Source organism: Harmonia axyridis, chromosome 7, assembly GCF_914767665.1.
Source record: "Harmonia axyridis chromosome 7, icHarAxyr1.1, whole genome shotgun sequence".
Classification (NCBI taxonomy): domain Eukaryota; kingdom Metazoa; phylum Arthropoda; class Insecta; order Coleoptera; family Coccinellidae; genus Harmonia; species Harmonia axyridis.
Window position 1 is genome coordinate 29332151 of NC_059507.1, and position 60696 is coordinate 29392846.

A 60696-nucleotide genomic window follows, 5' to 3' on the forward strand; every position below is an offset into this window, starting at 1 on the left:
ATAGCATTCTCCCTTCAAAAGATATTCAATTTAAATTTGACATAGATATTCCAATTCGAAGTTAACATCATATGATATGCTGATTTCGAATGCGAATCTACAGGGTGATATGTTCAGTGCCCGTTTCTTTCCTCCAGAACTTTTTTCGTAGACCACTAGTAGTTCAGAAAAATGTTAAAAAAAACTCTGGTGCCGTACTACACTTTTAGTTCTTTAGTTTTGTTACATCTGCTACCGATTTCCAGAAAAAGTTTGAAACAATTTTCTAGTAATCCTCAGGAAAATTCTAATTATTTCAAAGATACATTTAATAAGCTGTGAAGAATAAAAAATTTTAAGTTTAAGTAATTATTTATCTAATCTGACCGAAGTTTTAAAGGTCCGATAAACATCATGAAAGATTAGGACTATAAGAAACACCCTGTATCTCGGAAACAAAGCGTTTGCGGCCCCATTTCAAGGATTTCTTTAAAAATTAACCAGGAATGCTCATTTTTCTTTGTGAACACTCTGCATTTGATATGCGTGTTATTATGATGTCACTGTTGTCGGTTAGTTTAGTTGGAATAGATTCTGATGATACAGACTAATTTTTTTAACTACAAACTGAATTTTCTACCCCACTCTTTCTTCCAGAAGGAAAAAAATTGTATTATTACTGGAAAAGTATCTGCGTTATTTTCCTCCAAAGTCGTGTAATGCAGTAACATAACAATATGGTAAAATCTCTGATAAACCCCTCTTTTCAATAAATTCTGTTTTGCTATGAAATATTTTGATCAGTCAACTCGCGAAATTAATGTTGCAAGATTTCTTTCCATATGCCGATTGCACCAAAATACTTGGCAACTTATCACAGAATTGAAAAGTGTGAAGGGAAAAGTAACAGAAGTTGCAAAGTATTTTGGTGCAATAGGCACTTAATATCTTAACAACGCATATTGTCGTTCAACAGCATTATTTTTCACTTTGTAAATTCGATAAAATGTAGTTGTGAAAAGTTGCAAAGTAGTTTGGAGCAATAGTCCTCTGATCTGCTCGTTGATGATACGATTTTGCATTTCGACAAATTTTGAGTTTTGAATGTAAAGTCAAATTCTTTTCTCAATTCTTGTTAAAAGCTCTTTTTCTTCGTGTTTGGGGGGCTGTCGCCGCTCTCCCTCCCAACTGAATCGTAGCTGATGTTCACGAGGCTTTTTATTACTATTATCTGATGCATCTCACCAAGTATCCCTCGAGAGGAAATAATCAACCAAATTTGCAATTGGCTCCCGGACTAGACGTGGATAATTCAGTACTATAAGCGGCTGAAAATTCGAGAATTACACTCATCTTGACTAAATGCCTATATTCGATAACTAGCCCTCAAAAATGGAATATTCCCGATAATTTCTTCGTATACGTCAAAGTTCGTTCTTAACACTCCCATGACATGATTTCCAATTAAGTTCAATGGGGAAGAACGAAAACACTAAACAGATCAAATTGCTGATTGGAAACGTGACTTGGCTGCACTTGCAGCGGCCAATTCTTCAGCACCAAAACACTTGCGACAGAATTCTTGGACGCGTGGGTGCAAAGCGCAGTCTCTAGACCGAACTTTACATCCTCCGGTTCTGCGGTGCTCCAAGTTCCGCTGTTCATCATCCTCGTCGGCTAGGCGCACGTAGTGCCGCGTTTCTCGTTTGGATTGCGTCAACGACGCACGTTTTGGGTGCTCCGTTCCCGTGATATCTCCGTACGGCAAATCCGTTCACCTTTACCGGCTCTACACAGCGTACCTGTTTGTGCTTTGCTAGTGACTGTACGTCGGAACTTCTGGTCCTTCACTGCGGATTTGGGATTTTATGTGATTTTTTTTTTGTGTTTTTTTTTGGAGCTTTTTTCATCGGTTGGATTTCTTTTAGACTGTTTGAAAGGAGAAGACGGAGTTTGAGCGACTCCAGTGAGCGACAGGTAAGAGATATTTTTTGTTATATTTTATTGTTGTTATTGTGGCTCATTGTTTGCATTTACGATACTTCAAAGTTTCTAAAAGAAGTTTTAACCATCAACATTTGAATTTTCCCAGTATACTTTATGATTTTGAAATGTGTATAATTGAGAAATTAAAGTTTTGTTTTTAGTTATAACGCAGGAGCTAGCAAAAGAAAACTTCGAAATTCAGGAAATTTTTGAAAATTGTTACCTACTTCACAAATATTCAATTCAAAATCATCAAATTAAAAATGCATAGCAAGGTAATGATACGTTAATAGAACATTTCTACCACAATATCATATTCAATCAATCAACCAATTAATCAATCTTCATTAAGCTCTTAAAACATAGTATGATGTATGTTATCGACTTCACATCTATTCAATTTACTTTTTTTTGGTAAAAAATAAATGTAAGCACTTACCTACTACTTTCCACAGATAAATCTGTGGAAAGTAGTAAGTGTTTACATTCATTTTTTACCAAATCAATATGATTTTCCACCAAGTAAGGACTGAATCAATTAAATATTCAATTTACAATTACAATTCAATTTCTACCAGATATATTATTTCATTTATTCAATTTAGATTCATTAAATTAAAAATTAAGACATAATATGAAGTATGGGACGTGTCAACTTAAAAATAAGTACAATCGAAAGAAAAAGCGAATCTTGATAAAAATTAAATAAAAATATATAATTCGAACAATATAAGGAACGGAAAAATAATAAATGAACAACTAACTCAATGAGTCAGAGAAAAATTCCTCAGTGCTATAAAAGCATTTTTCAATTGACATTGACCTGATCTTCATAAATGTCTTGTTATAACGATTTCAATTCAATCATTCATTAATATTTCAACTTTCAACCTTTCTTCAATCGCGACAGAATAGGTTTATAATTATGTAGTAGAATCTAATAGAAAAATCGATCTGTCTACTTTCCAAAGCTTATTCGGAAATTCTAAGGTCCAAGTATGAAATTTGGTACTAGTCAAGACACTAATCCATCTAGAATCAGATCAGTAACCATTGAAGATTTCAAAAAATGAGATTTAAAGAACTTTACATTCTTTATTAATTAGAAACTGAAAATGTGTTAGGGTAGGAAGATACTAAATAGGGTATATTTTACTGTAATAGATATTTTAATGAAAACATTTAAATATATTTTTTATTATTAAGATATTTTCTGTGAGAAGAAATTTTAAATCATTGTACCTATAAGTCGCAATTTTCAAGAATCTGGAGTATGTTGAATGCTGGGAGGAAATACTCGTAATAAACAATAGTGTGAAATTTTGAGATTCTCATATTAATTTAAATTTGTTATTGTTATCACTTCGTATAACTGTTACTTCCTCAGTTTTTATTGATTATTAGTTAAGCAAAAAAGATTTTTTCCTGATCAGGGAACCAACCAACAGATTCACTTGAAATTTTACTGAAATGATATGAAATTGCTTCAATTAATTTTGTTTACTTCTCATCATTTCAGTCAGAGCTCCATGTATTTATTGTGACAGAACTACTTCGTTTACTAATAAGAAATTTGATAATATTGTGTTTAACATTTTTCAATCGAACATTTCATTTAGACCAGAATGAAGAAATTCTTGAGACAATAAATGTTCTCGTGTGAACTTTAGGATCTGTATTCAACATTGTTTGAACTGGATTTGCTATTTAACAGCTTCTATAGACATTAATTATATAGCGAAATATGAAAACATGAATAATTTTAATTATGTACCCACTTATTTGATGGAATTCATTATACCTTGACAAAAAATCTTCGTTCGAAAATACTTGATATTCGCACATCAACAACTATTTTTCACTGAAATTTTTTTCTTTAAAACCGCATGAAAAGTCAAAACAAATTATGAACTTAAAATATTGAATGAATATTCACCAGAAGCTTTTTATGATATTATCCTATATTCATATTACAAGAAGTGTTGGGCGCTTTCTTTCTCTCATCAATCATAAAATTTTGCACTCTCATTCCAGTAAAGGTTGCCCTGAAACTTTTTTGTATCATCAAATAATAATTGGACAGAGGATGATAAGGGTATACGCAAGGAGAATTTATCAAATTGAATATGGCTTTATGCATTATTTAGAGTTTATCGCAAAATACATTTCTAAATAACGCTATTCTTGTGAAAATCATTTATTATCTAAGTAGGTGATGAGTGAGAATTCTGTTAAGTATTTTCATCTGGTTATTAATGTTTATTTCAGTAGATGAAGATAAGTTGTAAATCTGATAGAATAGATGAGGAGTTGTGCTATATGCATTCTACTTGTGTTACCTATTTACCTGAGGAATCTGTTCCCTTACTAATTGTGTGTTGTGACAATGTAATTAGAGTGTCTGGAGTAAAGATCGTTGTCTTCTACCCTTTGTGCCACAGAAATGTTTTAGAGGTGAAACATTAGAAGATGTAAATAATCCGGAGTAGAAAACCATTATATTTATATAATGTGTGAATATACTGGGTGTTTCAGAAGCGTGAATTTAGAGGAAGAAAAAGCTACATTTTTTTTCGGAAGATTCTAAAAAATTTTGGTTTTCAGTAAAAAGGTCGATAAAAGCAAGAACTTGGTGTCAGGAACTTTGAACCCACGGCCATTCCTGTGCAACTTAGAGACCACATAATTGCTGTATATTACATATATGAGATCAGTTTATTATGATGTTATTGTTGTTGGTTACATTATCTAGATGGGGACTTCTAATAATTCGATCCTCCTGAAATTCGGCATAAATATTCCAATGATAAATTTAAATATACTGCATCAACTGAATTCCAACCAAGTTAGACCTGATGTTACGGAAATATTGGATTTTTTCGATATTTTGCTTTTTGTATGATGCTTTTAACGTTTTGAATAATGCTTGGGATTGTTTTCAATTCGGTCGAAAATAACGTCACTGAAATATCAGGTTTCACTTTTCTATATTGTGTTCGAGTTTTCTAGTTTCGAAAAAGCTTGATATTCATGTTTCATATCATCGAGCAAAATATCAAATCTACTGCCATTGAAATATTCAGTATTTTCTCCAATATTCTTCTTGAATTTCCTGTGGTTCTGGTTTCCAAATCAACATGAAGCCAGAAAGTATATTACTTACAATTGCAAAATTTCATCACGATCAAAGCTGTAGTATTCAAATAATGACGAAAACAAAATTTTGAATATCCATATTCACGGAAAATCTTGTTAGATTTGGGCCATTTACGAAATGCAGCATTCTGAACCCATTTCTAGGTTCTTCCGATCGAAGAGTTTTTATCTTCACGGTTGGACCGGCCAGAAGGATCGAAATGAATTTGAGAACAAATTTGTCATCAATGAGTCGAACCTTATCATTTGGGACTTTTGCTGCTACAAAGAGCGCTCCAAAACAAATCAAGATTCCGTGATAAATTTTTTCCATATAACTTCGAGAAAGTTTCAGAAACTTTCAACGAATATGCCCAATTGAATAGATCTTGAATTGGTTGATGGCTTTCGCGGCCATCATTCAATGTTACTTATTCTCTCGGGTATCTCGGATGTAGTCGTTCATTTATTTTCGACGTTTCGCTAGATCGAGTGTCTGGTATCTTCAAGAGTCTCACCGGCAAAATTATTAGGGGAGCGTAGATAATATTTACGGAAGTTTGTAGTTTGGCCTATTTCAGCAATTTTTTAAATTGTAGCTTGACCCATCAGGAATATCACTGTTCAAATGATATTCTCAGGTACCAAAGTGAATCGCTGACAAACGAGAATATTCACGAATCCTTAGGTTTTGCTTCTTCTTTTCTGAAAAATTACGATATCTTCTGAATCTGAATGAAATTACAGCACTTTGAATGGTTTCAGTAACCTGAAAAAATTGTTCATTTTATTGAAGAATGGAAATCATCAAAACTAGATTTTATTGATACAATGTACTTTTTCATTTTTATTTTACCTGTTTATCAAATTTTCATTAATCTGCCTTACAGATTGAGTAAATACATACTAAAACTCATAATTAATTTATTCATCACAGCTTACTAACAGGATTTTTATAATATTTTGGATTTTACTCAGGATTACTGAAGAATTGATTGAAATGTTTTCTTCGAAATCGGTAGCAGATACGACAAAACTACAAGAAACAAAAAATTGTAGTACCCACTAGATCAAAGTTTCTCTTTACATTTTTCTAATTTACCAGTGGTCCGAGAAAAAAAAGTTGAGGAGGAAAGAATCATGCACTGTTAAAAAAAAACAGTGCACCCTGTAGGTTTGCATTTAAAATTATCATATAACATAATGAAAACTTCAAATTGTAGTATATTTTCCAAATTCAAGTTGAATAGGGAAGGTGCTATGAGAAAAAATATCAACTTTAACAACCTTGACCCTGTTTCTCGAAAACAAAGTGTTTGTGGCCCCTGTTTCCAGAACTTTTGTTTCTCCAAATGAACCGATAAATCTGTCATTTTCGTTTGGCTTACTATTCAGTAACAGTGTAATAAACCGAAGAACTTTTCATCAAATGAATCAATCTGGAAGAGATAGTCATGCTCTTAAGAGGAAACACCTGACTACTCTGATCAAAACGAAACTAGAATAATTTTTTCTCTCAAATCACCGATTTTCTTTGGGTCTTCGCATAATTTCTTTGAACTATTATCTACATAGTAGAATTTTCATATTTTTGATTTGCGAATGAGAAAAAAATTATAATTTTGGAAATTTTTGGTTTTTCACAAAAGAATTGATGAAAAGGTATTCCTACGCAGAACTAACGTATTTCAAAAATTTTCGTAAAAAAATCCTATGAAAAATCGTTACAAAAGAGGCAAAAATCTTAATTTATGCAAATTAGAAAAGGACTCAAAAAGTATTCCCATTCGACGAAAGTTGGAACTATTGTAATATTCCTAACTTCTCATGATCATTCAATCGTTTCTCCTCCTCAAGGTGAATATTGACAGATCATGAGAATGTCATATAACAAGAATGTCACGGGGGATGTTCCCTCTTAAGAATCCCCAATTCTCAAACAGCCTCAAACCACCATAAAACGAAACGGTGAGCTAATCAATTTCGAATTTAATACAACCATCGGCAGATTCCTCCCATAATTGAGCTGGTTAAGTGCAAAACCGCCGTAAGAACTGCCGTATCAGACTAAAATCCGTATATAGGGGCAAAACGATCAGGGTTGATAAAGTTGATAGCGCTGAGCAATTCGGGTCACGGCTAGCGAAAATTGTGGAATAAACAGAGGATGTTGGCGAAATAGACTTCGAGTTCTCTAAACGGAGGAAGTCGCTAGCCGGTTATGACAAATTAGCGGACGACGAGAGGTGTTTCTCAACCAATTTCATGTCGTTAAGGTGAATTCTAACATTATTTTGATTGATCACGACAGTCTGGTCGAATGGTAAATTTTCCGCTAACGAGCTTCGATCGATTTTATCTTCAATTATGTGGAGTTTACAGTGTGGAATTAAAAGTGCAGTATGAACGTTTCGTAATTGAATGTCTCTAAATTTTAATACTCAAGGGATTTCGAATTTCTAATACATCGTTCAGTGTTGCACATATACCCAGGTTTTCTTTTTGTTTAGGAACAGACATTTTATTCCCTACGCCTCTACTATAATTTCTCCATTTTCCTACTGTTGTCTAATTGGGAGCATTTTCTCCCTTCTGTGTGTCACTTTTTTCTTCTATATGGTTCCTCTAAAGAGGTATTTCCTCTTATCTATCTTTATTATTGGGATTTGTATTATTTTTCTTAATTCCCTATTCTCATGCTCTTTCAGCGTCTCTATTGTCTTCTTTCTTTGTTTTTTAACTAGTTCTATATTTTCAATTCTTCTCTAATTTGTTGGTTGTTTATATACCATGGGGCGCCAACCGCTGTTCTGATTACTCTATCAAGCGTACTTTGCAACTGATCTTTCTTATTGTCTTTCGTATTACACCAGGTTACTCCTGCACTCGCTCCTGCATACGTAATGCTTGGTATTAGCATTAGTTTTGTTATCTCCAGCTTGTTTTCTAAGGTTTACTTTCTGGGTTGAGCAGCGGGTAGAGTCTCTCGTGCAATTGCCTTGCCTTTTTCCTGTTTTCTTCTATCTGTTTGCCAAAAATCATTCTTTCATATTTGATATTTTGCTTTCTCTTTCCATTTTATTGTCTCATTTTCTATTTTGACGTTTTCTGCTTTTTCTTTCTTTAGTGTAGTTCCTGCGAAGTAGATTGTAACTGTTTTCGTTGTATGCACTTTGAACCTCCATTCCTTGAAGTATTCCAACACAGATACAGTTCATAGAAAACTAATCATTATTTTGTGCTGAAAATTTGCTCCTTTGGGTTTGAGATAATGATCTCTCTTCTTAAAATATTTTTTTATCTTTACAACTACTTGTCGTTGAAGTGAATTCTAACATTATTTTGATTGATCACGACAGTCTGGTCGAATGGTAAATTTTCCGCTAACGAGCTTCGATCGATTTTATCTTCAATTATGTGGAGTTTAGCGTGTGGAATTAAAAGTGCTGTATGAACGTTTCGTAATTGTCTCTAAATGGTAATACTCAAGGGATTTCGAATTTCTATTTTTTAATACATCGTTCAGTGTTGCACATATACCCAGGTTTTCTTTTTGTTTAGGAACTGACATTTTATTCCCTACGCCTCTACTATAATTTCTCAAATTTCCTACTGTTGTCTAATTGGGAGCATTTTCTCCCTTCTGCGTGTCACTTTTTTCTTCTATATGGTTCCTCTAAAGAGGTATTTCCTCTTATCTATCTTTATTATTGGGATTCGTATTATTTTTCTTAATTCCCTATTCTCATGCTCTTTCAGCGTCTCTATTGTCTTCTTTCTTTGTTTTTTAACTATTTCCTCTATATTTTCAATTTTCAATTCTTCTCTAATTTGTTGGTTGTTCATATACATGGGGCGACAACCGCTTTTCTGATTACTGTATTAAGTGTACTTTGCAACTGATCTATCTTTTTGTCTTTTGTATTATACCAGATTACTCCTGCATACCTAATTTAATTTATTTATTTTATTCATTTTATTTATTTTATTTAATATATATACAATGTTCTACATGTTTGAACCCAACTATAGAACAAGGAGCATAGGAAAAATAATGCTACATATTCTGAGAAAAAAAAACGATAACAAAAAATGCTCAGTCAGTCAAAATAATGATAATAATGCTTGGTATTTTATTATCTTCAGCTCGTTTTCGAAGGAGAGTTCACTTTTTGGGTTGAGCAGCGGGTAGAGTCTTCCGTGCAATTGCCTTGCCTTGTTCCTGTTTTCTTCTATTTGTTTGCCAAAGTTCATTCTTTCATCTAGAAATACTCCCTGATATTTTGTTTTCTTTTTCCATTCTATCGTCTGATTCTTTATTTTGTGTTTCCTGCTTTTTCTTTCCTCACTGTTGTTCCTCCGAAGTAGATTGCAACTGTTTTCGTCGTATTCACTTCAAATGAATCTTCAAATATATTCCAACACAGATACAGGGTGATTCACCGCGATGGCCTATTAGACGTTTATGGAAAACTAATCTTAATTTTGTAAATTTTCATGTTGGGGTTGAAGATGATGTTCTCTCTGCTTAAAATATTTTCAGATTTCTACAACTCCCGGTTATATTGGGAACAAACTACTCCCTCATTTCAAATGGCACACCCAGTTGTATATTGAAAACAGTCCGATATATTGTTTCATTAATTCCTCTTTCCTAACAGAATATACTTACGGCTTGAGTCCTTTTTGATTTTCATCATGAATTCTGAATTGAATATTTAATTATGATTCTTAGAAAGAGATGTATCTCTGAAAAATTTCAATTTGTAATAGAATTTTTTAACTAAAGTCGTTCAAAAACTGATAGTTTGACACATTTATTTGCATTTAGTCAAAATTGATAATTAAATTAAATAGGACCTGACAAATGTGAGCTCAAGTAGTTTTATTAATCAGTGTAAATATTCTAGAATATTTGTAGAACAATTAAACCAACAATGAATCCTCAATGGAATGCAGTAATTTATCATACCAAAGCACAGATGTTAAGCTTGGAGTGATAATTTTTACTAAGCTCCACTTAACGTCGTCTTCATGCTGAATCTAATCCACTTCTCAGCAGGATACTCAAGGGGCTTTAGCTTATGTTCTCTGTAGTTACATTGACCGACTTCTGTAGGTATATTTCCTCATGTTAAAAATCCTGCCAAATATTTCTGAAAGTGTGAGTTTTTTAGAGAAACTCCGAGTTAGGTTAATTTTTGTTTGGTGTGGGTATCTTGATTGCAAATTCGTGGGTGTACAATCATTCCCTTGGGTGAGGTGGCCATCCCATCAAAAACCTTGAATATCAACAATAATTCTTCTCAGCCCCCAACAACAACAATTCTGCTTATTAACAACGCCTCCGAAATGAAAATGGGCCTCATCACTGAAGGTGATTTTTCGATGAAAATCCGGATCATTTAGATGAATTTCAAGGACCCAATCAGCGAAGATACTGGCAATAGACTGGCTGAAGCTCTTGTGTTAACTGAAATTCAAGAGCCTTAAGACCTGAGTCTTCATGCAAAATACGGTGTAATGTCGTTTGTAGAATGCCTTATTCCCAAGATCAAAGAGAAATCGACAAACCTGAGTTTTCGTCAACACTATGGGCGACGTATACAGTTTCGAATCTTCACATCAGTAACTTTTTCCAACAGCCCAAATTTTTCCGTCATTTTCACTATTATCGACCGAGATGGTGCTTCATGACGAACCGAAAGTTTAGTTTTGAGAACTTGTGCAAAATTTTTGTAGGGAATTTCAACAATTCGTAGTATTGGCGTAGTTTCTGCTAGTCAAATGTCAAAATATGACATCTTCAAAAGTGAAAGCTGTTCAGATAGCGGACTGTTCAAAATTAAACCACTTATCATAAAACTCTAGTTGATTGATTTTTTGATACTAATGTTTCTTTTTTCACACCTGAGAGTTCCAAAGGCAGCTGAAAGCATTGAACAACAATTCTATTACTGCTCAGAAGCGACTAATAAACAATTTCACATTTAGCGATGTATTCACAAACACTGGGCTGCTTTATGTAAGCTCCCATTGTGAATACGATCTAAAGTTAGGAAAACTAGAATTATTGGCTGAAACCAACGAAAGAATTCGAACTACCCCCTTGGGAGAAATCTAGCAAACAAAAAGACATTTGAACTGATAAACAGCCATTAAAATGCAGTAATGTATTAAGTTTTTAAGAGGCATTTTGATATGGCGTTGGTTCTGTGTTAAAAGGGTAGATACAGATCGTAATATAGGGTTATCAACAACCTAGAGGGTGTACGATTCTCTTCCAAATTCTTTACTAATGTACCCCTGACTTTAACTATGAGAAATTCACTTTTACTCAAGCTATGGAGTGGTCATTGAGCTCTACTCAGATTCAATTTTGTCGCTTTGGATACGACATCGACAGGTCGATCCATAATGATTGACTGACCTCAAAGACCTGGTATTCTTCCAGTGAATTCGTGGGTTCAAAAGAACTGCAGGAGAATGATAGGTTTCCCATGTCGAACAGCCTCCCAGAGCCGAAAACAAGTATTGGGTAATTTGGCTCTTGTAACGGCACTTTTCTCTTTAAACGCTGTTCGATATTCACCGTGTCTCTGCCCTCCTGAGTTTTATGACATGCGATGTGTAAAATCTCGTTCCTAGGTTACGCAACCTTATATTTTCGAGCTTATTGAATAGATTTATCCAGTGAATTCCAGTCGAAGCATTTCGTCCTATCAATCGAGTCAATATCCTCTCATTATAATGGGACATTCTGAACGGTGATATATTCCTGTTAGGTTACAGCTACGTTGAAGACCTTTATCAGATTTGGCTTTATCACATAACGAACGGATTAATATTGTTTACAAACGTTACATCAGACTACCACCATTTTCTGCCTGTCACGTTGGAATGAATGTAAACAGGGGGAATCATGGGACTGAATGTCTTTGAACGTGGTTTATCTGTAGTCAGAGCATTATTATGGTAAATATCGTTTCGAAACTTTTGAGTTACTTCACTACTGTTTCAGAGATAAAATAATAGTTTAAAAGAACCATATCATGTTCTTTGAAGAAAATTACTCAATTTTAACTGCAGAAAACTGATTGCACAGTGGTCCTAAACTCGGCCGTTTCTGAAAAATTGGTTTGCCTCCATTGAAAATTTGGCCACTTGGGTAGGTAATTAGTTTTGTTTCATCTATCTAAAAAAAAACAAAAGTGAGATATTACGGCTTATATCGAAAAGTAGCGCCGCCAATTTTGATGTTTTGAAAAAACTGGACAAACGTATACATCTGTGCTTAATAACATGAGTTTTAGAAGCATAAACGAGATAGAGGGTGTTTAACTACATTATTGAGAAATATTTGGTTCATGGGATGAGATATGTGCGATCTTCTTATTAACAGTTTTTGCTGACAACTCAATTTTTTGATACTTAATTGCAAAAAGGGTTTAAAATTAAAAAAAAAAATGTACTCGATTACGAAGAATATTGCAGAATTATTTCATCTCCTATTCTAAACATGAATATGGAAGCCGATTGAAAAACTATTGATAGGTTTAATGATTCTAACTTCTAACTAGGTTTCTTCTGATTTATAGGTACTTCTATGTTTTGTTTGCCAAGTTCATGATGAAACCCCCTGCATTATTTATTGTTAGATTTATTTCCAGAGTAGTTTTCGATAAATTAATTGATTTATTTATTTTCTGAGTAAACATAACTGTAATAGAATTTTTTATTATTGCAAAATTTGAACATGTAACAAGCTGTAATTCTGGATGAGTTTAGACAATATCCCCTTCAGTGTTTACCTTAAGATGATCTAATTCTCAGGGTTATTAAATTTTTCATTCCTCTGATAGACACAAAGAGTTTGAAGCGGATAGTTTCAAATGAATTAAATTTTCCCTGTGTACTTTATAATAATATAATAGTGGAGTTTATAAAATGAAAACATTGGAATATGGAATTTTTTTTTTTTTTTAATTTAATTCATTGGCCATGCAGACGTTTCATTATCAATGCAATAATTGACGAATTTTCATAATTTAAAACAATACAGTTTTCGAATAAACCTTTACTTTTATTTCGGAGACTGGGCGAATAAGTCACCAAACAATTCTTTAGCATTTGAAATGAAATCTAATTTTAGTTCAGGATATTTTGATAATATCCAGGGTGTTTTCGTTGAAAGTGAATGCTAGATTTATTAATTGAAAGAATTTCCAATGTCTATATGTTTGAGCAAATTACAATCCAGAATATTATATAAAACCCCAAAACCAAAAGAATTTTTTGGAGACATCTTAAAGATTGATACTCATCTTCGAGAAATATTTTGGAACTCGTGAGACCCATAAAACCAAAGTCATTTCCTAACCTTCGAACTCAGTATATTTCGTAGGTAGAACGACTCACGAACTATGTCATCATGTGACTACTCAAACAATACATCTAAACGTTTCAAATTAATGGCGTTCAGCTTTGTTTTCTCTCTGAGATAACCATTATAATGTAGATAGAGCAATCAACTAAACTAAATCTCCTGACTCATAAAAGGTAGTAAGACTCTCAACTCTGTGACATGTAGAAATAATACTTGGTGAATGAATAAATAGCTATTTCATGACATTTTTCTATTATAATTGAATTCAAGTTTGATTCGTATTTATTCTCCGAAAACTATAGGAATTCGAAATATTTCTTGATCATTCAAACAAACTTGCTATGGTTTTAAGTACGTAGAGAAATCTGCGAAGAAATTGTATTAGTAAATATCATATTGATATTAGAACGAACCGTTTATCAAGGTATTAGAAACATCGTGTTTATTGGTAAGGAAATACCTGAATTGTTTTCAATGCATCAACCGAGTAAATATCGAAATGAGCGATAAAACACTATTCTGCATTATAATAAGGCACTTCGTTAAATCACTATTCTTAGAATTTTTCCTGATTCAAGCATGACATAACTGTGGTGAGGTTTCCTAGAAAGATTCACGTTGGGAATTCAAGTATATAAAATGTTAGTTCATGAAATAATTGATGATAAATGATGGAAATCATTTCAAATTGGGTTATAAAGTTTCCAAAGGAATTAGGTTATATGAATTTTTTAATTTGACCGAATACTTTCTTTGAAAATTTGAATCAATTGTCTCGTTACTGAATTTTTTCCAGGAAATAGGAAAAACTAATAGAAATATCTTTCCTTGATATCCTGATCAATAAATTGTAAAGGTTTAAATTCTAGGTACGAAACCATAAAGTACTACTGATATAACACGACGCGTGATGAGTGTTTTTGTTATGAAATTGGTTGTGTTTTTGTTTCAGTTCCAGTTTTCTTATATCAAATGTAATTATGCATTCGTTTTCCTTTTGAACGTGGATAATTTTGTAGAAATTACTGATAATTATTTTTTATGACTGACATTATCGAAGTTATTATTTCAGAAATTGCTCTCTTTTATCTAATTCATTATATGATGTTTTATTATAACATGTACAAATGGAAAATGTTGTATGGTTTATGTACCTTATAATTTAAAACGGATTTACTGAATGTCAGTTCGTTGATCTCGAAATTAAATGAAAAAAACTTGATCGCTTCCGAGTGTACGATTGTTTAGGAAGAGAATATATTGTGATCACTTTTCGTTGATAAAATCTTTGACATTCGATTTTCCGCCAGTAAAAAGCATTCCAAATCGCTGTAAAAATATTGAAATTCCCTGGAACTCTATATTTCTTGTTTTATTAGTCCGATTTTGATGAAATTTGGGATGGGACAATGAAGATTTCATCGAAATGGGTGAATTAGAATTTCTCCGGAAATAATTGTTTTACAAGACAAATGATAAAACGTACTGAGGAGTGTTGAATTTTGAGGAGCAAAGGGCGATAAAGCAAAGTGCACATGCTATATATTTCAGATATATGTACATGATTAATTTTGATGGGGTCTCAAGAAAACCTCAGATTTTAATGTTTTAATGAGAAAAAGTAAAATATTGCATAAAATGAAAGCATGTTCAATTCAAGTAGGTACCGTCAACTTTTGCATGTTATGAGCCTTCTATTGTTGTAAGTCGGTTTTGTACTGAGGGGTTTTATCTGATAAGGTTTTATTTTGAACAGCCCGCTATCTGAGCCATTGTCATTTGTTAAGCTGTCTTTTTTCGACATTTGACAAGTAAAAACTGCGCCATTACTAAAAATGATACGACACTTGCTTCAACAACGCAGTAAACGCAGTGAAATTGTTAAAATTCACTACAAAAATGGTGAAAGTTTTGCAGTCACACTTCGCAAAACAAAAGCACTTTTAGGTCGTCGTGAAGCAACTTCCTGACCGGCGATTGTGGAACGTGTGGAAAAAATTGAGCTATTGGCCCAAGTTAGTGATGTGAAGAATCGAAAACGTGTGCGTATCGCGAAGAAAACTGAGAATATTGCTGCTTTCGATCGTAGTTTGGAAAAAAACCCAGGTTTGTCGACTACTTTTCGATCTTGAGAATTGAAATTTTTTAGGGCCGGAATTGGAAAGACGTTAATCTTAATTAAATAAACAACTATTGATTTCTCTTAGAATATACTCATGTTTTTTCAATTCCAAAATGAAATCTTTTATTGGAAAACCCTTTATTACAATTTTATCCTACTTTCATTGAAAATATCGTCCAGATTGTCTGGAAGAAGCGAACCAGCCGACTTAAACCTAATTTATCTTAAAAGACGTCATCACTGTTTATTCCTCATTAAATTCCATTCAAATTCGTTTCATACCGACTGATATTCCACCTGAGCGGAAGAATTCGAGTTTGCGTGAAAATATATCCTCTTCTTTTTTTTTCACCTTCTCACGGATTCTGCCCAGCGAACAGAAAAGTAATCCCGCTGTGTTACTGACGCTACAGGCAAAGCATTAAATGTGATTTAGAGATTGAATTTAGCCAAATTGCTTTCCAACCTTCCTTAACGCCCGAATGAACGTAAGGACGGATAAATATTTTCATCATACCCGATATGGGAAACATAATTTGAAGAGCTAGAAAAAGGCGGCATTGGTAGAGAGGCAGAGGACGAGAATTGGATTTTAATTAGGTGTTTTGCAAGACGTATTCGAGGATTTTATACTTAAGTTTATCATTCCTTTCTTTCTCGTATAATACATATGTCGGATAATTGATAAAAACGACTTATGAAATGAAAAAATCTTTAATTATCGAAGATTCTAACTGAGGTTTTCCGAATCAAACCCCAAAAAAGTCTACGTGAAAAAATATTCGTCTATTTCAGTATCGTAATGAGTTGGTTACAGTACTAAAAACGGTGCTGTAATGAACTCATCACAGCATTGTTTTCAGTTATATTTTTCGTTTTGTAGTTGTCTACACTGACTTCCGATTCCATCAAATGTCAATACACGTCAATTGTCAATATAATTTAATTTGGATATAGTGAAATGATTTGCAACATTATTCGCAATTTCTCTTTATTCTGGTGGTGTTAAATCGATTTCGTCAGACATAATTCACAAATTTAATGCCTATTTGTAAATTAACTCAAAATTCGAAACGAACTATTCAAATTCTGTATTCTGACAATTTTCCAAACAATCACACCAACTGTTAAGATACAATACTAAAGTCACTAGGATATATAATCTGAATTTTTCATTGAATTTCGATAATATTTCACAAAACTTGACTGAAAGAGAGAAAGTCTAATATTCTTTGCAGAAGGTAATTCCAACACTCATGCGTTCGAAAACTGTAAGATGGTCGGACTTCTTCTATTTTCAATTTCTTGACCGATTCCGAATATTCATTATTGGAAATACTAAACAAAATATCGATTACTATACCGATACTGAATTCATTCTATCAATTTTGAATGCTAAAAACCAAAAAATTTCATCGAAAAACCTATTTCTCAATAAATTAACCGAATGCTTACTTCTGAGTTATGAATATTCAACAACTTTATTCAGATTTCAGAATGAATGAATCAATGTTCAAACCTTCTTTCGGAATATGTTTTTTCTCTTTGTACGAGTTGACATATAATGCTTTACATCAGGAAATAATAACAATAGTCGAATCGTAACAATGAATACATTCATCTTTCGAAATATTCATCAGAGAATTCATCATTGTAATTTCCTCTTTAATGAATTCAAATCTTATTTTAAGCTTGATGATCGAATAAATATATTGTACATTATTAACTATCCGATCGTAGAAGGTTTAATTGAGCTTCATTCATTGACAAGGATCTTACTTTCAATTCCTCATCAAACTATGTCAGAGGTTCTACTTCACTTCTTTATCACGTTGAGCGTACAAGGATGTTCCTGTAAGAATAGACTAAGTCGAGTGAATAATAGTATACATAAAATATACAGGTATGTAATTCCAATGAATTTTGGTTCATTATTTTCAATAACGATTCAATTAAAATCATTAACCCAAAAATTTAACAGATCTATTATCGAAAAGTATTTGAATCAGTTTTTTCTGATTGTGACATAACTATAATGTATGAATTATGAATATTTAATCTTGAACTCATGAAGTTTGAATATTTGGTTCGGAATTCAGAATCAATGATTGAACCCTGAGAAATGAAAAATTTTATAATAAAATCTTACTATTCCGAAAGAACTCTCAATTCCTCTAGGACCTAGGTTATTGGTGAATTTCATAACTGAATAAAATACGATTTGTAGACCCTTCACGATAGAACGAAAACATTGACCTTCATGCACAGTTAGAATCGAATATTTATGATGTAGGTACTGTGTAACGTCCGAATAAAGTTCAATTATTTGTTTCACTTTATTCCACATGACAGACCACAAGGAACAGCCAGGGGCGTTCCTTGGTGTCGGAAAATTCAATGTACTGTATCTATTTGTTCGAGTGTATTAAAAACATTCGCTTCACCAAACAACCGACTTTCAACAAATAACGATTGACCTAAAATAGATATGACATGGACGAAAACATCAAGGAGATCAATGACGTGAACTTGGGATCGTTAGCGAGATTCATCCATCTTCTCACAAACATTTTATACATACAAATACAAATACTGAGGTCGCCCAACGACGTCTTATAAGAGACTCAATCTTCGAAATGATTTTCGAACTTAGTTCAAGACCTGTATACTGATTTGCAATGGAAATGGATTTTGAAATGATATCTGCACATATTCTGAAGCCTATTTAATATATGGCCTAAATAAGGTTATATTTATACCGATAGCAAACTTGTTTCAACATAAATTCACAAATATGAAAACAGTGCAAGGACCTACAATTTTCAATATCCATTATTTGATGGATTCGATACACAATTGATGAAAATTACCGTCCTGAATTTTATATTTATCTAATATGATGATATAAACTAATATGAAGGGTTATCCGTAAAGAATCCACATCATTCAAATGTTCTCCACGTGATCTCTTACAGGACACGATCATTGGTTACTTTCGATGAATTGCTGGCACATTTCTGGCAATATATCACCAATAATTTGTCAGATGTTTATTTTCATTCAGATCGTCAATAGTCTGAAGATTATCGGCATAAGCACGATCCTTCGCATAACCCTCAAAAAAATCTAAAGGCGATAAATAACAAGATCTTGGTGGCCAATTCATATCAATTTTGCTTGTTTGAAAAGTTCGATGCGAAAAATCGCCATATCTTCAATGCATTGTTTACGTGTCATCTGAACCTTATATGTATAGAGATGCAAAATACCGCCATAGCGTGTGTCAGGAATTGATGAGTTTCGATCTTTTTCAACACTTTCGGTCGAGTATGCATATTGAAAATGGATTGGCTTATTGTAATTTCATCAATATTGTGTAATAATTAATTGATTAATTAATTAATTGGTAGATGTCAACCTATTAATTAATCAATATTGAGGGTCATTGAACTAAATATTGTGAATATTGTATACATTTTTTTCCATATGTTGCCATCACCATGAACTAAATATATCAGTATATTTTTATAGATAATTATGTATTCTATCGAACTGTATTTCATTCATAGAAAATATATGCAACCATAAAAAAATTCTGAAAAGTGGTACATTTCAACTGACAACTATATCTTACATAAAACTTTGTACGTAAGCTTGTCCTATTCTTTTTGATTATTTACATCAGGAAATATGTAATTAAATAGTGGTATAATAGGAAGTGTTTTTGGGGCCTTCATGCCAGATAGGTTGAGTAAGGTTAGGTTATGCTTTGTTTTTCAATATGTGAATCACAAAATTTCATTCGAATAATCACACTCAAACAAAATTGAAACGTCGAAAAACAGGAAGAATTCTTGCGGTCTCTATGTTGGATAGGTTCTACAAATCTTGTCATGCATGGAATGCAATTGCATTTTAATGACACCTGTTATTTGAATTGACAACCATGACAGGGATCAACATGAGCTCGACGTTTCTTTGTTTTACAGAACGTGTTCAGAAGAAAAATATTTGGGGAATCTTTCAACTTCCTTTCAATCATTTTGTCACGTATGTTTGTTAGCAAGTAATATTACCGGTAGAGAAAATCATGTGCTTATTGTGCTTGGTATGCGTGTTGATCGAATTTCTGTGAGAACTACTCATCTAAATCAATTCGAAAATTCACAGGTGTTTTGTAATCTTTACAAAACTAAAACTTTTGAAATATCTGTTTCTGACAAGATTAATTTTTTTTTTATTGAGGGTTTTTTCATCTATATTTTAAGTATTTTCTTAATACTTAAATAGGATTTGAATGAATATTATTTCTAGTCAGAGAGATATATCAGAAGATATTTTGTTTTCCTTTTTTTTTGAGTATTTAGTAGTTGAATAATAATTAAAGCTTAGTGCAAAATTGCATGTTGACAGCGAAACCAGAAACACAGAAAATTTTGGATTATCTCGTGGCCAGCGATAATTAAGGGTCTAACATCGTTAGAATAGACTACGCAGCGAGAAGATTGAGAGTATTTTTCAGGCGGAAAGTAACAACTGAAGTAATAAGAAAGAGGGCACGTCCTAGCATTAGAAATGGTGGAGGTCATTCCAAATACAATACATGAACACATTTTCTACTGAAATTTTGAGTTTAATTGCAATAAAAAATGTTACTTTCTTTTCTTTGCTTCTTTCACCTTTCAAATAAAAATCTGCTGAAACAAAACTAACGTCTGGATTCTAACGAAAACTTTTTTAGGAAAAAGAAGGCATTCGGAGTTTTATGAAATAATTTTGTTATACATAAATCTATTCTTTTCTTCATAAACCAACTTTCAAATCATATACTAATTGTTATTCAACATCTAATAATTGCTTTTTTCATACATATCATAACTTTTTCTGATGAAAATTATCCGAAATTCCAATCAATCTTGGTCAACTTAAAAAAATTTGACGAAATATGAAGTCAGGTGAGGAAGTTTTCAAAAAACATAAGAACTCCAATAACTCGGAAACTAATTATTTTCGGCTTTCAATAAATATGGATCAATCGACAGCAAATAAGTGATACTAACACCTCTTTCAAGGTTCACGTCTAATATGGGAACACCCTATAGGTATATTTTAAATATATAGTTCTGTTATCTCGAAGAGCGCAAACAGCGCATGAATATAAAAGCTTCACTCATTTTTTTTATATTTTTCATTATTAGATGAGTTATATTCAGAATGAATAATGAGCAATGTAAAGTTTATAACAACTAACTTTTTTATGACCTATTACGATAAAGTTAATGAGAGAATCTGAATGGATATTTGTGAATGATTCAACTCATTTAGGATGATGATACATTTCAGTATTTTCCTCAAAGTTTTCCATAGGAATATCTGTTTAACCGTTGACGTAATAATATTTTCTCTCTGTCGTATTTTTTATTTCTTCTATACTCCAAACGTGTCTCTCAAGATTAAAATCTCTCGTAGTATCTTTGAACTCGTATTGTTGTCGGTAGATAAGCAGTATTAGTCACCTGCAGTAAAAAAAAGAGGTTTATTATCAGTTCAGCTTTCAATGGACCAAATTTTACCTGAACGATCTCTTGTGTCTCGTATTTTCATCGGAAACCTGCTCGACCTCTTAAGAATTTTGTAGTGGTGTATTCAACTTCCTACTCGTGTTCTCTCATTAATTCATGTGCTTCCTTTTTAATGAATCAACTTTCTTCGGTTGCACTAAAGAAGCTGAAGCATGCGCTTCTTGGGTACTTGAACTACTTTTGCAGACGATCAAGTGCATAACACCGTAAACAGGTTTGGAATGGATTTCCGGAGGATATAGGTACAAGTTGAATAGAAAAACTCACTTGATCAAGTTTATTCTCGATATATGTAGATGAGATCAATTCTCTTTGGAAGTGGATTGAATACATCACAGTGTTTTCAGTGTATATTCACAATGTTACTTTCACTCTCTAAAAATATAAGTAGGTATACTCAAAAAAAAAACATTAATTACTTCTCAAATGTTTCCAACGGATTATTATTTATTGGAAATAATTAACTCAAGTTTGGTTGGAATAAAATGAAATAAATTGTATAAATTCTATTATTTTATTTGGTTTATTATTTTGGTATAAGTAATATAATAAGGGCTCCTCTTTATTTCGAAAAAATTTATAAAATAGGTTGCTTACTAAAATTTTAATGAGAAACATTAGTACTGGTGGAAACAACTCGAAAAAACTGCTGACAGATTCTGTCATACAGTTTTTTTTTAATCTAGAAACCATTTGTAATTCAAAATTGATAGTTTGTGATTGATAAAAATTAAGAAGAGGGAAAAAAAGCTCCTTCCGTCTTTCTGAAATTTTAACAGTTTACGTTTTGGAATGGATAGAAATCCATCCAGAGAATTTCTCGGAAACTATGAGAGTTATTTACATTAAATTTAGTACAAAAATGAGTTATGCTACCGCATTGATCCTCCAAGATCGTCATTCCGATCCATGGATATCCAAAGGAAAAAATCAATGGCTAAAATTTTGAAGAATTCATATTTGACCATTTTTTCTTCTTTAAACAATTGGCTGTTTATTGAATGATTTTTGGATTTGGAATATTTTTCGAACTAAAGGAAATAATAATTTTTGCTCGATTAATGAAAGTCTGTTTTTTTCTAAATCAATCGTGCAATTTGGATTTTGTCAAGCTTATATGAATGTATTCTGAATTCAGTGTAATTTCTTATCCTTCTGGTGGAAATTGGAAACATAAAACCGAAATTCGAATGTTTACTTCTTCTATCCGAAATTCTCATATGATAAAATCTCATTTTTCATTGGACTATCGGAAGAAATGAGAAGCACGAACTTTCATATGACGATAAAAATTTTAGATTGAATTAATTTTTAATGTATCTACCATTTCATGGTTTTTACACTCGTTTACGTGCTCAGAGTTAGCGTTTCCAAGGAAACTTATTTATATTCCCTTGTCTGTCTTCGTCAGAACAATTTATGGAAGATTTGGTTTGAAATAAAACGTTTTATGATCGCACAATGAAAGTAATAATACCTGAATATTGGGTCGCAAAAAGGAAACTTTAGGATATCCGTATTATGTCTCATATTGTGGCATTAAATTGAAATAATTCATCAGGGTAGATAGCAAAAATGTACTTTCGTGAATTTTCTAGAAGTTGAAAATGATTTTTTACTCAAGGAAGAGGAAGCTATATCAATTGAGTATTAATAATGATCAATATGATAATAATGAAGGAATATTTTTTGCATTTATATTCTAATACTTCTATATTTATAATTGTCTTTTCTACGTTCCACCAATTGAGATTCAACAAAGCAATCGAATTATTTTAGGGATCGGTCCAATTGTATAGTATGCACATAGAATTGTTGTGAAGATTTCCCAAATGTCACCTCAACTGTTGAATGTGACCTCACTTTCAGTACTGTTAGTATGAGAATTTGCTAGCTAAAGGTTACATTGATGAGCCCACTCAATCACAACAGAAAATTTGAATTGTTCAAAAATTCGACATGTTTTCCATGTCAACGCATCTTTTTGTCTGCCGAAGGAAATGTTGTTAACAAAAACTATAATTTGATTTTTTACGATTGTAACAACGTGCAATCGTAAGATACTTCGTTTTATTCCGTTGAAGGTTATAATCCGACTAGTGGTTCCGTAAATATGAGCTTTCAAATTTTTTTTCTGTTCATTTTTAAAGTGCAAATTCGATTGAGATGAAAATTTATTTTGGATGTTCAAGCCTAGTTCGCATTTTACGAGCATTTTCATCATGATCGTTTTATCAGAACCATCGAATATTGAAGGAGAGAATCGAAAGAAAATTACTCAATATTTTCGTCACCACAAAACCGACACAGTTGAGATTTGGAATTTTGAAATGAACTACCAATTTCAAACACCGTGCAAACTTCAAAGCTGATCACATCATCTGAATTTATTACTGAATATTTCCGTGACACATCTTATCGGGTTGATATAGGATGTTTTTTTTCGAGGTATATAGCTTTAAGTTGGCATTACTGTTCAAGATGGCGACCGATTTAACAGCTGTCAAGTGATTTATTATCAGTTTGGTTCGGCAATTCATCATGAATAGACTCACGCCTGAACAACGCTTGCAAATAGTGCAATTTTATTTCGAAAATAATGGTTCTGTGCGGAATACATATCTCGCAATACGTCCATTTCATTTTGTTTAGCGATGAAGCGCACTTCTGGTTGAATGGCTACGTCAACAAACAAAACTGCCGCATTTGGAGTGAAGCTAATCCTCAAGTGTATGTCGAAACACCGTTACATCTAGAAAAACTGACTGTTTGGTGCGCTTTATGGGCTGGTGGAATCATTGGTCCGTACTTCTTCAAAAACGATGATGGCCAGGACGTTACAGTCAATGGTGATCGGTATAGAGCCATGATTACTAAGTTTTTCATTCCTGAATTGAACAACCATGATGTCCAGGAGCTGCGGTTCCAAAAAGACGGCGCTACATGTCACACCGCTCGTGCCACAATCGATTTATTGAAAGACAAGTTTGGTGACCGCCTAATTTCAGGTTTTGGACCTGAGAATTGGCCTCCAAGATCTTGTGATTCAACACCGCTAGACTGCTTTCTGTGGGGCTATGTAAAGTCATTGGTCTAAGCGGATAAGCCACAAACCCTTGACCATTTGGAAGACAACATTCGCCGTGTTATTGCCGATATACAGCCACAAATGTTAGAAAAAGTCATCGAAAATTGGACGTCCAGATTGGACTACATCCGAGCCAGCCGTGGCAGTCATATTCCAGAAATCATATTTGAAATGTAATGCCACAAGATTATCTCGCGGATAAATAAAATTCATGTCAATCGAATAATCCATCGTTGTTTTATTGCAGTTTAAATTTCTATAGCTCTAAAAAAACACCTTTATTTAGGATATTCTGCCTGTACATGTAGAATAATCATTTCAATTTTCTTGCGGGATTTTGTGTTGATATCTTATACAGAACAATAGAATATATCAAGAGAAAAGCACATACCTCAAGTCCGGAGCTTTCGACGGTCGTTCATTCAGGCGCCAATAGCACCCATGGAGACAACAGGACAGAATATGTATATGTCTATATACACTCCTGTGGTCTCCAAGGGTGGAAACAACTTCGAAATAAATCAGGTCTTTCACCGGAAGACTTTCTGTGATTTAAAAAATTGTTAGATGAGAGAAACATTGATTGATTTTTTCCTTTCAGAAGCTGCATAGATGATTTTTTGTAAAACTCACTGTATGAGTGAAATCTGACGTATAGATTGTAAACAATCAAAAATATCGAAATTTGACCTTTTTTTTTCGTATTCTCCAATAACACAATTATAATTCTTTCGAAATTTCGCTTGAACTTTAATTCCACCATCAATGATGATTTCGGATTTTCCCCATTTCGAGCTTAATTGAAATATTCGGATCCTGCAGGTTTATGAACTTACCCTGAACATTTCGAACCTCTATTGTTCTATCTTCTAGTTTTTGTGTACATACGACGCACGATCGAATGAACATAATTGATTTTGACCAGTAATTCGTCATCAGCAAATAGAACCCAATTGCTTGAGAATATTCTCGGCACGTAATTCGAAAATTACAAACATATGGACATAATGATAGTTCGCTGTTTCGCAGGAATAAACACTCAAAATTAGTTCCGCTTTCAACCGAAATACTCTCTTCATACCCATTCAATTCAATATTAAAAACATATCCAACCTTCATAGTCTCGATCACCGTAGGAAGGTTGGAGACTTATGCCTTTTTTACAGATACTACAACGGAAGGTGTTCTGCTGCCATTGCCTCCATGATTCCTCCAGGGGCTCAATTTGATCGACGAACAAGGCTAGCCGATAATAGTCACCAGTTTGTCGTGCATCTTTCTACAGCTAGGACATCGGTGTATCAGAAGGCTTTTCTTTACCGAACTGCAAGGCTATGGAATACTCTACCTCAAGATGTATTCCCCCTGGGTTACAACTTGCAGCAGTTTAAGACACGCACAAACCGATTTATTCTAAATTCATCTCGGGGCGCTTGAAAGGGCGTTATAAGCTCAGTCTTTTCCCGAGAGATGCGTATAAAAAAAAAAAAAAATTGATTTCGATATTCAGGAACTTATTACTAGTGAATAAATCTCAAATTACCATTTACCTCTGTTATTCATTTAATTAGAAACAATAATAGCAAATTATTACAAAATGGTTATTTTCACACAACATGAGCGTGAAAAAGTGGAAAACCCATAAAACAGAAACAAGAAAATTGTGTTGAAATAAAATGAGGGCAAATGTTACGTCACATGTTAATTTCATGAAACGAATGAGCTCTTATCCTCTGAGCTTGGATGTCTTTCCATTCAACACAATTCTTTTGTTCATTCGAATGGAACATACAGGACGAACAGAAGAAACTACTCGAGCAAAAACAATGACACTTGTTAAACTTGGAAAGGAGCTCTTGTGTGTGTTTAGCGAAAATGTTGAAAATAACGCAGCAAATTTAACACAAAGCTTTATTGTTTTCGTTTTCAACCTAATGGCTGCTCTCTTGACAAGAATCAACTGAAAATCGTTGAGTTTCTGTATTCTTTTCTCAATTTCTCCGATGTATTCAAAAGTTTTTATTGCGTCTTTATATTTCAAGGAAACAAAATGTTATTATTTTGCTGAAATGTCTGTAATTTTTGGAATTTCAGCCAAGAGTGACAAATTATATATTTTCATTAAAGTATAGTCAATTGCTCTATTTCTTTTATTAATTCTACTCACAGATCTAGGTAACGGGTGTTTTTTTTCGAGGTATATAACTTTAAGTTGGCATTACTGTTCAAGATGGCGACCGATTTAAGTGATTTATTCTCAGTTTGGTTTGGCAATTCATCATGAATTGAATTCATCATGCACAACGCTTGCAAATAGTGTAATTTTTATTTCGAAAATAATGGTTCTGTGTGGAATACTTATCACGCACTACGTCCATTTTATTTTGTTTAGCGATGAAGCGCACTTCTGGTTGAATGACTACGTCAACAAACAAAACTGCCCCATTTGGAGTGAAGCTAATCCTCAAGTGTATGTCGAAACACCGTTACATCCAGAAAAACTGACTGCTTGGTGCGCTTTATGGGCTGATGGAATCATTGGTCCGTACTTGTTCAAAAACGATGGTGGCAAGAACGTTACAGTCAATGAAGATCGGTATAGAATAGAGCCATGATTACTAACTTTTTCATTCCTGAATTGAACAACCATAATGTCCAGGAGCTGTGGTTTCAACAAGACGGCGCAATATGTCACACATCTCGTGCCACAATCGATTTATTGAAAGACACGTTTGGTGACCGCCTAATTTCACGTTTTGGACCTGTGAATTGGCCTCCAAGATCTTGTGATTTAACACTGCTAGACTACTTTCTGTGGGGCTATGTAAAGTCATTGGTCTATGCGGATAAGCTACAAAACCCTTGACCATTTGGAAGACAACATTCACAGTGTTATTGCCGATATACGGCCACAAATGTTGGAAAAAGTCATCGAAAATTGGACGTCCAGATTGGACTACATCCGAGCCAACCGTGGCGGTCATATGCCAGAAATCATTTTTAAAATGTAATGCCACAAGATTATCTTGCGGCTAAATAAAATTCATGTCAATCGAATAATCCATCGTTGTTTTATTGCAGTTTAAAGTTCTATAGCTTTAAAAAAACACCCTTTAGTATTATCAAAATGTCGAGTTTTAGCATTCCCGCTGTGAAAACTTCTTGACGAACTCTCCAACCCAAAAAAACCATACATCGAACTTCTTAAATGTCATAAATGACTGAAGGTATCTGATCGTCTCCATAACCAATTAGTAAAACGTCTGCAATTTTCGACTTGAAATTTCATGAATTCACAAACTGGTTATGCAAGTAGTACCTTATGTTGAGATGAACTCTCATCAAGTTCAATGTCTTCTTGGTCATTTCAGGCACAGTTTACAGAGAGATTGGTGAATATATGTGAACCAGAAGGTACTATGACTAGACGATCTAATCGTTTCAATTGAGAGAAGGGTTTGAGGAAATTACTAATCAGACATTTTAATAACGCATAGTCGCATACACTCCATTCCAGAGCTGATATCGTTATGTAGAAATTGAAGAAATTTTCAGTTCAATACGGAAATATTGTGAATTGGTTTTGAATGAAGAAAGTTCGTGAAAATTTAGTAGTATTCGAAAAACACCTCTCATCAATTAATCTCCAAATTAATTTAAATGAGATATGATTACTTCAAACATAATCATTCATGAATTTCCATGAAAACTGCCGAGAATGTATGATGTACATTACAAGTTATTAAAAATATGAAATCTGAAACGATTGTGATTCAAAGCATTGAAAAATGGTCATGAAATAATTGTAATTTGAGTGTATTTATCAAACTAATCAATATTTAATATTTTCAATGAAGCGAGATTTTTGAGAGTGAATTTACATTTCGATATTTTGATCAGATGGAAACCAGACGTAAATTTATAGAACATAGATTCATATTACCAACCTATCCCCTTGAATGGCTTGGCAACATACAAATGTGTCTCTTCAATGTTTAAATTGTTCATCATTGGCTTCTAAATTGTTCATCCCTCAACTTTATTACATTTTTTATTCTTGAGCGGGTTGCCACTCCACTTAGACAGAAGATTATACTGCCACAAATTTTCAATCACAATAAGAAGTCTATTTCCAAATAAAAAATTAACTATCTCGTAGTTAAATAGTTGATACTTAAATATTCGGCTGTTTTATTTGGATCACCCAGTATACAATATGTTGAAACAATGACGAAACGTATTTTCCTAATAATATATATCCATTAAAATATCTGAAATCGCCAATTAGATAAAATATGAATCACGAATTCACTGAGTAGGTAAATAATGACAACATACATGAATTAGCTTTTGTTCATAAACATTGTTTACAATACATATGTTATGGTGATGGTTGATGTCTACCTAAATCTGTGGAAAATTTATGCATGACCACATAGTCATAATTTACTTTTGACCTTCAGAATACCATTGATGTTCATTAAGTGTACGAGGGGAAACCAAAAACTCAGTTTCTTTACTGAAATAAAAAAAAAATTTGAATACCTAGCTACCGGAATAACAGTTTATTAACTTTATAAACTTTTTGAATTATTTGAAAAAAGTTTTAAACCTTTAAAATCTCAAATTTTGAATTTTGGATAATGCACTCCAATAGTTTGAATGATTTGAGGTATTGGGATAAAATATAGTGAACCTTTTTGAAATTCCTTATTGCAAAAATGAGAATTATTTCCTGGATATCCTAAATTTATTATTATAACATCATAACTATATATTTAAAGAGTTATATTATCTCATTGAACAGATATATTCGCGAATATTCATTTGATCATGATAATATATCACTTCATCCAATATTACTATTCGGGTTTTCTTTCCTTTAAGTGAGGCTTCAGATCGCAGTGATGTCAACAGTAGAAAAAAATATTTCCAAATTCGACTGTGATTTCCATTTTAAGTATGTGTTGTTATACCTGTCTAACCAGCAGCGTATAGAATATTTTACTCGTTTCAGAGTTGATATCATCGTGTTTGTAATTACTTGTATGACTCATCATTATTCAGAGAAATCTGATGATGTTCATCTTTATATACTTGTTTTTTTTTTCAGGTCGTGATTTCGTTCTCGTGTGGATTCATATGATGGAGTAGAGTCGAGGTAAGCTTCCATTCATTTGTGTCATAATCTTGATATATCCTATGATTTGAGAAAGTTTCTTTTTCGTGATTTGGATACATATTGTATATTAAACAAAAACATATGGGACTGGGTTCATAAGAAAAAGATGCTGACATAATTTCCATGTATTAATTCAAGAAGAAATTTCATGATTTATACAATGAAATATTTCAATTGATTCTGAAAGATGGTTGTGGGCGTTGGAAAAAATTGTTGAATAAAAATTATTTTATAAATAATGGTACTTGAAAAGATTAAATTGTTATCATCACAGCCATAACTTAGTAAAACCCACAATGACTGTTCTTAATTTCGAATATTAGAATGGAAATTTGCGACAACCAATCGTGTAATGGTTTCGACTTTCGGGCACTAGTTTCGAGCATTGGAGAGTCCCTCGATAGGTGGCATCTCATGCTACACATTACTCGCCAAATGTGTATACTTTCGGGTTCAAACCAAGCAGATTATATCCAGGTTTAGAGTTACTGTTAAGTGATGACTCGCTGAAAGTTGTGGTTTCAAGTAATCTACTGTTATCTTAAGCCACAAATAGATTTTCAACCACGGATTATTTTTAACATAATGTACTGTGATCTTTCAACAATCAAATATAATCTCAACATTTAGAGATATTCATAAATGTTGGTATTGGTCAGTATTCAAAAGGCAATATAATTGGAAATGGAGAGATTAATACGATACTAAAAAAGAGTTCCGTTCAAACCCACAACCATTCTAGTAATAAACTATCAGAAATGTACTTTAGCGATACGTTTTGACTGCATCAGGCTGCAATCAATGCATTGAGCTCTCATATCGTCCATTCTAAGATGTTACTGCAGTTACGAAGAAAACTCAACGAAATAGGAAAGAAACTCGAACTTTTCAGTTTGGGTTCTCTATCACTTTTGAAGGAAATGAAGGGGGCAACAAACTTGCCAGAAAAGGAGCACAAACTTCTCACATTGGCCTCAGAACCAACAGTGTCCAGAGAAAAACTCTGCCAGAATCGTCCAGGATTGGAACATTTCAAAAAGTGTCTTCGGAACTTTAACTTCAGATTTATATCTGAAGTTAAATTTACTTACTTCTTAGGAAGTATCTGCTTCTCATCAAGAATATACACTTCCTCACTGGATTCCTAACAATTTTCGCCTCAGCACCTCATGAGGATGGGCCTAGCAGAAAACAACGAGTGCAGATTCTGTGGCGAGGAGGAAGAAACTCTAGATCACCTGGTGATGGAATTCTTTGCCATCACCAGCAAATGCAAAATCTGCTTTGAACAAGAAACGGAAGTGAGGAAGTAAACTCCTTGAAGCCATCCCAGATACAGGAGTTCAATATAACTCTGGAACTGAAAGGCGATATGTAGATCACGTAAGAGTGAGAATAGCTCTGATGGAGAGCACAATAAACCATTATGTCGCAATGCAATAGAACCGCCCTTGAATCTTAATCTAAGATCACAATGCAACAACAAAATGCTGATTATTTTATCAATCATTACTGAAAAAACAGTAGACAGGATTATAATCAAACTTTGGTGATGAATAATGAACTTGTTCCTATGTTCAAAAATATTGAAGAAATATTTGAACCTGAAACTAGAGGGTTCTCCAAAAAGAGGTTTCATTTTGATGTGAAAAGGGCAAATCTCCAGACAAATCAATAGATGCTTATTTTATTGTGAAGAGGAAGATATGCCTTTAACGTTATAAAACGATATCAGTCAAATGGCAGCCTCGGATACAGTTGCAGCACCATATCATTTTCATAAAATTTTACAAGACCAATTCGCACATTTGAAGCTGTACTAATATCCTTAACAGCTACACGAATATCATCTTAAATGTCTTGAATCGATTGTGAAGCATTGGCATAGATCTTATCCTTCAGGTTGCACGAAAGAAAAAAATCTATTGATATTAAATCATATACACTCGGTGGCCAATTGTGATCACATAAAAAAAAACACGGCCAGGAAAATTTTCATGACAAATTGCGATTGTTTCGTTGCTTTTATGGCAAGTATCTCCGTTTTGTTAGAATGGAACACCAGAGCTTACTGATTCCGCATTTCTATACCGTAGACAAATGGGGAGAGGGCCTTACTGTTAAATTTGTAGTATTTATCAAAAGGCATCCACATTTATTTTTTTCAAGGTTACAAATGAAAAAACCCGGATATTATTGTTCGAACTGCGATCTGAATAGCATATCTCAGTATTGAATGGTGGAGTGTTGGTAATAGTAGTCTAATAGTACCTACATTTATAGACGTAACAATTTTCTTCCTAATTGAACACTACAGCGATGAGAATGAAGGTCAGATAAGTGTAGGTGTAGCACGAGTGCACTCATTAATTCTTCATTCCAATAGATAATTCAAATTCTTTTCTAATTAGTATGGAACTGGTTGAATATAAATAATATCCAACGAAGTTAAGGATTAGTACCTAGCGATAATCAGTCTACATGTTTGAACAGACTCATAATGAGTTTTTCAAATCTCTAATGGTAATTGAAATTCTACTCTGAATAGTGAATTACAACTAAGACAATTGCGATTTAGAAAAAAACATACAAACATATTGTTTGGCGTCTGCTCCCCTGTATCATACTCCTGGAGGTTAAATTACACAATATTAGAAATTTGATGATTATCAGATTTTATTTATTGAATTATTTTGGTTTTTGTGGCAAACAGGCAATCATACCTAGGCTGATGCGATCGTTCTTGCAGCAATATCTTCTAGCAGTAATATTGTAAATATTTTGATTAATCTCTACTCTCATCTGAAGGAAATAGATTAAATTGAATTTATGTCATATCAAAAGAAGGATCAAGGTATTTAAAAAAAAATATCAGGCAGCGAAACGTCATTTAGTTAGTTAACTTTATTTGTTGGATACATTTGAAAATATTCTTGTATTTTCCGAGCCCCAAATGCGACGTTTCAGCTTATTAACGTAGCCAGGTTGCATCCGAAGTGAATATGAGCCTCATCACTGAACATGATTTTTCGATGAAAATTTTGATGCACTTCAAGGACCCAATCAGCCAAGATATGACGCTGCTGTTGATCGACCGGCTTGAGTGCTTATGTTAGGTGAACTTTAAAGCCTTAAGCTCGCATTACACTGAGGCTGGTTCAGCCCGGCTGAAAAAATTAAAAAATGCATTGTCAACAGTCTAGCTGGTAAAAGCTTCTCAATCATCCTGGTGTGTGCATATAATTTAAAAAAAATGCATTTTATATTGCGCTTGTCCAGCCGAGATGGAAATAGCCTGGCAGGACCAGCCTCAGTTGGGCTTTAAGACCTAAGTCTTTATGCAACATATGATGGTCGCTTTTGAAAAGCCTAATTCCCAAGATCGACTCCACCATTTTCACCGTTACCAGCCGAAAAGAGGCTTCACGATTGCCCAAAGTGCTTATTAAATGATAAAAGATGAAAGCTTCAAAAGAGACAGCTGTCTAGAAAACAGGATATTCAAAATGGGACCTATTATCGGATAACCTTCATCAAGTTATTTCCATTAGGAAATTTTCAGATTCTGTTCTTCGAAAGAAGGTTAATTTTGGAAAATTTAGATCTGGTTACTAAGTTTTCCTGTTGAAGGATTCCAATGAATTAATCTTACATTAAAAACTATATTCGCAGTTTCTGATCATAGGTGCCAATTGGCAATTATAAATGAATATTTTGATGACAGTGCCTATATCTAAAATTATATGATTCAATATATTCACAAATACTCATTAATTCATATTCTGATCAGATTAACATTGAATTAATGTTCGGTCAACTAATTTTCGCCGTTTATTTATTTTAGACATGAATAAGAGTAATCTATCTTCATACATAACTAATGTTCTTCCGTTAGAAATGAAGTTACGCCACGCTTTTGAAGATTAATCGGAGGAAGAAGAAACCATAGCGGCACATCGAGGCAGTGAATGTTTACATAGTGTGACGAAACAACGGACATTGTTTAATAAGTTGATGACTTAAAGACTATGAAGAGATCCCCATTTATAATGATGCATGCAAAGAATTTTATAACTATAGTGAGGTAAAAGTTATTGGAACAAAAGATCAATCGATATTAGGTACATGAATTATATAATCAATTTATAATAATAAAGTAACAATTTTATTCTGTGGAAATAGATTTATTATACCTGATTATATGTTTTCAGTTAGGCGTTGAGCTTCAATTATCTTTCATTTATTTTATTCGCTTTATGTTTCAACGGAAAAATGGAGTAAAGCGCTGGCTGGGCATCAGGAGGCAGAATACAGAACTTATCTAGATGAAAGGTTTTGATGAAACTATCCTCCTGAAATTCCGTATGAATATTTATTTTTCATCTGATCGGAAAATGAGCATACGAGAAAAAGGATAAAAGCAGACAATATTTCCATTAAATTCTATTAGCTTTTCATTCCATTTGTAATCGTTTGAAGTGAATAAATTGCGATTCAGTTCAGGTTCATGAACATTTTTTCAAAATAACAGTTCATGAGTTTTCTACTCTATTTTCTTTGAAAAAACTTAATTCGTCAGCCAAAATGCTGTCCTCATTTCTCGGCATATTCCCTACTGCTTCAAGTAAAGAGTAGTTCTTGTTAATGTTACAACAATTAATTTCTTCAAATTGCTGCTAGATACTCGCATATATTTATTACATATCAGTTTTTCTTTCTTGGTTCCTTGGTACTTAATATGTATATTCAGTCTCTGATAATGTAATTCGACTGAATTTCAATTCTTACGCATTTCAATGAAATATGAAAGTATGTCTAGATAATAGCAGTAATAGCACCACTCCTAGAGAAAGGGTTATAATTATAAAGTTATATCAGTTGAGAGGTCAAGATCAAATTGGTGCTATAAATTTATATCTATTGTTCGAGCTCAGAAAAATATAATATTCTAAATGAATGAAATTCTAATGTGAATCGGATCCTCAACTATTAAAATATATTAATGTCTCTTGTCCATCAAATTTGAAAGATGAATAGAGTGTCTACATGATAATAGTATGGGCTCAAGATTGTTGAACTGGTTTTTGGCCCACGGAAATTCTGAATTGTTGAACAGTGGCGTGCAGGAGTATGTAATTCATCAGCAAATATTTTTGACAATCAATATTTTCTTCAGGAATTACATGAAGATCAGGAATTACCTTCTACGTATTTATAATTATGTAATTGAAAAATTCAATACAAAATCATCTATTTTGAATGAAAATATCGTGAAATTTTTATGTGATATCTATACCTATTCAATGTAGAAAACAACATTTGAGGAGGTAAAATTTTTCTCGATCAATTCAAAAATTCTCCCATTGGAAATAATCAACCTAAATTGGAAAAAGTATATTGTCAAGAACAGGAACAGTGAATATTGAATCATTCAGTGGGAAAAACGTAACCGCAAAGCTTTGCTTCGCTTGCGTTTTTGTGTTCCTGAATTTTGATCAATTTATTCTTACAATATGCAAATTGGTTCTTTCGTGCTGTTTTCCATTATATCCAATGTTTTTATAGTAATTTCTTATGATGGTTCTGATGTAAGATTTATGATACTCGAAACAGATTCCTTCGCAATCCTATGATAATATTCAGCGTAAGAACTTATTGACGGTTGGGAAAGAGTAATAAGAGTTATATCCTACATTTTGAATCTAAAAAATAAGAAATATATCACAAATTCCTGAAATCTAAATATGATGAATTTGTAGAAAGTTTAAACATGAAATTTCACTTGTCCTGATCAATCATAACATACAATCTGTAAACTTGTCCTTGATTATTTGATAAGAAGATATTTTCTGTCGAAATAGAAATTAGAATGTATAGTGTGTCAATTTGAAAGGGCACCACTTTAAATATCTCGGCTCTCATGCAAAATCAGAAAAAATACAAATGAGGTAAAACTTGGTTCGAACGAGGATATTCAATATAATTGGTTCCAATCAATTTGTAACAACCTTATCAACCCCTAAAATCTTAAAAGAGAAGGGGGTTTGAAAGACAAAGTCTTTAAGATAATTCGATTGCCTTTAAAAAAAATGCCATACACTTGATCTTTTTTTTTTGTACTTATATTTTTTTTTTATATTTCGGAAGTACTACAAAAAAAGTGTTTGCTCAATCACGCTCGCAGAGTTGATACAAATTGATTGAAATCAATTCTATAAAATGTCCAACCCAAGTTTACCCCTTTTTACTTATATTGCATTGGAGCTGATATATTAAGGGTAGTTCTGGTAATGGTGGTTCTTTTTCAAAATGACACACTCAAGGAATGAGAATATGTAGCAAAGAATTTGGATATGATTTGTAAGAAACTCATGAACTAGAGCATCTGAGGGGCCTAGAAGAGTCAGTATAGAAAATATTGAAACACTTTGCAGTATTATAGACTCTCATAAGTGAAAGAATAGTTGAACAAATCTTACAGAACAACCATTCCATTTCTATGATATGGTCCTAGTCGATTATTTGGTGTTTCAAAAGTCAAAGTAGAACTTTGAGATACCCTTATTCACTCGATAAAAGCCATAAAAAGAATTCGATTCCTGAAAATAACGCAATAACTTTCGATGAATTTGAGTTTCATTGACCAATTTCCGCTAATTTTTCTACAGGGTGGTACAACAATAATTAATATTAATCTGTCAAGGCCGGGTAAAAACTAATCTTCAAAGTGAACATCTTCAATGGGCCCATTCAATACCTACCACTTCAGCAAGAGTGTCACCTCACCATTCATAACACTGAAAGGGTCCTAACATCGACGCCTGTGTTCAAAGCCCAGAGGCAAATGTCTAGAACTAAAGACGATTTCTACAGGTAAAGCTTCGACGAGACAGGTTGCATTTCATAAATTCCACGAGTGTTACGTGTCCTTAAGAAGCTTTATGCGTATGAATAGAATAAAACAAGCTTAAAGCTCTCTGAATGACGGGAACCTTGTTTAGTGTTAAAATTTTATGTTCTCAGACGTGGATGTCACGAGAGTGAACGTGGAATATTATGAAATGAGCGTGGTATGAAGACTGGTAAACATAATGCCATATATACAATTCTCCTTGGTTTCGTCTGGACTGAAAGACAACAAGATTTATTGGTTCATTCAAAAATGGGTTGGATGAACATGTGTAAATTGATGGCTTTTTTTAACGTTTTCGTCTGGGAAAAGTTGGTAACGGTTTATGATTTGCAGACTGTCATGCTAGTAAAAACTTTCGCGGGGTTGCCAAACGTACATCCTATTATATTTGGAGATATTTTGTATTTTTGAAAAAAGTGAATTCCGCACGATTCCATAGAATTCTCCAACCTATTTCAAATTTTAGATTTTAGAAAAATGTATTTCAAAATTCAAAACTTCATTAACCTTTTATTCAAACATTTTACTTTAAAATGTTTCCTTTTCAAGATTTTTGATTCAACACCTGGTATATTCATCATAATAACACAGAGTAGAGTTCGACTGCATACAATTTCAGACCAGTATGGCCTCCTCCAGGTGTTTCCACTTGATACCTTCGAACAAATTCCTTGGCAAGATGAAGCTCCCAGGGTATCACAGAATATTATGATGAAAACTTTGTAAATGGAATCAACCTAACTGACCTAAAAGCTTATTACAAAGAACAATTTATTATGGAATGGCAAACCGACTGGAACAAAAGAAATGCCAAGCTAAGGGCTATCAAAAAAAAAACAGTGGAGAAGGAAAAACGAAATCATCTACTCCTACGTGCGAAATATGTCTATCTGACTAGATTGAGTATAGGACGCTCAAATATCACATTTCTCTTGGTAGACCGCAAAAAAATACCAAAGTATACGCAATGCATTGAATCTGATACAATTGAAACTATTTTAATGGAGGAATCCGAGCATCAAGAAGAAGTGAAGAAATTCTTAGAAACGACACATTGGCTGAGAAAAATATGATATGTTGATATGCTCGTATGATTTTATTTTGTTCGCTTTCAATTCTAGTCATATTTATTTTCCTTCTATTCTAGTCATACTATTTATACACTCTATATTCTAGTCATGTTCTTCTTATTACACTGTGATTGTGAATTTGTTTTCCGAAGTGTCCATAAATAGTCTTTTCGATTGAAATCTACATATCTCTTTACAAGGCTATTGACTATAGTGGTGGATGCTTCAACAACAACAACAAAAATGACACAAAATGATCGCGTTTTCTGGAAATCTTTCAATCCAGAAAATTATCCTTTTCTCCAACATAATCAGTGAAATGAATTCATAACTGAAAAATCTCGATTTATTTTCATCCGAAGCGAGCATTTGCAGACCCGCGGTGAAAAATTCCTGAACGTATTAAGCCCTCTTATTTCGGTTGCACGAACACAGAGATTCATTTCCCATGAAAAGCTCATTCGGGTCATCGAACCACTACGACGACTCAATTACTGAGTCAACACTCATATTTTCCAAGAAGTAAAGTTATATCGCCCCTTCGTAGCTGAAAATTCTCAATGATAAGGACGAGAGAGATTGCATCTATAATTCCACCATGTTGCAATTCTGCGAAGAGCAAACTCATGTCGTAACCGTTTCGCTTCATTGTTTCACAAACGTCTCACATTTAATGTTTCATGTGCTGAAACAAAAGACGAAGTGATAGCTTTATGAAATTCGTGGAACGAAACGTCAACGATATCAACCGCAGTGTTGAAGTTGATGCGGAACTTAATCGTCATGAATATAGGAATAGGTCATTCCGTTATAACCAGAATTGGCAGCGAGTTTTATCTCTGAAGATAGAAATTTGCATATTCCCCGATTGCTGAGAAGGAATCAACATGGTAATTACAATTGGTACGTCGATTTTCCTTTCAGATATAAAGAGGTTTTCCAATACGCTCTATTAGTGATGACGTCACACACCGCCATTTTAGTTCTCCTGTCAGTGTTCGGAATCCAAACAAACAAATTGTCATTCAAATTAGTACGTTGTCGTTGAAGAAATTGGCTTATTTTGATAAATAAGATTATTTAAGGAACGATTTTACTATTAATTGATAGACAGAAGGAACGAGATTAATGCCAGTAAGTTCGAACTTGAAGTTCAACTAATAAACACGGCTTTTTACAAAATCTGGGGAATGATACAAACTTACTGGTATTAACCTCGTTCCTTCTGTCTATACTTATACTGAAATCGTTTCTCAAATACTCTTATTTATGAAAATAAGCCAATTCCTTCAACGACACCGTACTAATTTGAATGACAATTTATTTGTTTGGATTCAGAACACTGACAGGAGAACCAAAAATAGCTGTGTGTGACGTCACACTAATAGAGCGTATAGGAGGTTTCATTTTGAATAGCCCGCTATCTGGGCAGCTGTCACTTTTGTCATATGCTGACATTTGACAAGTAAAAGTACGTCATTACTAAAAATTCACTACAAAAATGATGTAAATTTGCAGTCACTTTTCGTAAAACTGAAGCCCTTTTTTGGGTCGTTGTGATGCACCTTCTCGAGCGGCAATACTGGCAATAGTGGAAATGATTAAAATTTGAGCTGTTGGGCCAAGTTAGTGATGTAAAGGATCGAAACCGTATGAGGCACTCAAAAGCAACTGAGAATATTGCTGCTGTAGCCCGTATTCCTGACGAAAACCTCCCTTAGAGCCAGAGTTATTGTTTACAATATATGTATCGGATATTCCAGAAACGGAAAACCCCTCCGCACTGTATGCTGACGATACCGCCATTCTTGCCAGTTCGTGGTATACCAAAATGGCTACGAAGTATCTACAGAAGCTATCTACAGACTTCAATCTTGGTTTGTCCGATGGAGAATTGAAGTAAACCCTGAGAAGGGCGAAGCCGTTCTTTACAGCCGAAAGAAAAAAGATCCGCAAAAGATGCACCATAGTTGGTTGGTCAGCAACGTACGGATGCATGAAGACCTGCAAATACCATTCCTAGACGATCATCAATAAGATGAAAAATCGTGCAAACCCTCTTATAAAGAAGGCTTGAGACTATGATGAAAAAGCCCCTAGAAAGCATAAAAGACCGACTGTGCCATCTTCGGTCTTTTATGCATTCTACGAGCTTTTTCATCATAGTCGCAAGCCTTTCCCGAAAGAGGGTTCTCTTCTCAGGGTTCACTTCAATTCTCCATCGAGCAAACCAAGATTTAAAGTCTGTAGGTACTTTGTTGCCATTTTGGGACACTACGAACAGGCAAGAATGGCTGTATAGTCAGCATACATTGCCATGGACGTTTTCTCCGTTTTTGGAATGTCGGATACATATATTGTAAACAATAACGGAGACAGCAGAGATCCTTGCGGAACTCCGGCTGAAAGAGACCTCCCTAAATACAGTACCCCGTCAACTCTGGTTCTAAACTTGCGAGAATGCAAGTTCGACCATGGAGAGTGGGAAACCAGCCGCCAGCAGTTTGTATAGCAGTCCTTTTTTTACCATAAAATGAAGTCCTTCCGACTACTTACTCTACAAGATTCTATTCGTCAAATCAAATGGAGTTTTTTTTTGACTTAATCCACACGTCCGCCACATTGAAATCTTCTTGTTATACCTACATACTTCCAAAGGCAATCTTTGAATATTATGAGGAAATTATAATCTGAGGGATGCATAACAATTTTTTACTTCTAACACTTATAGACACAATTATTGTTCCAAATCTCCATCGGATAATTCAAATCATTGTTTAAACACATCAAGAAAATGCTTTCGAATAGTCAGATTATTATTATTATCTATTAGACTGTGTTTTCTTTCAGCTGACTTCAATTCTGGCGCATCTGCATGATGTATTCGATTCATAATTAGCAATTAAAAGTATTGAAAAATGTCTCTTCATCAGTTTAAACACAACAGCTCATTTGACTAGGATTTATATTGTCAAAAATCTGCTGATTGTGCATTTCGAAATAGATTGTGAATCGTTATGAGCACATAACTCTATTTGTCATCATATTTCGTGACACTAATTGAACTTGCTGGATTCAACGTTACAGCATAATAATGTTATTGTTTCGTTGATGACTCATTTTGAAGAATTCATACCGAGCACCTTGAATCCTATCTATTTGTACACGCCTACGTTCGAAAGGAATAATGCGCCAAAAGGAATAGCAGTTATGATGATCTTTTTCAATTTTCGTGAACTGATAAAAATTGAACATAAAAAAATATAATAATATACAATGGAAAACTTGAAGAAACTGAGACATGAATAATTAAAAAATAATACATAGTATTAGGACAGAAATATCGATTTTGTAACTGTATAAAACGAATAATATGTCGGGCAGAAAGTCGCTTAAAGATCTTATTTAAGTTCTTTATTAATTTTAGCCAAGCTTTCGACCATTCACATGGCCATCTTCAGGGCAAATCAATCTGAACCTAATAGTGCAAAGTCAGACAGAAACATAATAATGAGAGTCACATCAATAAATAAAATTTCTAGGTCTCAAAATTAAAAATTAAAAGGTAGGTATAATCCACAATTCAGGCCAAAGCTTCAAAGTTATGAAATTATACTAGTCAAATCCAATTTAATATTTTCGTAATCACAGATGTGATCCATTTGAGATTTGCCTAAATAAATAAAAAATCCATTTCAAGCTTCGTTCAAAACTTTTAAGCTTTTTTCATTCATGTGCCAATTGCATACATCACAATTGCAGAATGCTTGAAATGGTCATTTCATATAAACAGAAAAATTAAGAATCATTCGATTCATTGTACTTCTATATACGTATGAATAACCAAAATTTTGCAATTTTAGAACCTCCAGATTTTGTAACCAATAAAACTAGAAAAAAATGTCGTATCTCATCCTCTTGATGAAATAAGATCCATTAAAGGCATCTACTTCATTAAAATTTATTGATGTGTATGTATGCTTGCACAGTATTTTCATTGGAAAATATCTATGATTTGAGGTTACGCCATCTTAGGTGTGAAATATCCATTTGAATCGCAATGAATTGCAATTAGGTTAGATGTTTGTCCACCTGAATTGCATTCACTTGCATTCTCATTCCATAAACGTCATTGAAATGCAAAAACTGAAATATCTCCTTAATGCAACTGTGCTCTTTTTGTTGAAAATATATGTGTTTTTTGCCTCAAGTCCATTATGTTATTCTCGCGCTAGTTGGATAAATTTAAATTTAATGGATATCTATTGAGTTTTAAGTGGTTAACAAAAACTTCAATAAATAAATTTGTATAAATAGATATTCAAAAAAGATTGATTTCAAGTTCGCCATTTATATTGATTTAATTACGAAATTCTTCTCACAGCTTTCGCTCTCGAGGGAAAATTCGTCTCATTTTCGAACGAGAACTTTTAGGAGTTTATGAGTGGCACTTTTAATTTCTCTCTGAATTCGCCAGTTCAACATTCACAATCGTGACGATGAGATTCGATATCATATCGATAGATCTCCAACGTTGCTATGGAGAAATGATACTCCGATAAACAGTAGAAAGTCCTTTCATCTCTTCAGATGATTTGGGAAGGCGCTGGTTGGTGTGAGTCACTCATTCACAACTTCTATAATTAGAATGTTAATTGTTGAGATGGAATTATATATATTAACTCATCTAGGAAAAAAATGCTGGCAATGAGAACTAATGACCAAATAAAGGTACTATGATTGGAATTTGTGAGGTTGGATTGTTTTTATAATTATTACTACATTTAGATGCGAAAAGAAGAACGTAATGTTTACAGGCGCAGATCTAGGCCCATTTTTTGTGGGGGGGGGGGGACTTTCAGACGTATTTGTTTCAGAAATTCAGTCAAATTGAATTTTTGCTGATATTATATTTAATTAATTTTTTCAACATCACTATGTCAAATTCTGGGAGGGTGAACAAACTTTTAGGGGAGCCCGGGCCATTTGGGGTGAGGACGTTCCCCAGTAAACCCCCCTGGATCCGCGCTCGAATGTTTATAAATCGCAAAAAAAAACAAATAGACTATTATCTGTACCTTTTCTATCTGCGTGGCAAAATGTCGAAACAATTTGAGGCTAAAACTCAATAAATCTAATCACCGTATTCTCCTACGTAGTTTCGGCTGACATTTATATCTTTTTCAGTCAACGGAAAACATAAAAGAGGATTCGCGATATTGATATTGATTCTACTGAATCAATGTTTGAGGAATACGAAATACAGGGTTTTCCAATTTCGAATAACCTGCTATCTGGGCAGCTGTCACTTTGGAAGCTGTCAACTTCAGACTTTTGACGAGTAAAACTACGCTATTACTAAAAATGGGACGATACATGTCAACAACGGATTGGAATTGTCAAAGTTCATTTAAAAAGGGTTAAAATTGTACAGGCAAAGTTCGTAAAACTAGAGCATTTTTGGCTCGTGGTGAATCATTTTCTAGGGCGGCAATGATAACTCTTGCAGAAAAATTTGAGCTGTTGGGAAAATTTCCAGTATAGTTGACAAAATTACAAGTTTGTCGATTCTTCGTCGATCTTGGAAATTAGGCTGGAATATATTGATGTGGGGAACGTTTATTTTTAACGAGAGGGCGCTACGTGTGACACAAGCAATGAAACTATCACAATGCTGGAAGAAAAGTTTCCTGGTTGTGTTATTTCTCGAAGAAGTGATCACAATTGGTTGCCGAGATCTTGTGGTTTAACATTTTTAGACTTTTTTCTTTGGGGGCTATATGAAAGAAAGGATCTATGCTAATGATAACAATTGGCTACCGAGATTTTGTGATTTAACATTTTTAAACTTTTTTCTTTGGGGCTACGTGAAATATAGGATCTATGCCAATGCTCCACAATGGATTCAAGATCTTATTGATGGAATTCGCGAAGTTATCGAAGACATACGGCCCCAAATGTACTTTTTTCAATATAACAATGAAACCTCTTATTGGGAAACTCTTCAGTTCAGTTACAAAAAACCCTTTGAGATAGTTCACATGTCTAAATCTATTGCAGTTCCGCATTTGGTAAAGGAATAGTAATCATTTGGTATTCCTTAGAAGGAAGAAGCCTTCAGTCTTCGGCTTCGGTCTGCTACCAAGTAACGAGCTTTCGATTGTAAGAATTATCTCGTCTATTATCAATGTCCTAGGGATATGACTACTGATAATTTAGCAACAGAAACACAGAATTTACACTAATGCCTAATTTGTCCATTGTTGGACATAGGCCTTTTTTGTGTCATTCATTTTCATCTTGGTTTTCATCTTCATCTTTGGTCCAGTTTCCTGCCATTCTTCTTATGTCTACTCATTATTGGAAGACGATCTATAATACCCAAATTTGGAATAACAATTACGTTTTTAGTTTCAGACATGCCAGCCAAAATGCAGATGGAATACGGCAGTTACAACAACATTTCGCCCCTAAGCCAACGGATATCTTCCCTCTCCCTATCTTCCAAAGAAATAGACAGTCAACATTATGCTACAAACCACAGATATTCACACGATCCTTACAGGGAATTCATCTACAAAAATAACAAAGAAAGGAGAAGATTGTCATCAACCGGAGAGGGTAGTGGAGATTCTTGTACAACCACCTCTGGCAGTAGCAGTTATGGGGAAAAAGAAGATGGAAGCGAGGGAAGAACAGAAAGCGAAGAAACTGACGAAAGGGAAGAAGATAGGAAGCCTCTCGAAGGGCATATAACTCTAATGGAGAGGCAGAAGGTTGAGTCTTTTTTCAAGGGATTGAAAACTGAGGTGAGTTTCATTTCATAGGAAATCTAATATTTCAAATATTGATATAATTAAAAATTGAGGAATGCACTGACGTTATGTCAGGAGCTTTTGAGGGCTCATGTTACGCCCTTGGAGACCATATAGCAGACATCGTTACTGAAGCTCTCTGTTCGGGGTATGAGCTATGGATTTTATTTTATCAATCAAAGAACAGAAATATCAGTGAAAAGATGTGAAGTTTCCACAAACTTCTGGAATTCCGCCAAATAACTACATATTTAGATTATACATATTTTCTGCAGAACTCCAGAAATTCAAGGTTATTCCAAGAATTATCTTTAAGGCAATGAATGATTCGGTGTTGACCTTCAGGTTCCATAATGGAAAAAGCTTTCTAGAAATCCCTTTGATGCATATGAATAGAACAAACTTTCTTTAAATAGAAATCTGAAACTTGAGACTTATTCACCATTCCCACAATTAGGGGAACTAACAAGAAGGGGAGTAAATAAGTTCAGTTTGAAAAACTGAAAATGAATTCATGACTGCTTGTTGGGAGGAAGCATTTTCTTTGTAGTTTATATAATTTTAATGGATGCAGTATTATTATTTCGCGTGATTCATCTCTTCCATCTAGGATTTCCTCTTATTATAAGCTCTATTTAGCACTAGTTAACCAATAATCAATTATTAGATGACAAGTCTACTTAACTTTTGTATCGAAAATGAAACAATATTAATCTCAGGATAATATCTCGAGAAACAAAGCATCAAACATTTGTTGAAAAGTTTTTCTGCAACAATTAATTAGTTTTACTCACATTTTGACGTACTGTTTTTGTTACGGACATGAAATCCAATTAATATTAGGCATTCAATTGGGAATAGATTCAATTTTTAATAATTTAGAAAATGAGGAAAATATGATTTAATCCTGAAAACAAAAAATCGAGAACTTCATTTCATATCCTATCATTTTTATATTATGGCTGTGAAAGATCGGATAAAGAAATTCGTAAATTTTTCACCAGTAGCCTAGCATGTGGCTCACTAAGTGGCTGGTTAAAAAATGTTTTTGATCTCCGAAGAATGGTGGCGTACAATACTTTCACCAGAATATCACAGACGAGCTCTCCATGACGAGTTGACTGTCGTCGACTGCCTCTTTGATACTATTAATCACGTTGAAAATGACGTGTCTCGAAGAATGGATAAACTTAGGCTGGAACTAATTAACTGAAAATATTTTATCTTAAAAGGATTTTGTTTATGAAAATTGCGATGGAGGCACTTGATCGAGAAGAAAAATATGCGAAGGTTGTGGAAAATCGAATTATGGTAATGTGTATTTTGGAAAAAAAAGTTCTCATTCACGGTTTCAGAAAGTAGTCAAACCAAAATCACTAAATCCAGAACTCAAATTAATTATTTTCTGATTTATTTAGAAATAGATAAGGAGTGTTTTCACAAAATGATTTTCAACCTTTAAACTTGGATTATACAATTATTATTTTTTTACATTTATTAGTATTAATGAGGAATCAAACTGACATAATATTTTTATTTTCATGAAAGTTTCAGTTACCGTCTTGAATATTATAAGAGATTTCATGATAAAATTCATATTTATTTATCATCAGATCAAATAAATGTTGAGGTTTTGATTCATTATATCTTTTTTTCATTAGAGAAAAAGGTCGTTTTAGTTTAAACTATATACATATTTTTTTTTGAGTTATAGTTATTACTGATATGAGCCCAGTTTGCACATTATTTTATTTTTATAGTGATTTGTGGCTGTTCAGTAGCGCGTTTTTGTATTATTTTTATAAAGTTAAATTTGAAATATTAGAAATTTCAGAATCGTTGAAAAAAATAATTTTTTTTGGGGAGGCTTTAATCAAAGAATAAAATCTCAAAAAAAATATGTTTCAAAAAATTGATTAGAAAATACATAGGAAAATTGAGAATATTTCATAAATTTTTTACACTTATAATGAAAAGAAAGGAAAATTTCATTTGAACTTCGGAATGATGTCTCTTATTACAATTTTTTTGTATTGATATTTATTGAATGTTTTTTCAATGCATGTTGGGATAGAGGAATTCGGAGAGATAAAGAACCATGGTATAAAAGTTCTGTTCATCATATTATACCGTGAATTATCGGTAGGAAATTTCGGATTTCAATTTCCATTCAAGTCACTTAAATTCGATTTGGTGGTAGCAAAATCGAACGGCAGTCTGATATTTGCTCACGTCTCTCCTTGTCTGGGGAATATTAGATAACAAACTAAATATAGCTTCTAAAATGGTCTTGAATGGAGCCCAATTTATCATGGCATGAACTCGCTATCGGACATAATAACGTAGGGTGTGATGTGGGTTTACCCAGTTCAATATTATTGGATATCGAACAATATAAATATTGTTTGTTTATCTAACACTGCGCCCAAGGTATCTTATCGGTTCATTTGAAGTAGTTTATAGAGTCACTTTTAGAGAAACTTTTAACGTGTGGACGATTTTGGTTTCAACTATTCTTTCAATATATCTCTGGAATCATCTGATGTGATATTTTCAATCTCAGTATGATGATAATAATAATAATAATATGGTTTATTCACAATTAAATTTACATTGATTGCTTTTGACAAAAAAGTAATGTACATACTGGAAAACTGAACAAAATAATAAGCCAATACAACACAAAAAAAAAAGAATGTTGCTGAATAAACATAGATTTCCTCCAAAAACCGAAGGTTGCACGGAGGATTAATCTCTTCTTAATATGTGCATCTGTTTTGTGACCATGGCATTGAAGCAGTTTTATGAGCAAGGTACGACTTAAGACGTTGGACATCGCTATCTCTGGTTGATCATGTCTGCTACTTTAGCTCTACCAATTTGTCCCAAATAGTTTTTAATATACTTGCTGAATAATTTGCAGGAGTTTAGTGAATAAAATTTAGTTAGCAGTTCACCCTCCAGCAAGTTAAAAATACGTGGCATGATGTAAGTATATGTACGTTGTCCTACAGTCTTCTTCGTTCTATGGGTCTGTACTTTCGGCTTTTCTGTTCTACGAGTATTATATCCGTGATTGAGGTACTCCATCGAATTTCGATTTTTAAAGCTTTGCATAAGTAGGGTGAAATCTATGATGCCGTCTTACTTTTGTTGACTTTGTCTCCCCATGTTGATCTCAAACTTTTTGATATTCCTGATATTCGCTGTTCTTCTAGATATGTTATAAAGAATATAAAGTACCATACGGAGTAATTGAATAATACTAAGTTTTCGAATAATTCTCCCTCTTACAAACGGTGTTTCAGCATTCTTGAAAGCTGGCTTCGCCATTGGTGTGAATTCTTAGTTCCTATATACTTATGTCCAAAACCTCTCAACTCTCAAACTACAGGGTATTGAAATTGCAAAAAAGAGTTTCACTTCATCAATATTTGTGATTATCACTTTCAACAGCCAACCTATTCAATATTGTTTATTTTTTCTATAGCTAATGTAAGATGTTGTTATAGCAACTCTTTTGAGTAGATGAAGTAGGTATCACTTCAACCTCAAGGGTAGATGAAGTATCTAATACTTCAAAGTGAAGATAATATGTTTCAACTTTTTGTTCCGTCTTACACATCAGCCTAAATTTTTGGGGCAACAATAAACTTCTTTTTTTTTCTTTTTGTGTTAATCATTTTTGTAATCATTTCGCATAAAACGCAAAATAACACCACAACCAGAATGTAGAATTTTTACATTTTTGTTGTCAAAGTAATTCATATACCTAGTAACAGAGCAATACTGTAGCGATTTTTGTGCCAAAATTGCAATTTCCTTTGAAATTTTAGTTTTTAACTGAATTTGAAATCGTGCTATAGAAAAAAAAAGTTGTATTGTATAGGTACAAGACGATAAAATTGCATTATCTCCTCTAGCGTAATTAGACACTCTCCAATATAAAGTACAAATCTATCGCCTTATACAATGAATAACCATTAATTTATTGTTAAAAATGAATACTTACTGTATGACGTCATTTAATCGAGTACTTTTACCTCGAACGCCAAGTAATCCTCTAAGGGAGGATGTTTTTTTGCATATGAAAAAACCGTAAATGGAAGAAATGTAAAACCCATCAGGGTAACTTCTAGTCAGAGACGGAGCTTAAGGTTTTCTAGAGATAACGAAGAAATAAAAAGCGATTTTTTTTAATCATTTACAATTTGCGAAAAATTTAAGAAGGCATTCCATGTCAGAAAATATAAACTTTCATATAAACTTTTTTCCAACCTCCCTCTGCTTAGTCACAGCTCCAAAAAATAGTTCTCAATTTATGAAAAGTTCATAATCGTTTTTTTTTACATTTATTTTATGTATGTTCCAGTTGTCAATAAAAATATCGTTTTGACATCCGCCCATTGGATAAATATAGAGTCGAAAATAATTCCAGCCTCCACAACTCAGGCGTAATATCTTGTGATAATTTATCTAAATATTTTATCAAAAAATTACGAGCGACCTAATTTGTTGAGAATTGATCAGTCTATCCAAAAATTAATTTTCTTATTGTAAAATATGAATATGGAAAGACCTATTTCGAATCAAGGTTTAGGGGTGGCTTTTTCTACCCCTTGGAACTATAGTCGGTTTTTGAGAAAAAAGTCAAAAACTACTTTTCCGGCACTAGCTTTATGAAGCTGTAACTAAGCAGGAGGGCTCAAAAAAATAGTTTATATGAAAGAATCACCTCATTTTTGTGATAAGGAATCTCCATAAACATTTATTATATAAGCCCTTTTTTCATTGATTTGCTATATAAGGAAAATGCTGTTGTTGTTTTTAACTGTCTTCTGTACGACCACAAATGTTTAAATATTTATTGATATTTAGGAAATCATGAACAATGAAACATATGCTTATACTTCCCTGGATATGAACCGAAATTATTAAAAAAAATTCCCCAAAACAAAATGTTTATTATCATTATTATTGGAATAGTGAACTATCAAGCAGTGTTTAATTTTTCCGAATTAGAACATATTTAGAACCGTTCACAAATGATAAGAAAACTTTCATCATACAATAATCCATTACTCTGGAAAATTTCCTTGATACAGATAAAAATCAGATTTGTGGAACATCCATGGCCTTTCCCGTTTACCTCACGCATATGACATTCTACAGGGTCATTGCAATCAAATCATGGTTAGTCAGTTTGTTTGTCAACTCAATCGCTTTATCATTTTTGCGACATATACATCGTGGGTGGTGTTTCATATAGCAACGATAACAATATCCGATATTATTCACTGACACGAGCAGCGAATCGCTGGACTGTACAGAAGGATATCACATTGAAAGCCATCTCATTTGAATTCTGTAACGATTGTGGAAACGGAAACAAAGCAAAATTTTCGCAACGATTTATTATATCTTCTCATCTCAATGATTTTTTTTATTCGAAAAAATTGTAATACTGAATATCATGGCTGAAGGTTAATTTGAAACTCTAAGAGCTGTAACTACATACTTTATAAAATATTAGAATTTCGGGAACACAGAATACAAAAAAGTTTTCTCAAGGCTCACCTTGTTTTAATACAGTATCATCAATCTCATTTGAATGGTTTTTTGAAGACATTGCAAACCTAATCCATCTATATATACCTACTAATTTTAGCAAGATTTAAATTGTTAGAACAATTGCTATTTTTTATATGTTAATTTCAAACAACGAAATAAGACAACTAAATGAAAATACTCCTCTTGTTTTATATTATGCCATCTAATAGTATTATTTTGTTGTCATTATATCACCTCAAAAATTTCTTGGGAAATAATAAATTTTACTTCACTAAATAGGTAAATTGAAATAAAAGTGAACAGAATATTTGCTTATATGTATACACATTTTGAAGTACATCATCGATATTATTATAGAATGGCTTATATTCTGATAAATTTCTGTAATTTCCCGATTAGATGATTTAGATTAGATTTAATTAATTATCTTACAAAGTACACAAACAGAAAATGGGATTAATATGGATTTATATAAATGTTGAATGGATAATTGGTTATTGAAATTTTTAAATACCTAATAAAACAAGTACATAGTTGTGTAGGCTTTTTGAATAATGCAAAACGAAAAATTTAAGAATTAATGAATTATTCCAGACTTTACTAATTCCTAATTGATTATAATTTGGATACATATATCTACTACTTTTTTAAGTAGATCTCTACTTATTACCAATGTTTTATGGTGATTTTACCGGATTACAATAGCTATACATAAGCCAACTGAACTTTCCTTGTTAATGGAAATTTTAAAAAATTCAATATTATCGATTGAAAACTTCAACACACCATTCCTCAAAAAATTAAACGAGACCAGAAAAATGAGATTAGTTATGATTTACTTGTTGTTATCTAGAAAACCCCTCATATACATTTGACTATCCTTACACCTGTATTGAGCAAATTTCTTTTTTTTTTATATATTTATTAATTTTTTTATTTATTTCATTAAACGGATAATCGAAAACTATATCTTCCTGAAAGAACATACATAGGTAATAAATACATAGTTGTAAAAATATTGACCTACAGCAAAGTGAAGACGAAAAAACTTCAGTTACAAATATATAAGGTGCTCTTGATATCAAAGAAATACTGAAAAGTATTATATATATTTTGAAGTAATACGGAAATAGAAGAATTTAAGAAAGCAACAGACCAGGATTGATTCATAGTTTTGATTCTTTTAAATCTGTATGTTTTTTGATTTTTTCGAAATAAATAGCAAGAATCATCGAAAAGGAAGGTTTTAAATCCAGAAAACCATAAATTATGTATCGAATTTCTGAATATTAGCTCAGATATTTTTGATGAGGGCTATGGAAAAATAATTTTCGAAACAAAGTAGCACCCTGAAGGAATTTTTTCAGTATGGAATATAACCCCCCCTTTCATCGGGCTTTCTAAAACCTTCCCAGAGTTGCCTAATTGTATGAATAACATTTCAAAACTGCGTAGCTTTTCCCTTGTGTCATTGGTGTCGTGAAAATTTGTGAATCAGAAGATATCCTATCCTATGTAAAATACCTTTCGAATGGAATTAATTCTGTATAAAAATGGATTGATTGACTGGAAAATATTCAAAAACAATCGCGAAAAACATAAAATTGTAAAAAAAATTTTTTTTTGGATTTGAGGGATTTTGAATGATCTTTTCGAAATATACACATAATAAAGCATATCTGAACATTTCATAAAATCATAGAAACGTTAACATGAACGATTTTTATTTTGGGCTGTCTGTCTGTACACTCTCATTCCTAAACCCACAACACAGATTTTATTGTGATTTTCACAGTGGAATTAGGATCCGTATGGAACAATATTTAGGCTTTGTTTCATTGAAATTATTATCATTTTAAGATGGCCGAAGTCACGGGCTCACACTAGTTTGAAATCATTCCTATATACTATCCAAGACTAATGTCTTGGATAGTTTAATATAATCCCATAAGACAATTCTTTTATTGGAAATGAAAATTCATTCGCTGAAATTAAGAAGAATGAACCTTCCAATGGATTTCTTCGTTTCTGGTAAAAGCACCATAGAATTTATAAAGCATATCTGATTAAATAGGAACTTCTCTAATATGCGAGATGAAACGGAAGTATCTCGATGATCTGATCTTCTCAGTAATTAGGTGGAAGTAGGAAAGAAACCATACATTAAACATCATTGAACAAAGGAGATTATATTCACACCGTGAGGCTCTTTAATGAAATTCACTCAAGAAATCAAATAAGGATAATTATGATCGACACAAATACTACGCTTTGCCTATTCACACGCTCTACAAACTTGCGAAGAGCAAGAGTCGTCGTGATGTTGTTGTATATTAATAGTTGTTGGAATTGCCAATGAGTTTTCATGTGTATATAAATGGGAAATTTCCGTGATTATCACTCGTTCATATCTATCGCTGTCTGTGGTTTTTTTCGCGGTATCTATTTATGTTTGTATAAACTTTCTTCTTATTTCATTCTTCCGTTCTCCAACTGAGAGTATTTCCTGTTTTACAAGGAAAGATTTCGATGTCCTAACCGGCCAATCGAAAAGTCTCCTGTCTACCATAGTAAAACACATTTTTTTGGCAAAATCTGATTTAATTATTCAACATAGTTGCCTTCGAAGGCGATACAGCGATTATAGTGATCTTCCAACTTTTCGATACCATTTTTGTAGTACGGTTTGTCTTTCGCTTCAAAATAGGCCTTAGTTTCGGCGATTACTTCTTCATTCTTTCAAGCAAGCATTCTTTTGAGGTCTGAAAACAGGATAAAATCGCTGGGGGCCAGATCTGGCAAATATGGTGGATGCAGAAACAATTCAAAGCCCAATTCATGCAATGTTGACATTGTTTTCATTGATTTGTGACACGGCGAATTGTCTTGATGACACAGCACCTTTTCTTCTTCAAATCTGGCCGTTTTTTAACAATTTTATCCTTTAAACGACCCAATAACGCTAAATAATAATAGCTGTTGATGGTCTGGCCCTTTTGGAGGTAATCAATGAATATTATACCTTGCGCATCCCAGAATACTGATGCCATAACCTTTCCAGCTGACTGTTGTGTTTTTCCTCGCTTTGGATTCGCTCATCGTATGCAGTCCACTCAGCTGACTGTCGATTGGACTCCGGAGTGAAATGATGGAGCCATGTTTCATCGATTGTCACATATCGATGCAAAAATGCACTTAAACAGCTTAAAACACTGCTCAGAATCATTAACACGTTGTTGCTTTTGATCGATTGTGAGCTTGTGCAGCACCCATCTTGTACACAGCTTTCTCTTGTACAAATATTCGTGCAGACCCCGGAAACACTTCTTTAAGCCAAGATTTTGCTTGATCTTTTCCAAGGCGTTTGACAGGCTAGACCATGGAGTTATTCTGACAAAGTTGTCTTCTTTTGGCTTAACAACGAATTTCGCCCTTTTTCTAGAATCTTATCTTACAAATAAAAAATTGTTCGTTCAGTGTTCCGGATTCAGGTCATTTGATTTCTTAGCATCATCTAGAGTTCCGCAGGGCTCTAATTTGGGGCCTCTGCTGTTTATGTTATTTATGAATGATTTTAATTCATTTTTGCTCTGCCGGTTTCTTTTGTATGTTGATGATTCTCGGTTTTATACTCAGAAACTCCAAATACTTGTTCGAATCTCGAACCCTTTTCCTCCTTTTTACGGCGCTTGTGAGGTCAAAGCTAGAGTATGGATGTGTAGTGTGGAGCCCTGGTTATAAAGTTCACATTGATAGTTTGGAGAAAATACAGAGGCGATTTTTGTGTGTTTGTTTCAAAATTGATGACATGTATCCAATTCGTGGCATACCACAGGAATATTTATTCAATAGATTTCATTTGAACTCCATAGAAGTGCGCCGGGTTTACATGAGAATTCTTTTCCTACATAATATTATAAGTTCACAAATTGATTGCCCTTACTTGCTAGCCTCAGTGGATTGGCACATTCTAAGGCTGCCTGTTCGAAATGTAACCACGTTCTACCTTCCTTTTCCGCGTACTAACTTACTTCGATTTTCGCCTCTGTTCAGAATGTGTCAAGATTTTTGCAATGTTCAGAATATTTTAGACATTTTTTGCTGTACTCATTTTGATATAGAAAGGGCTGTTTCAGAGTCGCAATTTCTTTAAGAAGCTATCTGTATATATTCTATTTTGTGTTGTTTATTGTAATTTTGTATTTTTCCCCATTCTGTAATTGGCTTAGGCTGTAGATGGGTGTAGTAATTAAATAAATAAAAAAAATAAATAAATTCTTAGTAATGTCTTAGTTTTTACTGGTCAAATGTCGAACGATGATATCTTCAAAAGAGTCAGCTGCCCAGATAACAAACTAATCAGAATGAAATCTCTTATTGGAAAACTCTTTTTAAAATCAAGCTTGGTATGAAATTTCGTTATGATCGCTGTTTTAGGACCATACAAAATTCAAGTAGCATATCGAAAAAAATGTTCAATATTTCTGCAACCACAAGGAATATCTTTCTAAGCGTAAAAGTTAAGAATAGGGATCCTGTACCGTCTAGGTTGAAATTTATTTTATTTGTAAAACATCACATCACATTGATCTCTTAGGTTGTTGAATTTTTATATTGAAATATTTCCTCAGCTCAGCAGCAATATCTGCCACCACAGGGGCTCTCTAGACATAAGAGACGGCCAGTTGATAACTAAATTTATGACACTACCGCAATAAAAAAAAACTGTACGAAATAAAACTGATAAAACTCCTTTCTAGGTGTACGTGAGTGAGTCCCTCGCCAATCTCTACACAAAGAAACCCCTGGACGTCGACTGGCAGTTAAAATACACAGGCATTCCCGTCATTATCCTGGACATCGGGGAATCTCGAGCAAGAGACAAAAGGAAAATCCAGATAGCCCTGGCGGAGCGAGGGACAAGTTTTATGCTCTGGAACGACACAATCGACAACTTGTCCGATTACAAAGTATCAGCGAAGTCGTTCCACACCATGTGTTACTCCCAGGACCATTCCATGCAAGTTGGATTCAGCTTCGACACGGCTCCTGCAGCTCACAATTTGTGGACGCATATCGAGACTTTGATAGCGTGTCCGGAGAATATATCGCTGTCGTTGCCAGGTGAGACGAAACTTGAATGGCGAATCTATCTGCGATTAGTACAGGCACGCTTGTTGAATTTCTGTTGAGTTTTGGATTACCCTAATGTTATCCAACTTCAACTTGTGGTCGTTGTTATTCGTGTTTCTTTTACAGGACCGATACGAGCAGATATTTGAAATTTTTTTTTCGACAGTCATGTTCAAAACATCTAGCACATTTTCAAATTATTATTTCTACATACATGTTGATTCACCGAGATGGCCTATTATTATAGAGGTTTATGGAAAACTAATCATAATTTCTAGCTGAAAATTTGCATATAGGACTTTGAGACAATGATCTTCCTCCATAAAATATTTTCAGATCTCTACAACTTCCTATTATACCGGAACACTACCTCCTTATTTCAAATGGCACACTCAGTATATTATTGCATCATGAGATAGCTTGGCAATAATTCATTACCTTGAGTAAAAACCCAACGGTTCATGAACTAATAGGATTCTTATGAAAAAAATGGTGGCACTATTTTTGTACATAGAATCGACTGAAATTATAAAATATAGAGGTTCTAATGAGTTTTAATGAATTTGAGTTGTCCAAGTTCATGATCTTCTTATAAACACCCTGTACATTTTGGTCCAAACCTCAGTCTTATAAAACTACGTGTTTGCTGAATCGAAAAAGAAATGAATGTATTCAAAAAAATGTAAGTCATCATCGCCGCCATTTTTTATAAGAATCCCTTTAACTCATGAACCGTTGAGTTTTTACCCAAGGTATGGCATATTGCCGAAATTGCCGTCAAAAAAAACTTTCTAATGATGCAATAATATACTGGGAGTGCCATTTCAAATAACGAAGTAGTAGTCTGTTTACGGTACAACATTTAGTTGTAGAGATCTGAAAATATTTTAGAAAGAAAGATCATTGTCTCGAACCTCCCCAATATGCAAATTTTCAGCTCGAAATTATGATTAGTTTTCCATAAATATCTAATAGGCCAACCCGGTAAATCACCCTTTATACATGTTTCAAGAGGAATTAATCACACTTATGTGTTTTCTTGTGTGATCATTTAATTTTTTAAAGTATTCCGATTACCCAGAAAAATTCTTCGTGAAGGCCTTGTTAAAGTTTTCAGTATATTCTTAATTATTTGAAAGAAACTGAATTTTCAAGGACTCAGTAAATATGAAGAATTCTTCGTGAAGGCCTTGTAAAAGTTTTCAGTATATTCTTAATTATTTGAAAGAAACTGAATTTTCAAGGACTCAGTAAATATGAAGAATCATGAGAATATTCAATGATTCATCATTTTATCATTTCAGAGACAGCTACTTCGACTCAAATATAAAATTCAACATTATTATATAATGTTGTATATAATGGTGTTCTGAAGTGTAATTCGAATTTTACAGAATCGAAGAGACTGCACTGATTGATATCAAATGGAATAACGTTCAATTTATGATTTCATGAACTAGCAGAAGAATTTCCTATCGATCATTTTCAGGAGTGTATCATTAGATATGCAGCGTGATTCAAAGTCCAGATTTTACTTCATAGAGTAATAGTTTTAGTACCAAGTATTTTTTTCTATCTTGAATCCCTTCGGAGATACAGGCTATTATTTTTTTTCATGATTTCTGAACGAGTTGCGACAATTAATGTTTGAATTCTGGAGGATATTATGTTCAAGCATTTCCAATTTTCATGTTTTTGTGCCTCGGTGACGTAATTTTCGAGGTTATGGTAGCCCCTAACTTCTACGCCAAAAAGGATAGGGCCATTCCTTGATTTCCCGACTTTTCCTCATAAAAAGGTTTCCTTCTTGAAATCCGCTAAGACGTACCGTTTTCGATGAAAATTACTTCAATTTAGTTCGAAAAAAAAAACTTTCATACGTCGCCAAAAAGGGGATCGAAATGAAATTATTGATTTGTGTTTCAAATATTGGTGTCTCGATAAAATATAATTCGTTTTTCTTGAAAAAAGTACGTCCTAGCTGCTTTTTAGAGGAGCATGAAAATATTGGAAATCCTCTTATTACAATGTCCTCCAAAATTTAGACGCTTATTATTTCAACACGTTTAGAATCCATAAAAACAAATGAAAAAAAAAAAACAAGTTCAATAAGCCTGTACCTCCGAGGGTATTCGAGATTTTCACTTAAAATAACTTCTTATTTTAACAAGAACTATCACTCTATGCAGTTCTGACCTAGACATTTGAATCACCCTGTATAAGCGAGTTTGAACCATTCAAAATTCGATAAAATCCAACTTTTACTTCAGAAAACCCATTATCTATCTAATAGTGTTTAAAATTTATATCTGAGACGAATTAGTAAAGTATGGATTGACTGATTGACAAAATAACGTCTTATTGAATGTTTTTATGATTTCTTTCCACTGATTTTTTAAGCATTATATCCTTTACTCGACTTGGACTATTAGTGGTTAGAATGCTTTTCTTCAGTACTTCCGCATTTGCAGGTCTGATTCTGATTACTTTTTCCATTTTATAAATCGCTTCTTATTGAGAAACCATTGGATTTCGAATTTTCTTCAATATAGGAGAAAATTGTGAATGATTTGCTGTTTTTTTTTAAAGAGTGCAGATATTCAGAGATGAAAGAGGCAGCAATAAACCATAATATATACAACGTGCAGAGCTTTTTACTTCACTTTGGATGCTACACGTTGAATTTGTTGAAATTTCAATCGAGTCCAAGCGATTTTATTTTCGAACGCAAAAATAATGTGAATATTATACCAAAAGTCACACGAAACTGAATATAGTAGGTAGATGCGGTGCCTCTGCTATGAGACATTTTCTTGCGTGGAGAATCCATTGATTAATCCGCCATAGTTGTGGTTGTTTTCGAATTCACCCAAATGATATGAGCCAAGATAATACTTATTTTGTCGGGAGCCGATGTATGTAGATTTCGAAGACGTTGGCGGTTTTCATAACTTTGATTTGGCCACTTTCATAAACAGTCCGGATATTTAATTTCTTGTTTATTTTTTCCGCAATATTCTCACTACAAATCGAACAGAGAAAACGGTGGCTCAAGCAAAATATTGATAACCTTGAATTTCCTACATCGATAACGATTCGAAGTTGTGTTATCGTATGCAATAAAAAAATGGTTCCAAGAAATGGAACTGCGTTTCAATAGCAAATACCCATGGAACCCAAATAGAATTTTATTTGTAAATCCCCGGTTTGTTTGTACTTAGGTCTTAGACGGGTTTCACTTGATTACCTTTTGAAATGCTTTCTCAACGATTTCTTTTCATTACTTTGAAAAATTGAATTACTATTGCAAATTGATTTATTTTTTGATCAACTTTAATTCATATGTTATAATGATTATTGCTTTTATAAAGCATAAATTATGTATTGATTTGTTTCCCTGAAAATATTTAAATTATAAATAATTTCAAAAACTTGTCGGTTATGAAGATCGTTTCAAGAACAAGACTTTTTTATTGCTAAGTGGTACACGTGGGTTTTGAGTGTCATTTTCTATTCAGTTTATATTTTATTTATTTATTTATTTTATATTATTTATAGTACTATATTTTGTCTGCTTATTTCATTTTGGTATATTATTTTCGTAAGTTATATCATGAGAACATCTAATTTTCCCGAAAAAATCAGAAAAACACGTTGCTAAGTTCTATTCAACAACAGAAATCCGAGTTGAAGACGTTGACTAGTTTGCACCTGCACGATTGCTTTTTGTTGAAGAAATATTACTTGGGATTGTGTTTTTTCGATTTTTTTTATAGGAAAAATTAAATGGCCGAATGGTATTTGACAAGACTATTTCAGGAGACCATAAATACAGGTTTTCAAAGATATTGTGATATTTGAAGTAAATACAATAGAATAATGGGTTGATGAAATTTTTGTTCTTATGGACAACTTCTCAGTACTTTTTCACATAGCTGAAAACCACCTAACAAGAGTCAATGGAAAATTTGAATCTCAATTTTTTTATGATTTTCATGTCACTGAAGGTTATTTTCTTATTTCCAGGTAAAAAGAAGAAGAAGGATAAAAAACGAAAACAAAAAGCTGAGCCGTTACCACCAAAAAGTCATATATCCACACCTTGTTTCTTCAACCACATAACGTCTGTTGACGTTGTTGATGCAAGAAGATATTACTCTCTGAAGGAATATTTACCGAATGGTACAGAACTCAACTCAAGAATTCACGAAGTTGAAGAAATTTGAAACAATTTTTCTCCTTCCATGTCATCCAGTGAATGGAATACAATGAAGGGAAATAACGCATTCGTTTGAACTACATCTGTTTATTTCAGATATAAAGGACTTATTTCTACTTTATTTTTATAATAATTTCATATTTGTAGAAATGTTTTATTCTGATATTTTTATGCCATAATTTTTTATGGAAATTCTTTTACCTTCAAGTGAGAGTGTACTGACTGAAATAACTTAAGGTATTATTTTTTCTTCTCATAATATAATTGAGTATGAATAAAAATGCTTTCTGTCTTCATGAATATTGATGTATCATGAATCATGTTTCATTATAGTTGCTTTAAACGGAGCAATCCGAATTGAATATCTATTATATACTTATCAATTGTAAAGAAAATAGAACTGAAGTGTTTTTTTATTTTGAACCATCTGTAGAATAGATTATTCTGAATTTCAAAAATTTTTCCAGTGTCTATATTCAAAATATAATTATAAATTAAGCTGTGATATTACAATTCAATATCAATTATCGAATCATTATTAATGAAACTTCTATGTTCTACTGTAAATATAAATTACATTTATTATCATGAATATATATGTAGTGTTTGAAATTATGTTTCATTACATTTGATGAAAGGATATTTTCATGAATCCCATGGAATGGAGTATTGCTTACCTTCGCCTTACATTCGAAATATTCATCAGTTATTTTTGACCCTGGTTCTCCCAACAGATCACTCTATTATTTCGTCACATTGTATTTAATTATCGAATTTTGATACGATGATGATCTCAAGCTATAAGGTTCAACTCACTGAAGACGAATCCGTCGCAAATTCGATTCTCTCTTGAATGCCAAATTTCATTTTTCGAAATTATTCAATAATTCATTTCACAGAAGAAAAAAATTTAGTCGGTTTCAATTATTTTCCTCATTAAGAGAAGGTTCATTATTGGAATTAGTTATAAACGACAAAAAGCATATTGAATTCTGCCTTATAGTACGAAAACTGTTTATGGTAGAAAAATAAAAATGGCGAATGCGCCAATGTCATTTCATCGACATAATGTAAGTCTTATAAAACGACAACCATGGCATTTCATTGACTGAAAAGTAGTTTTCAATGTAGAAATTTATATTCTACAGTCCCAATCATATTTTTCAATGATGTTCGATATTATACTTAAAATTGATGAAATTTTATATGTAGGTACGGCCTAACAAAAATGATCGGAATGAAAATTGAAAAAAAAAATAAAACAGAAAGTATGAATGTTAGAGTCCATCATTATGAAATTCTTAGATTCAATGAAAATAAAGAGGAATAAATTTCAATTGATAAATTTGATAATTTATTATGAACAATTGTTGAATACAACATGAAAATGTTAGAGTGTAATGATGACTCATGAAGAATTTGATAAAATGTCACTCACATAATGAATGCAACTGTTCAACAAAAAATAGATATACAGTTAAAGTATTAAAATCGAAATATACTCCTTGTTTGTCT

At 33.0% G+C, this 60696-nt stretch overlaps 1 protein-coding gene across 2 annotated transcripts; it reads left to right on the forward strand.

Annotated features, from left to right (window-relative positions):
• The first annotated feature begins 1624 nt into the window (after positions 1 to 1624).
• Positions 1625 to 59793, forward strand: LOC123684309. Of its 2 annotated transcripts, none has more exons than XM_045623519.1 (5): positions 1625 to 1940; positions 29389 to 29439; positions 43855 to 44252; positions 54590 to 54953; positions 58989 to 59793. In XM_045623519.1, exons 3-5 carry the CDS (start codon positions 43863 to 43865, stop codon positions 59186 to 59188), a joined length of 954 nt encoding a protein of 317 aa, XP_045479475.1. In that variant the 5' UTR covers positions 1625 to 1940; positions 29389 to 29439; positions 43855 to 43862; the 3' UTR covers positions 59189 to 59793. The 2 variants fall into 2 exon arrangements, with proteins under 2 accessions (XP_045479475.1, XP_045479474.1); XM_045623518.1 differs by having other exon boundaries at positions 1626 to 1956; positions 29392 to 29439.
• The last annotated feature ends 903 nt before the right edge of the window (positions 59794 to 60696 follow it).

Bases quoted from the DNA above. Each gene is read 5' to 3' on its own strand.
- LOC123684309 (XM_045623519.1), top strand. From the start codon at position 43,863: ATGCCAGCCAAAATGCAGATGGAATACGGCAGTTACAACAACATTTCG. The intron at 44,253-54,589 runs GTGAGTTTCATT...ACTCCTTTCTAG, and splicing joins TCAAGGGATTGAAAACTGAG to GTGTACGTGAGTGAGTCCCT. The intron at 54,954-58,988 runs GTGAGACGAAAC...TCTTATTTCCAG, and splicing joins TATATCGCTGTCGTTGCCAG to GTAAAAAGAAGAAGAAGGAT.